The sequence below is a fragment of the Marmota flaviventris genome, chromosome 13 (assembly GCF_047511675.1).
Source record: "Marmota flaviventris isolate mMarFla1 chromosome 13, mMarFla1.hap1, whole genome shotgun sequence".
Lineage (NCBI taxonomy): Eukaryota > Metazoa > Chordata > Mammalia > Rodentia > Sciuridae > Marmota > Marmota flaviventris.
Genome location: NC_092510.1, coordinates 102455694 through 102524821, shown reverse-complemented (window position 1 = coordinate 102524821; position 69128 = coordinate 102455694). Strand labels below are relative to the sequence as shown.

General features: G+C 59.0%; 1 protein-coding gene across 2 annotated transcripts; it reads right to left on the bottom strand.

Annotated features, from left to right (window-relative positions):
• Positions 1–16908: 16908 nt before the first annotated feature.
• Positions 16909–53815, bottom strand: Olfm1 (olfactomedin 1). Of its 2 annotated transcripts, none has more exons than XM_027943732.3 (6): positions 53598–53815; positions 40524–40673; positions 35905–36060; positions 33822–34041; positions 26848–26954; positions 16909–18566 (listed from the first exon to the last, which is right to left on the bottom strand). In XM_027943732.3, exons 1-6 carry the CDS (start codon positions 53661–53663, stop codon positions 17892–17894), a joined length of 1374 nt encoding a protein of 457 aa, XP_027799533.1. In that variant the 5' UTR covers positions 53664–53815; the 3' UTR covers positions 16909–17891. The 2 variants fall into 2 exon arrangements, with proteins under 2 accessions (XP_027799533.1, XP_027799526.1); XM_027943725.2 differs by lacking the exon at positions 53598–53815 and adding an exon at positions 42516–42697.
• Positions 53816–69128: the final 15313 nt, after the last annotated feature.

Sequence of the window (69128 nt, the reverse complement as noted above, 5' to 3'; positions counted from 1 at the left end):
GGCCTCCTGGCCTCCAGGACCGGGAGAAGGACCCCTGTTGTTTAGCCCCCAGGTCTGTGGCCACTGGCCGTGGCAGCCAGGAAATCAACACGCACCACGCCCAGTCACGAGTGTCTAGTGCCCAGCCTGAGCCCCAAGGTCACTGGTGGCAGGGGCTGCCCGGAGCCTGGGAGGGCCTGGGGTGCACCTCGGAGTTCCTCTTTCTGTGCACCCCCAGCATCTCCAGCACTCAGGAAGAACCCTAGCAAGCAGAGGAAAGGGGCTCTGGAGGGCGGCAGGGTCTGGGGTCCACAGCCCTTCTGTTCCCTGGCTGCACCATCTTGGGTGACACTAGCGACAGCACTGTCTTGCATCAGCCTCAAGCGAGACCACCCGGCAGAATACCCACCCGATGCTCACCGTGCAATGGGGTCGGGTAGGTAGACAGCAGGAGGCTGTGGAAGAGGCCATGGAGAGGGGTCTGCAGAGCTCTCCACCAGGAGCCACGTTAGCCTGAGACCTGGGCAGGGAGGACCAGCCCCGGGGCCAGGCGCAGAGCCTGCAGCTCTAAACCGCGAGCAGGAAGGAGCTCCGATGGTCAGCAAGCCTGTGGAGGAGCCAGGTGTGGGTCATAGGGCTTCGGGGGCGTCCAGGGGGAGCAGAAGGGCAGCACTCAGTGTTGCAGAAATGAGCAGGGGGCAGTAGGGGGGGACAGGGAGGAGTAGGAGGGGACAGGGACCTGCAGGGCACTGGCTTTGTCCAGAGGATAGAGGTGGTCTGGGGAGGGTGGGAGTGGAGTTCTCGCTGCTCAGCGCTGGGATCACTGAGGGAGGGCAGAGGGAGTCCGCAGAGCCTCCCAGATTCTGTCTGAGTAGCTGGACATGGGGGCAGGCAGTGAGCAAGACGCTGTCACTGTGAGGCCTTGAGGTCCCATCCAGGCAAGCCAAGGGGACGTCTCTATAAGATGTCCACCTGCAGACCACCAGTGGGCAGCTGAGGTGTGAGGAGGAAGGGCTGAGGTGGATGTGGTCTCTACCCTTGGGGTATAAAGGGGTCAGAACCCAGAAGGCTCGAGCCCAGGCAGGCCTCCAGTGGACAGGGGGCAGGAGGACTGGGGGTGGCATAAGGAAGGCTCAGCTTATGTGAGCAGGACTGTCCCTGCGTGAGGACTCCGTGGAACAGCTGTGGTTTGGAAATGTGCCAGCAGGTCACAGGAAGGGAGGCCCAGGAAGAGGGCCACTGGCCACCTTCCTAGGTGTCACCTGCTCTGCTCTCGGAGGCTGGGGACTGGACACAGTTGTCCCATGCCAGCAGAAGGCAAGAGACAGGCCTTGGTCACCCTCCTCCCTCAGACAGGGAACTGCAGCGGCCCAGGCCAGGCCACCTGCAGGGCCTTCCGCCTGCGGTTCTGGGCCCAGGACCTCCAGCGCTGCCTCCTGCAGGTGTGCTTGGCTCGACTACGCCACAGTCCGTGAGAGCCAAGCCCAGCTTCCTAGAAACAGGAGATCTGCAGGCTCCAAATACACCCAGCTCACGCACACACACACAAGCACATGCACAGACACGCGCGCTCAGGGGTGCACACGGCGTCTCCTCCTCCTGTCCTCCACTTTCCAGTTCCACATCGTGTCTAGCTAGTGACAGGCTCCAGCAGGCCAGGCCAGTGACAAGCCCCACTCACTCTCCAAGTCCAGTTTACTGGGGATCTTCAGGGGAGGGGATGGAGGGCATAAGGGAGTCTCCTGCTCAGAGGGAAGGCCAGGGGAGCTGGAGGACTAGAGGGAGGACAGAGACAGCACCTCCTGGACTCCTGGGAGACCAGCCCAGAAGAGGAGCTCTGGTCACTCAGGCCTGGCCGTCAGCAGTACGGTGTGGCCCAGCCCTTTCCCAAGCACATCCCCCAGCCAGACCCTGTGCAGATGGACAGGTAAAGAAGAAAGACCACCACGCTCAGTTACCTGTGTGACAAGTGCAGTGACCGGGAGTGATGGGGCCTGGGAGGGACAGGGAGGGGACAGCTCTTCTCCCCAGCACTGCATCCCTGGGTTCTGGCAGGGCTCACAGCCACCAGCATAAAGGGGACGGTTCCCAGCTTCCCTTGCAGTCACAGGTGGGAGTCGGCCATCAGGACAGCAGTCACGTGGCAGTGCTCAGGGTCCTTGCCTAAAAGGCAGTTGGTGTGGACCCTGTGCCCCGGCCTCTGCCCTGATGCTTGGAATAAGCTTATGGTGGCTGGAGCTCCAGCCACCATCCTGGGTCCTAGAGACGGTGGAGCAGAAGCTGGGGCTCTGGGTCCTGACGGCTGTGCTGCCTATCATGCCTGGGCTGCCCACACCTGGTGGAGCCTCCCTGAGGAGACCTAGGACGGCACCTGGGCAGTGGAGGAAGCATGCCCAGTGACAGGACCGGTCTGAGAAGGCAGCACTCAGAGCAGGCCTGCAGCCCAGGAGGGTGGAGGGAGTGAGACCTGTCCCTCCATGTCCTTGGGACACCCTGGCCTCCTCCTTGAGCATCCATCCTCAGTCCCACACTGGGCCTCTGCACCTGCCTGCGACACCAGTGTCTGTCCCGGAGCGGCCCTCACCCCAGATCTGATAGTTCTGTCTCTTAGGAGACTGGCCGAGGGGGGGACTAAGGGGGAATATCCTCCTGCTTGAACCCCACACCTGGCCAGGACCTGGGGTTCTGGGCTCCAGGTCCAACTGGGCCCCTCAAGGACTCACACCAAGTCAGCCAGGCCCTAACCCCGCATGGTGGTGTGGGGATGCCCCAGGGAGAAAATCTGACTCCACCACCTGCCTTCAGCAAGGTGGCTGCGGAGGGGGCTGCGGCCAGCTCAGAGGGGCTCCCAGGGCCCCCTTGGGCCCTCCACTGCCTGCTCACCAGAGGCATCTCCAGGTCTGAAAACCCTCCCTCCCTGAACACCACTCCTGTACCCTGGACTTGGGCTTCTGGGGATCCCGAGGGGGTTCAGTTGGCCCATACCCCCGCTGCCCAACAAATGTAAGTTAAGCAATTTGCTCAAGGTCAAAGGCTGGCCCCTGCTCAGGTCGGGCTGTGACCTCCCTGCCTGGAATACGTGCAGCTCCGGTGCCTTCAGGGCTGGGCCATGAACCCTGTGGCCAAGCCCGCCCCCTGCTCTGTCCTGCAGGCCGAGGCAAGGGACGCGCAGGGAGCCCGGGAGGGCAGGGTAGGGCAGGGGGCCTCTTCCCCTTCCTTCAGGGTGGCCAGCCCTCACGGTGACCTGAGGGCAGCCCTGCCAGGCGCGGGAGGCTGGAGAGGCGGGGCGCAGGCGGGGTCGCCCTCGCAGCGACGACAGGCGCTGGCCCCGGAGGCGGAGGCGCTCGCTGGCGGAGGGTTTTGCCACTGCCGCTCCGCGGCGCGGCCTCCCCGCAGTAACTTAATTAGCTCCCTGTTTTCCAAACAGGCAAAGCGTGACTCAGCACTTTGCCACTCGTTCTAAATCTGTCGCTAACCCCCCAGGTGTCTTTTAGCCCTGTCCTCGGGGAGATGAGTTCATGGGCCAGAAGGAGGCGAAGGCCACCTCCCGCCGCTGCTGCGCCCTGCAGGGCGGGGCGGCTCCCGCGGTCCCTGGTGGCCCAAGGCCCCGCCCCGAGGGAAGTTGAACCGAGGCCCCAGCACGCGGTGCATCCCTGCGGAGCTGCGCAGGGCTCCCGGGGTGCCAAGGCCAGGTCCCGTCCTCCCCGGGCTTCGCCTAGGGGCTCCGCTGTGGGTGGCAGAGGTCTCTGACTCCCGGCGCCCTTGGCAGGGGTCAGAGCCTGCTCCTCCGCTCGGCCCGTTCTCCCTCCCCTGGCTGCCCCTTCCTCCTCCCTCCTCCCTCCTCCCTGGAGCTGGGGGACCCAGCGCCCCCTCAGGGAGCTTAGCAGGAAGCCAGGCACTGATGAGATGATTTGGTGGCCCAGAGGCAGAGAGGTTGGGGGGCGCTGCTCAGGGTGACATGGCCCCAGAGATTTAGGTGGGTGAGTGGTCTAAGCCGGCCCCTCCCCAGCACAAGCCCTTGCTAGGCGCCCTGCGGGGTGTGTGGCTCCAGGTGGGACGGCCCAGGCTTCCCTGCTTGGAGGAGGAGCCCCGAAGCTGGTGTGTGAGCAGGGATCCCTTTCCTCTTTGCACCAGGCAGCCTCCTCAGCCCGGGGCTGTTGTACCCACCTCGACAGCCACATGGGCACAGTGCTGTTCTGCAGTTCTGGGGTCCCAGGCTCTGAGATCAGGGCGCGGCAGGCTGGGTCCTTCTGGAGGCCCTGGGCAGCCACCGGTTCTCCTCCCAGCCCAAGGCCCTCCTCCCTCTTCCAGGCCGCAGCCTCTTCTGTTCTCTCTGACCTCTGCTTCTGCCCCACTTCTGTCTTATCTGCCCCCAACTCCTCTTAGCAGGACCCTTGTGATTGCAGCAGGCCTCCTTGGTAATCCAGGATAATCACCCCACACCCAATCCTTGATTTAATCACAGCTGCAAAGCCCCCTTGGCACAGAAGCTAAAGTTTCCACGGATTGGGGGGTGGGTGGGATGGGATGCAGCATACTGGGGGGCTGTCTTCTGATCCGGCTGTGACCATCCCTGCCTGTCCTGGAATTCATCTCCTCGGTCCATGATGGCCTGTGGATTGCAAGCACCACTGCTCAGGCAGTTCCAAGGGACTATCTTTGTGGGTGGCGGTAAACTCTGAAGGGCTCGACTGTCTGGTGCCTTCCTGGTGTGTGACCCTACCCCTATCATGCCACCTCGGCCTGCAGAGTGTGGCCCACCTGGGTGAGGCGGGGGCTCCACAGAGAGGCCAGTTCACTAAGATGGACCTGCAGCTGCCTTCCAGAGGCGGGGCACTGTCCCCGGGAGGCTGAGTGCTGTGCTCTCATTACTGGCTGCAAAACGTAATTATGGATGTTGAATAAATTACATGTTAACGTGGATGATTTCTCCCTGCTTCTCCTGCTTTTATTAGGCAACTACATAATGTGGCCAGATGCTCTGAGTCAGGCTACCGATTTCACTGTGGGCACAGCCAAAGCCCCGAGGAAGAACAAGTCCGCTTGCAGCCCTGTCCCGCTGTCCAGCTCCTTCACCATGCTGGTGCTCATCAGTCACAGCTCCTGCCCACCTCAGTCGCTCCACCCAGAGGGAAGACCCTCATCCAGCTCTGGTTCAGCCTTCTGTGGTTTAGATTTAATAAGTCACTTAATTTTGTTTTTCTGGGTAGAAATGGAAATCAGCCCTGGCCTGTCTTCTAAAGACACCTGTGACCCTCTCAGAGCCCAGCAGCTGTCCTCTTCTCTCTGGGTAGAGTCCAGATGCTGGAAGCCCAGTGGCCTGGGGCCAGGGACCCCCAGCACCCAGAAAGCATGTGTGTGCTCAGACCTGAAGGCGGTGGGGCTGTGGGGGCAGCAGGTTGGAACACGGGGACCCCAGACTGGCACCCTCATACTGGCTCATCTCCTGAAGAAAGTTCTTTCTCTCTGAACAGACGTGTCCACCTGTTTGTCCACTTTGTGGTCACTGATTACAAATGGCCGCCCGGCTGGCCCCTCTGAGACATTAAGACAGGTGCCCAGCAAGGCCATGCTTTCTCTTCTTTCTTTGGAGCTGGGCATTGAACCCAGGGGTCTACCACTGAGCTACGCCCGCTGGTCCCCCACTTTTATCTTTTGAGGGAGGGTCTTGCTAAGGTGCCCAGGCTGGCCTTGAACTTGCCACCCTCCTGCCTCCTCCCTCCTGAGCAGCTGGGACTCTGCACATGCCTCGTGCTCAGCACGAGCACATGGTTTCTACACAGCTGTCTGGGTAGCCCAGCACTGCACCTGGCCTCTCTGGAGCTTGGGTTTGGCCCCAAGCTAGACACAGAGAGACATCTCCCAGCCAACCTGCTCCCAGGCCAGCTCGGGCGAAGAAGTGTGGATGGAAACTTCCCTCTCTGCCTCTGGAGGCTCAGAGGTGGAGCTGCCTGGATCCCCGGGGCACCACGTGGAAGAGAAAGGCGAGCAGGAGACCTGGGGCGAGACCTGGGCAGTACTCCACTAATGATCATTGTAAAGTATCAGAAAAGTATAGCCTGGTCATCCAACCCTGGGGTCAGGGGTACTGCTGCTAAAACAGGGCCACTCAATAGGGTGGCTGGGTGCGCTTTCTATTTTTTGTACTGGAGATTAAACCCAGGGGTGCTCTATCACTGAACAACATCCCCAGCCCTTCTTATTTTGTATTTCGAGACAGGACCTTGCCAAGTTGCTGAGGCTGGCCTCAGACTTGCAATCCTCCTGCTTCAGCCTTCTGAGATATTGGGATTATAGGTGTGCCTGGACATTTGGGCTGACTTCTGTCTCAAGTTCAAAGTGAACCATTTTACATCCAGAAAGGGAGAAGGAAGCTTCTCTGACACTCACGGCCCTGATTTATAAAGTCAGCGATTCTGTGAAGCTTGCTGTGGCCAGTGTTTTATGTCGCCCTTTTACACACACAATCCATTTTACGAGTTGTTTAAGGACAAGACAGGAAAATGCATGCTTTCTCCCATGTAGCAAATCGACGAGCCCAGCGTCTCCAATCAATAAAATCATATCTGCTGACCTGCAGGAGGAGGTGAAATGGCATCCTGGGGGTGTGCTCCCGTGGCAGGGAGCCGGTGGGGCGGCCTGCAGAGATTTCTGGGCTGTTCTGCTGATGTCTTGAAAAATGATCTGGCACTGTGCACAAGCAGATGGCTAGGGGTGGGGCCAGCCTCGGAGCAGTGCTGGAGAAATTACCGGCTCTGCTGGTGAAACCCTGTGGGCAGAGGCTGCCGGGGAGTAGGGTCACCTGCAGGGTGGGAGGCCGCTGGAGGGCGCGTGCATCACTGCACATCTTCTCAGCACCCCACCCAGAGATTTCTTTCTTTCTTTCTTTTTGTACTGGGGATTGAACTTGGGGGCACTCGACCCCTGAGCCACACCCCAGTCCTATTTTATATTACATTTAGAGACAGGGTCTCACTGAGTTGCTCAACACCTCGCGGTTGCTGAGGCTGGCTTGGAACTCACAATCCTCCTGTCTCCGCCTCTGGAGCCTAGTGATTTCTACCTTCTCCTTGCACACTGCCCGCAACCAGAAGCTAACCACCACCCGGAGGCTCTTCCTTCACGGAGCAAAACCCCTCCCGGGCCTCTAGCCGTGGTGATTCTGTGCCTTCCAGCTAAGGAGTAAATGGATTCAGAGATGCCAGCCCAATGCCTCCCTCTGGCTACTGCTCCACAGAGCACCACCAGCTGCCCCTTCCGGCAGTGTCCAGGGCCTTCTTGCCTCCTGGGCCCCAGCCCTGAGCCTTGGTCTCCTTCGTGACATCAAACATGGACCCTTCTCCACAGCCAGTCCAGATTCCTCACCCTTTGATCGTGCCTGGCCAGGCCTGCCTCTGGCTTCGACTCCCCAGGCCCAGCCGGCCTGCTCCTGCCCCTGGCTTGGGCCTGAGCAGCCCTCTCCCCGGGAAGCCTCCCGGGGTGGCGCCTCCTGTGGGGGGACTGCTCTTCTCTCTGCTCTCACACTTCCCCTGAGGCCAGTTCACCCAACACCTCTGTGGCAGTTGCATGCAAGTGTGCAGGTTTGTGCACAAGTGTGGGTGTGTGTCCAAGACCAAACCCGTCCTGGTTCCCAGGTCCGGCACAGCGAGGCTGAGGCCCGTGGGTGGAGCAGGGAGTGAAGGATGGACGCGTGAGGTGACTCGGCTCTGACTCTGGCCCCCGCGCCTGCCCAGCGTTCAGGGGCATGTGGCTGTGGTCCAGGCACCGCTGGTCTGCGCTGGCCTCACCTCCCCTGCCCACAGACCAAGCACCGCACCACACTGGGAAGCATGAGCAGCGCTGTCCCCTGCTCGGCCCAGCACCTGCGCCCACACCTCCCCCCCGCCAGGGAGATGGCATGCTCCAGGTGCCCACCTGTGGGGCTCCTCCACCCTTGGTGCATGCAACACCAGGAAGGGGAGAGCCGCCCATGGCCCTGGAGTCCACCACGCCTCGCCCACCCCTCCTGCTCCACCCTGGCTCCAGGACAGCGTGGCCCCACATGCACACGGCTCCCCACTCTGAGCTCACTGCCCCCCAGCCCTGCGTGGAGCCCTCAACTCAGGTCAGCCAGCCACAGACCACCCCCCCCCCCCAGGGTCCTCTGTCCTCCTGCCCAACACGAGGTGTCCAGCGGGCTAGGCCTTGCTCCCGTGTTCTCTTGGGTAGGTGAAGGTCCAGCTCTGACAGGTGGGTCTCCTCTGAGGTCACCTCCTCCCAGCATGCTGCCTGGGACCTGCTGGTCAGCTCCTCCCTCCGCCTGTCAGGCCCCCTCCCACTCAGGGCCCCATCCTCAGCTCTTCCACGCTGCTGAGCCACTTCTGTGGGTCACGCCCTTGTCCCTGTGACCCTGGTGGCCTCTGCCCTCCTGAGGCCTGGTTCCAGACCCCTCTCCAGCTGCCCAACTTAGCTTCCAGGTCTTTGAAGAGAGCAGACCTCTCCCGCTGCACCCCCTTCCACTTTCTCCTGGATTGCGTGACCCTCTCTCTGACCTCACTTCCTTCCTGTGGACTGCCGGGACCTGTCCCCACCTGAGATCAGCCCAGTGTTCCTGGAGAAGGCCCACGCCACGAGGACGAGCCTCCTTCTGGTTCAGCCACAGATCTCACCCGGGCACCCAGAGCGGCCCGTCAGACCATCCTGGGGTGAGAGGCAGGTCCTCACCCTTCAAACCAAGGTGCTCATGCTGCATCTCCACCAAAATCCCTCCTGGTCCCCTGCTCCTGCCCCCTCACCTGCCCCCTCACCTGACCTTGACCTGGACTCACTTCATTGAGAAAATCAGACGAGCTGCCAGGGCACAACCCTCAGTCCCGGGGGCCACCCACATCCACTTGCCCTCTGGCTGGTCCCAGCCCGGTCGCTGCTCCTTCCTGAGGCCAGCTTTCCCTTATCCACGCCCCTGCACTCCGGGGCTTGTCCTGGAACCTCCCCTCTCTCCCACCGAGGACTGCTCCCTTGGCATTGCGGCTGCTCCTACCCTTGCCAAGCCTCCCGTGGGCAGCTGTGTGAACAGGTCCTGGGCCTCTGCCACAGGCAAGGCTGGGTTGCAGGAGGTGGGCGTGGTCAGCAGGAGCCCCCGGAAAGTCCCTGGTACAGCTCTGCGAAGCCCTTTACAGAAAACAATTCAGAGTCTTGTTTCTGAAACAACGGTTCGTATGCAATTCAATCGTGTTTTCCAGAACTCTCCGATCATTTGTGTTCAGATCTTCGCAGTCCGGATCTGCCTTCTGATCCCAGACCCACACACGCTGTCGCTGTTCTTCATTGTCTTCCGGCTGCTCTGAGTAATTCACGCACCAAGTCCCGTGGCTTTTGGTTTTGGGGTTTTCTGTTTGTTTGGGGTACCAGGGATTGAACTCAAGGGCATTCGACCACTGAGCCACACCCCCAGCCCTGAGTTGCTCCCCGAGTTGCTTAGCACCTCACCACTGCTGAGGCTGGCTTTGCACTCAACAATCCTCCTGTCTCAGCCTCCTGAGCCTCTGGGATTACAGGTGTGAGCTGCTGTGCCCAGTGCAAGTCCTGTCATGCTCCCACTGCCCGGGCCTCAGCAGGGAGCCCACACTCTGGGACTGGGTGGGCCCTGGGACCTGGCTTCCCTCCCACCTTTGCCAAGGACAGGGCTTCTGGTGATTTCGAGATGAAGCAGAAGACAAGACGTTGGTGGGACCAGGCCTCGCTCCTGGGGCTTGGGCTCCGGGTGCCTTTCCTCCCCCATCGCGGCCAGTGCTCCATTCTGAGAAGGAAAGGACCCACAAAGAGCATCCAGACTCTGCCTCGGGGAATTGCAGCCGAACACACTGAGGACACTGAGCAGCCCCCGTGTCATCAATAGGCCATTGAGGAGGGCCAGGGCCGGCCCCACGCCAATGCCTCCTTGAGGCAGAGCCAGCTACTTCCCCTGGTTCCCACCAGCTCGGCACTCAGTGGACACCGCCACAGGACTCTGGAGATATTTATTAAATTGGAGTGAAGAATGGAAGGTTCTAGAAGCTAAGCAGGTTTGGATCTGCATTTGAGGACCCATTCCCAGGGTGCCCCCTTCTCCTCCTCTGCTCTCGGGGTGCAGAGTGCCTGTCCATCACCCGTTCACCTAACACTTACAGCTGCCCCTTCCAAGGTTTCAGTGTCCCTGGCTTCAGTCACCGTGGTCCAATCAATAATATCAAGTGGAAGCTTCCAGAAATAAACAGTTCATAAGTTTTAAATTGCTTGTCGTCCTGAGATGTGTGATGAGATCTCACGTCACCCAATCTGTCCTGCCTGGGTGTGAGTCAGTCCAGGGTCCCTGCACTGCACATGCTGCCCACCCGTCAGTCACTTAACAGCTACCTGGGCCTCAGGTCGACTTGGGGGTATCGCGGTGCTTTGTGGTGAAGCAGTGCTTGTGTCACTTAACGATGGCCTTCAAGGGCACGAGGAGTGGTGCAGAGGAGGCCCCCGGGCCCGGCATGGCAGGGCAGGCGGGCTGGTGCTGTGGCAGTGCCACAGGCCTCGAGGGAGGAGATGTGGTGTAGACGGGGCTCCCAGCTACCCAGGCTCCCCACCCCCAGGCCGTGGAGCGCAGGCCCCCCAGAGTAGCCAATGCCTGTGTGTCCTGTCTCCACCCAGGAGCGCGGCTGGGCCCTGGGATGCGCAGAGCCAGCAGGACTGATCCCCGCAGGGCGCGACAGACCACATTCACAGCAGGAGGGTGGGAGGGTGACGGGCAGTGGGCTGCGGCAGGCTGTGTTCCGGGGGACCCACACTCCCCTCAGGTGGAGGAAGCGGGCGAGAGCCCTGGGAGGTGCGCTAGGAGAGGGAGCCACAGTGCAGGGACTGGCATGGGTTTCCTCTTCCACCCCAGCCCTGCGGGGCCAGGCTGGCTCTGTGAGGGTGGTCACCGGGCCGACGGGCTGGGCGGTAAGAGGCAGGGTGCATTGGCACAGCAGGGTGGCTGGAAGTCCTGCGTCCGTCTGTGCCAGGCTGTTTTCCAATCTGAGAAACGGGTTGTTGCTGAAATGAGTCCGTAAAAACCAGGCGCTTACCCCGGAGCCCAAGGGCTGCGCTTGATAAAGAACACAGGGGAGCAGCCGGCCCCGCCCAGCTGCATCTTGCTCCCTGCTTGGCCCCACTGGCCTCAGGACCCATGGGTCAGGGCCCCTGCAATCCCCACCCCATTCCCTGAGCCCTGACGCCAGCCCCCCTGCCCTGGACCCAGGCCCTCCTTTCGGTGGTCCACTGGGAGGGATCGGTGTGGATCCCATTTACAGACCTGAGCCTGAGGTCCACACGGGTCAGTGGTGTGTGCAGGACAGAGGGCCACTAGCATCCAGCGGGGATTCTGCTGGGTCTCCCCAGACTCCCCAGATACGTCAGTGTCCCCAGAGTTGCATCCACATGTGCTCCTTTCACTTCTGTTGTGGTCAGCTGTGTTATGAGGGACATGAGGGAGAGTGGGGTCTGACCAGGAAATCACCCTGTAGGGGACTTTCCACCTGCCTGTGCTCATAGGACCCTCCAGGGCCAGAAGAGACACCTAAATCTGTCTGTTGTTTTGTAGTTTATTTTGTGGGTGAAATTAGCTGCTGGCTTCATAGCCAAGGCTTGGAGACTCACGGACACCCTCAGGAATTGCCTCTGACTCTGTGCTGGACTAGAAGCCACTCGAGCGGGGGTCTCCTTTGAGCCCGCAGCATGGTGCTCTGCATGCAGGAAGCACCCCTAGACCTGGGCTGCCCCAGGCTCCCTGCCACGGTGCAGAACGGTGGCTCTGGGGGAGGAAGGACCCAGGAAGCTTGGCTGGCTGTCAGTCTTCTCTGAACCTCAGTGCAGCAGCAGGTCCGCAGGGCTGGCCGGGGGCTGCTGAGTGCGGTCCAAGGCTACCTGGGTCTCTCGCAGCCCTTGCGGAGTTAACGCGGCTCCTCAGAATGACCGGATGCAGCTGCGTTTGTCTTCTTTATTATGGCTGCCACAGCCAATTTACCAGGGACAACGGGCACTACCTAAGTGAGACCAACAGCCCAGGAGACTGTCCCAGACAGGACATCCCATCTGCTGGGTAAAGGGGGAGGCTGGAAGACGGGCCTTGGAGATGTTGGAGGACAGGCGGGCACCTGGGAGACCCCACGGCCTCAGGGACAGCCCTGGGTCCATGCTGGGTCACTAACCCAGGGAGGTGCTTTGCAGGTCTCTGCAGGCCACAGGTGACCTCGGAGCTGCTGTGGGAGGGGGCAGGGTCCTCCAGGAGCAGCAGGAGAATTCAATAAGCAGAAACGAGACAACCGGGAGCGTGCAGCAGCAGCATTCCTGCGACCTTATTTCCAGCCCGTAGCGGGAAGGAAAAAATCAATAAGGAAATTACTGCTCCTTCTCTCCGAGCCAGCGGCCGGAAGCGCCCGTGGTCTGCAGCCCTTCCCCAGGGCCTGGCTTGGGGAGGAAGACAACAGCCCCGGAGGGAGCACCCTGAGCGGCTGCCAGCCCCCAGGGGCTCTGGAAACTTGGGCCAATTAGAGGACCATTGTGTGACACTGCACCACTTCACCTATAAGAGCCCAGTCTGGTGTCAGGGGACGTCCCATCTTGGTTGCCACTAACTATCTGTGCTAACGCGCACAGGCGGTAACTAGTCTCTCTGGACCTGCACGTCTCTACCTGCGGAGCAGGGCTAACAGGCTTCAGAGGCAGAGCACAGCACGGTGAGGTCCCCACCAAGGGGCGACATCATGTCACGGGAGGAGGGGTGTGAGCCCAGCACACTCACTGTGCCAAGGAGGGCTTCACGTCAAGCCTTTTCCAGTTAAAGCAAGCAAGTGGCCCTCAAGTCGCAGTGTGATGCCAGCCTGGGCAGAGCCGTCACAGCGTGGCCACCAGCACAGGCTCCTTATCCCCCAGGACCCCTCCATGGAGCCAGTGTTGCTATCCTCAGTGGGACGAGGAACCTGAGGCCGGAGCAGGGTGTGTGGGGTGGAGGCAGGTGGCCCAGGTGACTACACCCCTGCCTGAGTTTGCCCTGCCCTCGCTGAGGTCACCGGGGACTCAGGCCAGGCTGGGAGGCCTGGAAGCCTTGGGGAGGCCGCAAGAGCAGAAATGTCCTCCAGAAGCAGAAGCTGTTCTGCCAGGGAGGACAATGCACCTACAGGGAGCAGAGTGGGTTCCCACCGCCATGCACCTGCCCTGCTTCCCACGAGGTCCCTGGCTTAGTCAGTGTGAGTGCCTGCACGTGTGTGTGCACGTGTGTGTGTGTGCACGTGTGTGAGGTGTGTGTGCACGTGTGTGTGTGTGCACGTGTGTGTGTGAGGTGTGTGTGTGCATGTGTGTGTGTGAGGTGTGTGCATGTGTGTGTGTGTGCACGTGTGTGTGTGTGCATGTGTGTGTGTGCGTGTGTGTGTGTGAGGTGTGTGTGTGTGTGTGTGTGTGTGTGAAAGAGCGAGCTGGGGCAGCAGGACGGAGGGGACACTGAGGAAAGTCTTCCCTTCCACCTGTGGCCCCTCCCTGCGAGGGAGGTTGAGGCCAGGCATGCGTGGGGAGGGAGGCTGGCAGAGGCAGTAGCGGGTGCCTGCCCTTTGGCTCCAGCCTCCTTGGCCAGGGCCTCCCCTCCTCTGAGCCCTCCTCAGTGCCAGCTGCAGTGACTCACCAGTGCAGGGAGCTGGAGAATGAGCCCAGATCCTGGCCTGCAGGGCACACTCTGCTGCCTGCTGTGACGAGGGGCAGTCCTGGCTCGCCAGCTGGGGCTCACTGAGACAGCCCGAGGGCCAGCCGAGCCGGGCAGCGGGTCCTGGGCTCCTCCTTAACCTCCTCATGTCTGTTTCTGCAAAGTGGAGACAGTGGGCAGGTGAGGGGCTCCAGGAAGGTCCTGGGGGACAAACCCAGGCTTGCCTTAGGTGCTGGGAAAATCTAGGGACACCTGGTTCAGAGCCACAGGGACGTACCAGCTCGGAACTGCTTCAGTCTTCACAGACCCAGGAGGAGAGACAGAGGCAAACCGCTCCGATTTCACCGGCACTGCCTGGTGAGGCGCCACGTCACAGTGGCCAGGCCCCGTGGCACAGGAGCTCCTAAAGACGACTTTAGAAAGCAAAGAAGTGCTGGAGTCATCGAGATCACGTCTCCTCACCTGCAGGGAAATGCTCCCTGGTGTGGAAACTGGCCCTAGAGCCTGGGGTGGGATTTCCAAGGCAGCATGGAACACAGACACGGTCGGGAGGCTTCAGAAACAGTCCCAGGCACCCAGCACTCGGGGGCAGGGAGCCCCACACACCCAGGAGCAAGCACAAGAAAATCCTTCCTGAGCCAGGAGCGTGCAGGACTGTCCCGTGACCCGGAAGTCAGGCCTCAGAGAAGAACTGGTAGTTTCAATTACATAAAAAAACCCCATGACCCTGACCCAAACCAAGAGACCAATGACCAGCCAGGGTCAGCAGCGTGCATCACATAACCCACTCGTGTAAGCAGCTCCTGAGAGAGAAAGGAACTGAGCAGGAAATGGTGGGGGTCAGGGAAACAGCCGGAGCAGGGAAGCCCCAGGAAACACGGCACCAGAGCGGCCATTCACTGCTCCTGCTGACCCAGACGAGGCGTGTCCCCACCCCCCACAAGGACGATGCCTGGCACCCTTGGCCCCCTGCACCCCTAACACGGACTGTCCCCAGCCAGTGGCTCCTCCTTCCAGCCCTCTGGCCAAGGTTGGACCAGGAGGGAAGCCAGCCGCACCAGGCCTCCGTGAACTCGGCGTGAGCAAGACCCGGGACTCAGAGCCAGAGGAGTCCTGGGCCTCCTGAGGGAAATGAACCCTGTGGGAATCAGGGACGTTCCAGGCCCAGCTGCCAACAGTCAGGTGTCTCATGCTTTGATCCCACATATCCTGAAGAAGTGCTGGGTTTTGATTCTAGGCCAAACTTTTAATAAAGAAAATTCATCCTCAGATATTCTGCCACCAGCTCATATATTCAGTTATTGGAATCAGGAGGTGGCAGTTTGATTTGCTCTCTGCATGGACCCGTTTTTCTTGCGTATTTAATCTCCTGTAGATATTTTCACTAGCGGATGCTCAGCTGAGACAGCAAATCCATGCTGGACCTAACGGGCCGCTCTTTTGTCTTCTGGTAGGGTGTTTGCCTGTTGGGTTTACTGTGCCGTCAAGGGGAAGCTCCGCAGGAATGGGTGCCTAATGCACAGTGCACAAAGCCACTCCCGTCCCGCTGTGCAAAGAGAGGGTCTCATCCTATGGGGATCCGGCGGTGGCCTTACACACCTGTGTTATCAATCTGTGGAAACTGAGGGCTTCTGTGTCAATGGCCAGGTCCTCAGCCTCATGGGGGGACACTGTCTCCCTCCAAGACATTTGTACCCATGGAATTATGAAAACGTCCCCCACTCCCACAAGTTCTAACTGGAAGCTCATCCCTCTGTGGTGGGGTGTCAGGGCTGGCTGGCTCCAGGAGCCGCTCCAGCTCACGAGGCTGTAATTAAGGATGAGCTTCTCCCCACCCCCTCCTCTCCTTAACGTGGCCTTTCAGAGGATGCTCCCAGCTTTCTGGCTGAAGAAATGTAGGCAACAAGAAGAGTGAGAAAGGTTTTTTTTTTTTTTTTTTTTTTGTCTGGTCACCTACTGGATGTGGAAGAGCCACAGATGCTGGGGAGGACAGGCTGGCGGGGAGATCAGCCGCAGAAAGAGGAGGGAAGATTCTCCTTGGAGGTGGGGGAGACCAGGAAGAGGACCGGAGGGGAGCTGGGCTCTGTGTGGGAAGGACAGGTCGGAGGCGGGCCTGGGCAGGAGGAAGGCATGTGCAGGACAAGGGTGGGCACTGCCCCTGCAGGGAAGGTCTAAGCCCTCAGGACAGTGGTGTCACCATCCCCACTGTAAGAAGCGGGTGGAGGCCAGACTGCAGTACCATGAGGGGCCCTGGTCACTGGGCTGTGCTCCAGGTCCTGGGGGTGGACTTGCCTGGGTGTCTCCAGCCCCTTCCTCCCACTGCGGTCCAGGCACCTTTGCCCTGTGGTCATCCCACATTTCCCCAACTATTGTCCAGGGCCAGGTAACAAGGGCGTCCACTGGGGCTCTAGCAGGATACGGTCCCCAATGCCCATAGCTGCCGTCCTGCTGGCTCTCTATGTTGGGAGCTCTGGCTCCTGTGAGGACACTGGGACTGGTGTCACAGCCTGGGGACATTGCAGTCTCAGCCGCATGGCACACTGGGCATGCTGGGCCTCCACATGCACCAGCCTCAGGGCCATACCTGTCCTGCTCTGTCCAGCCCAGCTGCCTTCCCATGACAAACCGCGGGATCTCAGGGGACTCCTTGGCTCCCTGGTTGGGGTCCCACATCACTGTCCTGCTGGGGGAGCCAGCACCTGCACCTGGACTGGCAGTCCTTCTGCCTGTCCCTTCTCTGGCTGGCATTCTGGAAAGGCTCTGGACATGAAGATGTGGCTTGTCCTACAGGGACCCAGAGCCTGCCTGGAGGTGGGGATGACCAGCTTCTGTGGACACTGCCCATGTTGGGCTGCTTAGAGTAGCAAGGGACACACACCTAGAGGCCCAGGGAAGGTCACTTGTGACCCAGACCTGCTGCAGAGCGAGCTGCCCAGAGGGCGGTGTGCCTTGGCTGGCAGCACCTGTCCTGTGGGGCATCTGGAGTGGGCACCTGCTCTGGGTTCCCCCAGATGCGCTCCTGGAGGACACCTGGGTGGGGTAAGGAGTGGGATGCCCGGCTGCAGCCCTGAGTCAGATTCACCTAAGGGGAGTGAAACTCCAAGCCCTTGGCCCAGTCCTGACTTCTGGGGACAGGAGGTTGGGCTCCATGGGGCGTGGCCACTGGCCTCTTCCCTTTCCTGACCCAGCTCCAGCGTAGCCACGGGACCTGGGGAGGCTACCTCACTTAAAACCTCAGAAACGACAAGAGCAAGCAGGTCTCCTAATGTCTTTATTGTTCCTTAGATAACCGGATAGTACAAAGTTTCCCTCTTTTTTACCTAAAAAGTGGACTTTCCATACACTGCCGCCCAGTGGATTTCCTTCCCACTGGGAACCGGAGTTTCCCAAGACAAGCCCTTTCCATCCGCCATCACATGATTCAGATAATTTAACAAGGAGAGAGTAATTCCTTTGATTATTATCAACATGAACTTGACTATGTCTCTATAAGGGTGAACACTGATTTTTTTTTTCTTTTTAGAAACAAAAACCATCCACTTATCAATCCAAACTACAGCATTGCATTACAACATTCATGGCATCAACTGAACGCACAAAGTTACCACCTCAAGGAAATAACAGACAGACACTGCACAATATATCTACGGGGTACGCGGGTTCAAACGACGCGGGAACAGCAACTCCACTCTACGCCGACCACCACTGGAGGAAGTGCTAGACACGGTCCGTGAACTACTTGCAGTCTGGGCACAGTTAATCTAAGAGACAATGACACAGTCAAGAAACAGCAGCCGTGACGGGGTGGGAGACCGGCCGTGCCGAGCGCCACCCGGCGGGGGCTCTCGGAGAGACAGGACGGCCCCGTCCATCGGCGCTGACCATGACCTAAGGAGATGTCCATGCGATCCTAACAGTGGGTGTTCTCGGGTGAGAATGACCAACAGTCACTGCCTTGCTTCTTGAGTATGTTATTTGACCAGAGAGGGGTAGGGTGGGGAGGCCAGGGGCCTCAGGCTGCAGTTCCAGCTGCAAATACAGGGATTTCTTCCGAAATCTGTCGCCCGCCGGCTTGAGTGGGAGGGACGCGGGGGGTAGTGCCGTCCCTTGTCGTCAGGATCATTGCTGATGATTTTTTGAAGTCAGTTTGTCAGTATTCTCAGCATCGTTTTGGCAGCTGTTGCACGGAGCGCCCTCGGAGGGGAGGGCTCGGACCCTCGGCTTGCGGCAGAAGGGGCTACAACTCGTCCGAGCGGATGACGTGGAAGAGGGTGACGTTGTAGAGGGTCTGGTGCCCGTTGTTCCAGGCGTACAGTGCGCGGTCCTTGGGGTTGTAGTCCAGCATGGAGATGTGGGAGTACTTGTTCTGGAAGGGGATGTCGATGTACTCATAGGTCGAGGCGTTGGTCTGGTAGGCGTAGTGCACCTTGGTGCCCCCCGAGTAGCCGTTGGTGACGTAGAGGGTGCCGCAGATGATGAAGGCCTCGCCGGCGCTGCGCTTGGGGTAGCTGGTGTTCCAGGTCTGCAGGATCTGCAGGGACACGGGGTCCAGCTTGCTGATCACGATGTTGCCGGCGTTCTGGTTGGTGGCGTAGACGGCCCAGAGCCCGTTCTCGTCCACCATGAGGTCGATGTCCGAGTGGCCGCCCCAGGCGTAGTGGTACATGTTGTTGTAGCCGGCGTAGTCCAAGCTGCGCGTCTTGAGGATGGTCTCGGTCTTCAAGTCGAACCGGATGATGATGTGGCTCTGGAACTTGTTGAAGTAGATGGAGCCGTTGTAGACCACCTGCCCCGTGCCCGACCACGGGTGGGGCAGGCGGTGCGAGGTGAAGTTGTCCGTGTTCATGAAGTCCACCATGGACTTGTACTCACGGACAAAGCGGTTGTTGTGGTAACCGTCCATGTACCAGACCTGCGGAGAGAGCAGACCTGTGAGCGCTCCCTGAGGGGACATGGGGCTGCGGGGAGGCCGGCCCTCCCACGGGAACTTGCAGGGAAGAGCCAGGAAGGGTGTCACCTCCCTCCTCCAAGGCCACAGGACTTTTCCAAAGGGACAGGACCAGAGCAGGACTTGTCCAGGGTGAGGAGAGGACACGGGGCAGGCAGATGGGGGGCAGGGAGTCTGGGGCTGCCAGTCTCACTAGACAGGGCCACAGCCACCCTGTGCCATTCACCTCAGTGGGTGGCACTGAAAACCCCACAGGCCAGCAGCCCAAGCCCTCTGCTTGGAACGAATCTGGCTATGGGGCAGGGGCCACGCCGAGGACCTGGCTGTGTCCACAGACTTGTGGAGAAAGGAGCTCCATCCCTCCAGCTGCCCCAAAGCCAGCGAGGCAGTGTGGAGGGCACACCTCCAGGTCCCGGGCAGGACAGATGCCCCAACTCCAGGTAGCACTGCAGAGGCCACAGTTCTCAAGGTCACGGGGAGGGCCCTGGCAGTGGGCCTCGTCACCCTGCCAGGCTGAATCATCCTGTCTGCCAGGCAGAACGTCATCAATGTGGCCTTTGGGATGCTGTGAGCGTCACTCAGCGTCACGCCTAATCAGGGAAAGGCTTCTGCAGAAGGCCCCAGGGGTCCAAACCAGACAGACCTGGGCGTGGCCCCAGTCAGGCCTGCGGGGAGAGACCTCTGAGTGCTTAGATGCCGTGTGACCTGGAGCTGCCCGAGTCTGAACAAACGCTTTAGTCATTTCCAACCGAGATGGGAGCAAGGAGAAGGCAGAGCACGTAGCAGGGGGATCTGGCAGGCCACCCTGCTCCGGCATCTGTCTGGCAGGACAGCTGCTCTATCCCTCAGGGGCTCTGGAGCCGCTGGGAGATTAAGGACGCAGAGCTTTCAGACTTGGCATGACACATGCGTTAAAAATTAAAAAAAAAAAAAAAAGCCCGTAACCTTGTTCCTGAGACGTCCATTCAGATGCTTGGAGGCAGATGTGCTTTTTGTTTTTAATGAGTTTTTTTTTTCAACTGGGTCTCATTTGAGGCTGTCATTATCCCCGCCTCCTGCAGACCAGCCCTCCATGATGTGGGTCAGGGATTAGAGCTGGGAGGGGTGACGGAGGCAGCAGGCCATGATCAGAAACCCCCATCACATGGCAGAAGGCAGCCCGCAGCTGCCCCCAACCCCCTGCCTCCGCCTGGCCCTGGAGGGACCAAAGCCCCATGCTTCCTTCCAGCCTCGGCTCCCACGACCTCCCCCCGGCCTCCCACCTGCCTCTAAAACAAGCCCTGCTCCCCATCTCGGCACCGAGGACACTTTTGATATGTCTGCACACCAGCCTCCTGCCCGAGTGGACCCTTGAGAGTGGGGACCCAAGGGCCAGGGTCTCCCTCCCGTGGCCGGAACCAGTGGCATCAGTATCCAGGGACTGGGTTTTCAAAAGGTTTTTCTTCCATGCACTGGACCCAGTACTTTCTGAACATACTGTTTGGGACGGGAGGGAAAATCAGTACCAGGGCCACATGTCCCACCAGGGGCCACATGTCCCACCAGGGGCTGGGCCCGGGCTCGGCTCAGGCAGGCCGTCTTGGAGGTTCACCAACATCTAAGATGTGAACGTACCCCTTTCCATGGCTGGACCTGAGCCAGTGGGAAGCCTAGGCAGAAGAGGGCCACATGGTCAGGACCCCCAGGGCTCATGCCGAGGAGACCTCTGCACAGTGGGCAGTCCGAGTCCACTCGCGTGACCCCCGGGCTGCTCGTGTCCGGTTCTACCCCAAGCCCGTCAAGACTGGCCACTTTTGTCTCTGGGGAGGCAGCCCCAAAGACCAGGGAGGTGGGGCTCTCACGCTTTCCAAAGGCCCATTTTCTTTCCTGTGGGCCTCTGGGTGCCCAGCTAAGGGCGGCAGGCAGGACGGGGTGGCGGGAGCTGCGCTGTGCAGACTCCAGCTCCTGCCTTCAGGCCTCACCCCAGCTCACTCACCAGCCTCCTGCCCGAGTGGCCAGGGCGAGGCAGTCTGAACTGTGTGTGCCACCCTGGGACTGGGCACCAAGGTCAGGGAGGCCTGGACATGACTGGAGCACCAGGAGCAGGGCCAACGCTGGAGACGGTGTGGGGTGTCTCAGGTTGGTGGGCGTGTGGCTGGCATGAGGTAGGCACAGGCCAGGGGAGGCTGCTGGGCATCCTCCAGTGTACAGGACACCCCCACAACACAAATGACCAGATCCCAAATATCACGCGGGAAAGTCCAGCCCTACTGACCCGCCATGAATGCCCTAGACCACGGGTCCCACTGGTCCCTGTTCCCCCAGAGGGCAAAGCCCAGGTCCCCACACCACACCCCGAGCCCGGCCTGTGCACCAAGTCAGCCATGCCCACTAACAGGCACGTCTCCACACCTTGGCATCTGGGGAAGGGCCTGGTTAGGGGTCTTCACCAGAATCCCCGTCTCCTCTAAAAGGCCCTAGGTACAACCTGGATGGGTGCAGGCTTGAGGGGGTGGCCCCAGAAGCTGCAGTCTGATCCGTGTGTTTATGGGCCGGAGCAGGCTCTGGGCTTCCACCGGAGACCCTAGCCCCAGGGCAGGCTGGTCGAGGGACAGGGCACCCTTGACCCTCGTGGCCCTCGAGGCATGAGGAAGGAGCCTGCATGTGCCCAGACGGCCCCAAGGAGAAGCGGCCCCCTGTAGGAAGACCCCACTGCTCCTGCGTGGCCAGGCTCTCCCCTCATGATGGGGGCTTGGATGTCACCCTGCTTCCTGCGTCCGAGGTTTGGAAGGGCAGAGGGGCCACCAGGCCACACCACCTGCTTGCAGAGAGGCCCTTCCCCAGCAGAAGAAGTCTGGATCCCACTCGGACCCTGAGGCGAGCTGCCTCGCCCTGGGGTTCCGCCTGCAGCCCCCAGACTGGCTCCCACAACCAGTGAGAATCTTCTAGAATTCCAGTCCACCCCACCACTGTCCTACATGAACCCTTCCTGACTCTGCAGCTCCAAACTCCCCAGCCCGGCCTGCGGCGTCTCCCTGCCACCACCGCACACCCTCGGTCCCCGCCAGGCTAGCACTGCAGCCGCAGGCTCTGCGCCCAGCGAGAGGCCGCACCCTCCTGTCATCCCAGCCCAGACACACCGCCTCAGGAGGCACTTCTAAGTCCTGTCCCTATAAGCAAGTGGGTGTCAACCCCCTTACTAGATTAGAGAGTGGCCCCCAAAAGAGGTATCCACACCCTTGAGCCTGTGGATGCACCTTGTTTGGAGAAAAGGTCTTAGAGTTAATGGTCTCCAGATAAGGAGCTGGTCCTGGATCAGGGGAGCCTGAAACGCAGTGACAAGGGTCCTCAAGAGACAGGAGACACAAAGGGAGATGCCACAGGGGTCTTCCTGCCTGTCAACCCCACTCTCAGTGGCCCTGGGGTCCCGCACCCACCTGGCACAGCCCAGCGAGTGACAGTGGGTCTGTTGGGGAAGGCCCTGTGGAACCTGAGGGCAGGTGATCCTTCCCGAGGCAGGTGCCATCCATGGGGCAAGGGTCTTTGTGTGGATGGCGGCTGGCACCTGGGCACCTGTACAGGCCCAACCGTGGCAGCATGAGCCCAGCCGCTGCTTCCTCTCTGCCTCAGTCCCGCGGCTCTAGAACAGGCCAACTGGGACCTGCCACCTCCACCTGTCCAGTAAAGCCCAGCTCTGCCTCCTAGCCCTGGAGTCCAGGGCTGGTTCTGATGAGCTAGAAAGGGCACCAGGGGCACACACAGCCAGAAGAAAGAGGGGTCAAGACACGAGTGGGCATGTGGCAGGAGGGGCCAGCTCACTCGAGGTCAGCCCAGGACTCCAGCCACAGACAGGTCAGGGCACCTCTACAGAATGGCACAGCAGGGACGGCTGGGGTGCTGAGGCCACCGCTTCCAGACCCCTAATTCACAGAGACCCAGAGAGGAGGAGGGTCTCTCTTGGGGTCACCCGCTCTGCTCCATGGACAGCGTGCCCACCACCGGCATCTTGCATGCAGTCCACCCATGGCCTCTCTAGGCTGTGACAGCCCTTGTCCCAACCTGGTTATGTCTACCACTTCCCGAGGCAGGTGCCATCCATGGGGGACAAGGACTCTCCAATCACTCCTCCCAGACCTCGTCACCCACACGCCCTGCCCTCAGAGGGCAGCCTCTTTCAGGGCCTCGCCTCAGGCCCTCCCTCTCCCTGAGAGGGTGAGGATCCCAAAGGGCACAGGGTGGGTGAGGGCCCGCTGCCCTCCAGGATCCACCAGAGCTCCCTGAGGACACCCTCTGACATCACTGGCCGCTCTGTAACCTGTCCTCAGTATGGGCAGCACAGGCCAGCGCTGGTCCAATCCAGATCTGGAAGCAGGTGGAGCCTGGGACCTGGCCTCCTGGTGGACTGCCATGAGTCTGTCAATCAGCTGTCCCTCTCAATCAGCAGCAATGGACGACCCCCCACCCCGGGACCCCCTAAGCACAGCCTTTCCTTAATTCTGCAGTAGCTGAAAGGGCTGAAAGTACTCCCTGGAAATGACTTTGCTTTTAAAAAGTTTAGCTGTCACATTCTGTCTTTTGTCCCTGCCTGCCTCAGGGGCTAGACTTGAGCCCCAGCCCAATTCCCTCCCTACCCGTGATATCCTTTGCCAGAAAAAAAAAAAAAATCAAATGCTGGCTGGTGCACGTGAGCTCTGGAGCATCTGCAACCGCCCCGCTGCCAGAGTGAGGCTTCTCAGAAGCAAGCGCCCGGCGCTGCTGCCCACAGGAGAAAAACTGGGTCTCCCCACGTCTCAAGTGCTCTCAGGCCCATATGGTCAGGCTCACTGAGAACACGGGCTTCCCTAACTGTCCTGACTATTTTCAGCTGCTTGCAGGAGGAAGGCCGCCCAGGGCAGAGCTGGGGAGGCGCCCCCGCCCTGCGGCGGATCCGCACCTCCTCCGCCCGCTCGCCGCTCGCGGGCAGTGCACGCGATGCTATTTCAAGGGCCTCTCTTAGGAACCTGGGCCCCAGTGTGCTCCTCCTTGGCTTGGCCAGCATGGGTCACGTGTCCTCTGGCTAGTTTGGCTAAAACAAGGGGCCCAGGACTAGGAAGGGCTCTGAAGAGAGCCGTTAGTGGCGGGGTGCAGAGGAGGGTGGGAGCAGAGGGATCGGCAGCCCAAGAGCCCCCGACTCCTGCTGAGAAAAGATCAGGAGGGACCCCACGGGACAGAGCTGCAGGCGCCACGCTGACCCCACGCGTCTGCATGAACTGGTGCATTCTGGGTGATCCACCTCCTGTTCCCAGGACCCTTCCCAAGTGTCTGGAGGGCTTTGGCACCAAAGCCGAACTCTGCCGCTTGTACAATAACCATGGTTGGGCGATTATACCACCTGCTCTGGGCACAAGCCTTCTGGGTGTGGTGAGAGGGGACGGCTGGGCCCCTCTGATGCTGGTGACCGTTGGCCTGGAACTTCTTCGGAAGAAGCTGACCAGGAAGAGGGAGGCTGGACGTGGGCTCTGGTGAGGTGGCCCATGGTCAGGGTGGGCTGTGAGCCTCAGAGTTGGGAACAGGACCCCTGGAGCTCATGTGGTCTCCTGGGGATAGGGGCACAGCCTGGTGGGGGACTCAAGTTCCGCCAGTTCTGGTGAAGCCTTCCTCCTGCAGTGCTGGCAAAGTGGGCCAGGCCTCTCCAGGGCCCAGGAAGCACAGGATGCTCACCGCTGGGAGATGCGGGAGAGCCCAGGGGCTCCGCACAGCGCTTGGCACAAGCTGGTGCTTAATAAATGGTCAGGAAGGACTGATGCGAAGGCCTACCAGCCAGCCTGACTCTAATGGTGGCTCAGCATGTCCCCTCCTGCCCTGGCCACAGCCCTGGCCGGGCCTCCAGGGCGGTCTGCATGGAGGCCAGCGTGGATGGCTGTTTTGTTTTGGGGCGAGTTATTGGTCTCCTGCGTGTGTGTGATCAAAATTGGATGGAAGATTGGAAAAAATCAAAACAAAGCAAAACATTGCGAGTCCAGATCAATGGCAGGACCCACCAGGAGACGTGGCACTTAGCAGCCTGGGAACACGGCTCAGCAGGCCTGGAGCCCAGAGCAGCACCACTGCCACGCCCCCGGCCAGCCCAGCTCCCACCTCCTCGCCTCCTGTGCTGCCAACTCCCCTCCCCCCGACATTCCGTCTGCCACCAGAGCCTCTTGTCCTGGAGGGCAATGCAGTCAAGAAGCGAAAAACAGGTATCTAATTATCTAAAGCACCCATGGGCCCCTCGACGGCTCTGAGAACCGACACCCTTGCTGCACTGTGCAAGCCAAGAGCCCATTTCCAGGAACTCTGGGTCCTTGGCACCTGGGGAGAGACCCATTTGACTGGCATGGGGCGCAGAGGCCAGAGGCCTGGGGCAGGGTCAGTGCTCCACACGTGGGCTCCTGCTCCGCAGCAGTGGGGGGCAGCGCCTGCTCGCGGCCCAGCATGGCCTGTGTGGGTTTGTGGGTGGGTTTCCTGCTCTGTGTGGGTGGGAGGACAGATGGGAGGGGGGAGGGCCCCTGGGGACAGATCAGTGCCTGCCAGGAACGTGTCCAGGGAAGCCGGGGATGGTCTCCTCCGAGGTTTCGGGCAGGGAGGGGGTAAGCACACATGTCTCATCAACACAGGGAGAATCATACCTGGACGCAGGGGCAGGCAGGGGCTGGGGAGGTGCTCGGTGTGGCTGCAGTGCCCACTGTCCCCTCTCTGCTTGTTGTGGAGTGCCCAGGACAGCCCCTGGCACACGAGACCTGCTTTCTAAGCACCTGCCACATGGTTGTTTCTATTCCTGGGTCATCATCACCTACCTCTGCAGTGGGAGGGGGTGGAGCATCTGCCCCCACCCCCCAAGCCCCCTGCCCTCTGCCAGCCCCTTTCTTTGTCAGAGGGCGAGAGCCAAATGGTCCCCTCCCCAGATGCCCCCGGACTCCGGGAAGCTGGGGCTTTTGCTTTGCCCAGTGCAGCAAGGGTGTCAGTTCACCAAGTCTGGGCAGAGGCGTGTTCTCCAGGCAGGACGGGACTCAAAGAACAGTTCAGGGAACAGCTGACTCAAATTGTTAGGAACCTTCCAAGTCTTGGCCATCAGAGTTCAGAAAACAGGACGAAAACAACCTTTCTCCTACAGACGCTGGACCCCAGTGGAGTCCCAGGTGTGCAGCCCGCCAGCTCTCCAGAACTGCCCGCGGCACATACGGGAGGCTGAGTGTCCAGGCCACCCTGTGCTGAGGCGGCCACCTGGGTATGGGGCTCTTCCTGCTGCAAGCAGTTAGGCCAACAAACACAAGAGGCTGGAGGACCTGTCCACCCTCGTCCCCGGCCACTTCCCACCTTCAGCACAGGAGACCTCGTCTTGCTCGGCCTGTAGCTGGTAGACAGCTGCGACGAGAATGGCTTCCGCTACGCGGGTGCCAGGTCGAGCTTAGAGGCCCTCGGATTCCTAAGTCCCTTTCTCCGTCAGCCTGGAGCAGAACCCAGGTATTTCCAAGAGCATGTTGTCTACACGTCTGCCCACGTCACAGGGCGGGGGGTGGGGGGCGGACGCCAGGGCTGCAAGACTCACTCTGGCCTCAGTAATCAGGGCCGAGCCCCAGATGGTGAGCAGGGCCCAACGAGCTGCCCCTCTACCTCCAGAGGAGCGTCCTACAGGCCACAACTGCTGTGTCCAGGCTACAGCAAGGAGGGGCAGGTGGGCCGGCGTCCTCCACCCCCGCAGCGCCCCTCACCTCCCAGTTCCCAAGGCTCAGCCTGCAACCCAGGCCCTGGGGCAGGCGGCAGGGCCCTGATTCCCTCTCCTTCCTGAGGTTTGCCTGGGGGGAGACACCCGGGAAAAAAGAACCAGGGCCTCTTCCCAAAATCAAAAAGAAGAGGAGCTTCTGTCAGCCATGAAAGGAAAGGCAAATGAAGTACAAATGAGTGTCGTTAGAACAAGAAAGGCAGAGGCCGCCGGGGAAGAGCGGGCAGTTACAGACAGACTCAGCCCAGCCCAGCTGGGCCTGGAGAGAGCCCGGGGCCACTGCAGACTCCAGCATGCCATAGCACACGCCCTCGCCGGCCACTGGGATCTGTGACTCTGGGTTACCACAAGGACTTCAGCCGGGGACACGGGCCCCTGTAGGAGGAAGCCCCCCGGGGACTCTGGGCTGCGGGTGGCCTAGGAGGTGGGTGGGGCTGGGACTGAGGTGAGGGAGGGAGACCAGCTCCTGCAGGTCACAGGAGCACGCCTGTCCAAGAGGCCCCGTAACAATAAGGAGACACTTACCCTGTTATCGCCTTCCGGGGCCAGGGGGTCTGTCATCCAGGATCCAAACCTCGAGCCAGAGGTCTTGACGGTTACCGGGTCACTTATGCCCGTCAGCTTGCCGCAGGCTGGAACAGAGCGCACACAGATCAGGACACGAGGCGGAGGGAGCGCCTGGCCCACCGCAGCCCTGTCCCAGACTGCCCGGAAGGCCTGATGGCTGCCTCCGCTTCCCCTCCAGGTCTAGAGGCCACCTCTTCCCTTAACCCAGCAAGGGAGGCCAGAACGGGCAGGCGGGAGCCAGGAGTAGCCACCCTCCTGGGCCTTACCCTCCTGGCCCAGCCACGCCCGCCAGTCTGGGGATGGGAGGTCACAGCAGCAGCCCTGGGAGGGTTCAGCAAGACTGTTTTCTCTCCAGGAGAGCGCACAGCTGGGCCTCCTACAGCTCGGGGAAAGCAGGGACCTGGCGGACATGCCTCAGGCACCTACTTAGGCTCCATGCAAGACACCGCACCCAGGCAGGAGCACCAAGACCACCCTCCGCAGCCCAGGGCCCGTCACTGCAGGAGTGTCCACTCTGTGACCTGAGAACTAACAGGAAGGCGGGCGCCCTCCTGCTGGGAGTGGGTAGCCTCCCACCTCCCCTGAAGAGGAGCCCCAGGCAGGAGGGCTGGGCTGAGCACCAGGGTTTTCAAGATCCTGGAGGTGACCTGCAGCCCTCTCACTCACAGGTGGCCTCAGAGACTGTGAGGGACTTGCTCAGGCCTCCTGGCCATTCAGGCAAGGCTAAGGCGGGGGCCTGCATTCCTGATAGCCTGCTGACCTCCGCAGCCTGCTGACCTCCGCAGCCTGCTGACCTCCGCAGCCTGCTGACCTCCACAGCCCCCTGGGCTTCAGCTCGGGGCTGACCACCAGGTGGAGCGGCTAGGAGAGCAGCACCAGGAGTGGCATTACTGTTTCCTTCCTGGGCCAGGGCCACCGCTGAGCTCAGCGTGCTTGCTTGGCTGGCACACAGACTCTGCTCTGACCAAGCCCACTCTGGGAGAGGGGACAGGGGTTGAGGCCAAGGGTGACCAGCATCTACAGAGATGAATACAAAACATGGCGAGTTCTTGGAAATCTCAGAGGAGATTCCTGAAGCCCACGAGCTGACCCCTCTGTTCAGAAACACCACCCTCCGTGCTGAAAGTCAGCCAGTCTGCAGCCAGGCCGCCACCACAGTACTGCGATCTCAGCCCACCTCGGGAGGGCAAAGTACTCCTGAGGTCCAAGGTGGTCGCCCCCCAGGGACATCCAACTAGGGCCTCCCTGGACCCTCCCTTTCTCTCCAGGCCAGGCCTGCCTGTGACCTCTGGAGTCTACACCCCCCCTCAGGGCCTCCCATCAGCATGTGTACACAGCAGACTGCAAAGTTCAGAGGAGATCCAGGCGCTTACGGAAGATTGTCAGAGACTTAGCCCAGACCACAGGGAGCCGGCAATCCCTAAGGCGGGAGGGCGGGGAGGGCTCTTCTCACTCTGGCACAGTCTCGCCTCCCACCCTCTCAAACTTAAAGAATGCGTCCCCAGCAGAGCTGTACAGGACTGGAGGGAAGAGAGGGCCCAACCCCTGCCCAGAGAGCTGCAAGAGGGCCCAGCCTGGCCAGAGGGAGGCTTGGAGGACCCAAGCACCTCCAGCCCCAGCGCGGGTGCCTCGCCCAGGATGGAAAAAGTAATGCCACCCGTGGTCCTGCTCTCCTACCCGCTCCATGTGCACCTGTTCCCACTCCGGGGAAGGAGTCTGTGCCTCCCACGTCAACACAGACCCCACCACTGCAGGCTGCGCGGCCACCGCTGAGCTCAGCGTGCTTGCTTGGCTGGCACAGGGACCCTGCTCTGACCAAGCCCACTCTGGGAGAGGGGACAGGGGTTGAGGCCAAGAGTGACAGGGGTGGGAATACAAAACAGGGCGAGTTCTTGGAAACCTCCGAGGAGATTCCTTTTCCAGGAGCCTGGCTAGCTTGTTACCTCGACTGTCTCTCGGGGACTTGGGAGAGGTCCGTGGAGGAGGTGGGCCTGAAGAAGTCACCCAGGCTGGACCCCAGCCCCACTCTCCAGCTCTTTCTTCCTTTGTTCCTGTAGATCTGGGGGCTGGGTCCTAGGCTGCAGCAACCTCTGAACTGGGTGGGAACCCAGAAAAGCCTACAAGGACCAACCCCTCCCACAGACCGCCTGGGGCCTCTCCCGGCCATCCTCCGGGTTGGTCAGAGAGCGTGGCCCCCCACTGCAAACGCAGACTGAGAACACGCAGACTTAAGCGCGGCAAGCCTCCTGTGTGGAACAATGCCACTAGTTCCCTGGAAGGAGAAGCCCACAGGGGTCACAGCAGGGACCTCAGAACTTACCGCATCTGCACTCCTGCCACCCTGGTCCCTCCACCTGAATGCCCGCCCACCCAGCCTCTGGGGGGACCCAGACGGAAGCCTGGTCCCTAGAGACGTTCCCCCTCCGACTCCATCCCACTCGCGCTCTGACCTGAGTAGCAACTGCACACGTCTCACAGCTGCAGACAGGGGGGTCGGGGTCCCACCACCCCAGTAAGGAGGCTCCCCACTCACCCCTCCCCAGCAGGAGGGGATGAATGGCCTGGCTGGGGCCCTCCCCTCCCAAGTCTCCTGCGTCACGGCCTCATGCAGGGAGGGGCAGTGCTGCTCCCCAGTGTGCTGCTGGGCAGGAGCGGAGAGCAGCAGAGGGCCCCGGTGGGAATCAGAGCAGGGGACTGGCGGGGGCTTCCAGGGCACACCTGGCACTCAGCAAGGTCTCCGTCCCGCCACTGCAAACGCAGACTGAGAACATGCAGAAAAGTGGCTTCGTGCTCAGACGAGTCCAGGTCAGGCAGCCTTGGATGGTCTGACCATGTCCTGCCCACCGGGACCTCTTGGCCACCCGGGGGCGGGGGGGGGGGGCTGGCAGCAGTCCAGGGGGAAGGCCTGCTGCAGGGCCAGGGCTCCCTTCTGGGGCACCCAGCCTCTTCCACATGCTCACGCGGCCCCTTGAAGCCAGCCTTCAAATCTCAGCCGAGGCGGGCAGGGAGGCCCCTGGCCCGTGTGCCCTGCACTCCAAGCTGGCTGCGGGCACAGCTCCCAGGGCCCCCGGGCTGCAGGCTGCCCGCCCTCCCTGAGTCAGGGAGCTATTTTTGGTTCTCTGTCCAGACTGGTTCTGCCAAGACCTCGGGACTGACAGGATCTAAAAAAGCCCACGGCAGAGCCTCGGCCAATCCTGGCACATTCAGTTCGGGAAAGTGTCCCTCTTCAGTCACGCGCGCCCAGGACACAGGGAGGGGGACGGGAGAGGGTGGGGACGAGAGGGTGGCCTGCGGAGCTGGCACTGGTGGCTCAGGTTTTATACCAGAGCAAGCAGAACAGGGGGGGACAGCCCCTGGGCTGGGAGGGTCTCAGGAAGAGGGGTGACTGGTCAAGTGGGGAGCCTGGAGGAGCTGCTGGCCTCAGGAGGAGACCACGAGGCCACAGTGGGAGCAGCCTGGACATCTCAGGCCACAGGCCCAGGGCAAAGTGCTATCAAGGTGCTCCAGCCAGGACAGAGGGGTCTCTGGGCAGCCACAGATGCCAGGTGAAGAGCCAAGTGCCCCATGTGGTCAGCGCCTGGCCTCTACTCCCAGCTCCTGTCCCCCAAGGCCTGGAGAGTTACGCCAGAAGTTTGCAGAGCTGGGGGCTCAGACAAACCGATGTCCAAGATGCAGAAGAAACAAGCCCAGCGGTGGGCAGCCCCACCCAGGCCTCATGCTCAGACGGAGCCCAGAGGGAGCAGGAAAAGGGGCCACTGTGGACTCTCCTTTCGCCTCCTGACCTGGCAGGGAAGTAGGGCCCTCAGGAGACCTCACAGCACAGGCCACCCTGAGGGCTTCCTGCAAGGAGCCAGAGGGGAGGCCTGGCCCTGCCAGGGTCCCACTGAGGCGGTGCCCCAGGGAGCACTTCAGGCTGGCTCCTTCCCTCCCTGTCCTAGGGCTTCCCCTTGGCTCTGCCCATCCCTGCCTGAATGCAGGCGGCCCTCCCCACGCCCTGCTGCAGTTCATGATCCAGCCCCCTCCAGACCCCAGGCAGGAGGCGAGGACGCCCCACTGTCCAGTGGTCTTTCCTGGCCCCTCAAGGGTGAAGAGCAAGCAGGAGCTTCCACTCCTTTCCCAGCAGGAAGAGCACAGTGCCCTGGCCTGACCCTGGCCCTGGCCTGGCCTGAACCTGAACTGGCCCTGCCCTGGCCCTGGCCCTGACCCTGAGCCTGGCCCTGCCCTGGCCCTCAACCTGACACTGGCCCTGCCCTGGCCCTGCCCTGGCCCTGGCCCTGCCCCTGCCCTGGCCCTGAGCCTGGCCCTGCTCTGGTCCTGGCCCTGACCCTGGCCCTGCCCTGGCCCTGGCCCTGCCCTGGCTCTGCCCTGGCCCTGACCTGTGGCCCTGGCCCTGCCCTGGCTCTGCCCTGGCCCTGGCCCCCGAGCCTGCGCTCCCCCAGACTCCTCAACAGTATGCAGGTGGCCCAGCTCCTGGTGTCTAGTGAGGGTGTGAACCTGGGGCTGGCAGGCTTGGCTAAGATGGGCTCAGATGGTCTTGGGGAAGAAAAGGGTGCCGAGTTGACCCTGAGAGTCAGGGCTTTCTCTTCATCCCCTAACAGAAAAGAAACTGCAAAACTGCATAAGCCCTTGGTGTCAGCGCTGGGATGTACCTGGGGGCAGCCCAAGGTCAGCTCAACCCCTTGCTACAGAGAGGGCTGCTGAGGCTGGCCTTGCAGCATGCAGCAGGCCCAGGTGAGTGACCACATCCGAGGAGCCATGTCTCAGTGGCTCACTGAGCCTGTTGGCTTAGCTTGTTCAGCTGTTGGGCTTTGGCTCTATGCTGGTCCAGGAGGACAGCCCAGGCCCCAGCTCAGGGACAAGCTGGACCTTTGGACAGCACTGCCTCTCTCCTGCCTGGGCATGAGATTTGCTCTAGGACAACACTGAGAACCGGCCTCCACTCCAGAGGAGGCCTGCAAGATGCCGTGCTCAGCCTCCAGGCTCAGGGATGAGTTTCAGACTCAAGTTTCTGGCTGGGCCCTTAGGACAAGCATGCAGTCTACTGAGGGGGGACACTGGCCACTGGAGCCTCAGTCCTTGGTCTGCTTTTCTCTGTGTGGATGGTTCTGGGGCCAGGAGCTGTCAGCAACATTGGCTTGATGAAAAGGAGGCAGCAAAGATGATCTCATCAACAGGAGGACTTCTAGAGGTGCAGGAGTCCTGCCTCCCCTGGGGACCAAGAAGGTCAGGCCTCACACTAGAGGCAGCAGGCACACCAAGGAGCCAGGGTGATGGGGACAAGGGACACTGCCCGCCACTGAGCTGCAACCCACCCAGGAGCACCAGCAGTGGGAGCCGACTCCACCACACAGAGGCTGCGCCCCCAGCAACCAGCTGGCAAGGGTAGTCCTGCGGCCACTGTCTGGCGCGAGGCTATGGTAGTAGCAGGGTCCTGAGCTGGACGAAAGCTGAGGAGGGGGAGGAGCAGCTGCTCAACTTCTCTACATGTCAATCAGCCAATCACTGTCACCCATCTCTACCTCTCCATCCATCATTCTATCACCTGTCCGTCCCTCCGTCCTTCCACCACCTATCACCCATCTCCATCACTAACCTACCTACCAACCTACCTTCTTACCATCCTGTCCCACCACTGCCTCCTCTGAACCGGTGACATGAATGACATCTGAATTCTCACAGTGACCCCAGGGTCCAGGGACTACCTGGACCTTCCTACTACAGAGGAGGAGGCAACTGAAGTCCAAAATGGTTGATGCCAGGGAGGGTCACACAGCTGTCAAGGGGCACACACTGCTTTATGTGGCCCCCTCCTCTAGGGCTGCCCCACCCCCAGAGCCGGCGTTCACAGCTGGCCAACCAGCCCCTAGCCATGCCGATCAGCAGGTCTCTGTACCTGCGCAGCCCTTCAGCCTGAGGACAGCCATGTGAAGGACCCAAGGTCCTCAGTCAGACAGGGTGCTGTCGCCCAGCCACTGAGAATGGGCTGAGGACAGATGGGCACTCTGGCTGGACAAGAAGAGGGAATGCCCCCTCCAGGCCCTGGGCTTCTCACTCAAACCACTTCCCCTCTGTGCCTGGACTCTGGGCCTGGGGCAGAGGAGGTCTCCTCCTGGTCCCCAGGTCCACCTGCCGTTCTCGGGGACAGAGAACTGCTTGTGGGGAAATGATTTTTTAAAACCCACAAAGCAACCACATCCGGGCCCTTCAGTGGGGGTGTTGGGAAGGAGGGAGGCTTGGTGCAAACTCAGGGCATGCGGGAGTGGGCTGGGGCCCAACGATGCACGGACTGTGACATTTCAGACATGCACTGTCTCCCAGAATGTCTCAGGCCACCCGTGCCTGCCTCACTGGGACCTGGGCTCCACACCAAGACAGTGTTCCAGGGACCCGCCTGCTGCCACTGGCACAGCTCCTGCGAGGCAGGTGACACTTTCCATCCCAACTCAGCAGGACTGACCATCTCCAGGGCTTCATCAGCCCTCCCATCAAACTGGAGGAACGGGAGACGTGTTACCAGCCCTACTCAGCCTGCATGGGCACACACGCGGACACACACACACACACACACCCGTCAGGGGACAGGTGGCACCTATGCCATCCTCTTCTCTTCCAGATGTGCAACTGAGTAGGGTCTGGAACTGGCCTTTCCCCAGCATGGAAATGGTCAGTGCACTCAAGCAGGTGCTCCTACCCTCCCTGGCCGCTGTCTCTCCAGGTGGCGGGTGCTCCTACCCTCCCTGGCGCTGTCTCTCCAGGTGGCGGGTGCTCCTACCCTCCCTGGCGCTGTCTCTCCAGGTGGCCCTGCCCAGGAGCCCTGATGCAGCCATGGCCTCGCTGTGGCCAGGCGGGCCGCCCTTCGGCACCACTGCCTAGGCCTGTGCGTGTGCGGAGGTGGGCCGAGCAGCGCCACACCCCGAGGGTGCCGGGCCTACCTAGTTTTTGCATGCATGCACGGAGCCTTTCTTCAAGATTGGACACTCTGCTCTGAAGTTCATCGTAGTCATAGGCGCCAATTTCCTCTTGCAGCTCGTTAAGCACTGACGTCAGATTCTGGACCTCCTCCTTAAACTGCAATACCAATTTGGCATCGGCCTTGTACTCTTCCAACACAGGTATCAAAGGCCTAAGTTCATCCATTTTCGTTTTTATTGCCTGCAAGGTTAAAATAAGCTGGGTTCAGTGCGATGCATGCAAGAACTGTAACACCCTGCTCGGCCCGGCTTCTCCCTGCGCGCGGAGCACCTGCACACGCCCGCTTTAGTTATGTGCTTATTTATCCTGGCCCCGATGAGTTAGGAGAGCATATTAAACAGTCCTCAGCACACCGACACATTTGGGAAAGGTCTTTATTTTCAGTTTAGAATGCAACATCTTAAGGTTACATGCTTTAAGTCACATACACAAAGTTCTTTTTTTTTTCTTTCCTTTTCAAAAAATGCATTGACAAGGGTTTCAAACTATCCATGAAATGCATCTAGAGTCGCATGCAAAGGAGGGTCCTGGTTGGATTCAAGGTTCCTTAGGGATATGGTGCTAAGATTGGAAAGAAACAGTAAAAATGCAGGGTGCCAAAAGCTCTCTGGCTCTTTCATGGTTACATGGGAGTGGACTGCTTCTTCAGTCACTGCGGCATTGAAAAAACTCTTTTAAGTTAGCCCTGCAAGCAAGAAAATGAAACACTGTTGAAAAGCTAGCTCACTAGCCTGCCTTAAACAGCCATTAAGAGACAAATACTTGCACCGTCACTTAAAAAAACCCACACTTGAATGCTGGGAACACAACTGCCCTAACAATGATTGAGATTCTCTCACGACAAGTTCTGCTGGGATTCCTCCATGCGGGGCAAGCAGTGTGAAAAGCAAGGGCTCACCTTTCCTCCCCCAGAGCTACAGTGCCCCGATCTCAAACCCAGAGAGGTGGCTCGGGATTTCAGAACCCGCCAAGGTGAGCTGCCGAAGACACCCCCATCTTTAGGGGAGTCTGTGGAACAGGGAAGGGGCATGCTGGCCCTTCAAGGAGAGACAAAGACTCTGTTTTTGATCAGAAAGTTCAAATCTCTCTCCAAGATAATGCAGGGGGACACATCAGGAAATAAGGACAAAATGTGCACCTGCGTGGGACTCATTCCTCCTCCACGGGATCGGCCTGCTGTTATTTTATTTATAATATAGATTCATAACTTCATTAGCTTGCCATTTCGTCTCTCTAATGTATCGCTTTTAAAGGAGAATTAGCTCTAGCTTCATGCAGGGAGCACATCAAAGAGAACATTAGCATAAAGGACAGGAAGACAACCGGGCACATCAGCAATTTCCAGCCGAGGAGGGCTGCGTAATTTGACCTGTTCATTTACATCAGGGCTCCAGTCCTAATTGACACGCATGTATACCTTAATTAAGGTGGCATATGACTTCTCGATCTCATCGGTGTGTATATATACATACTCGTACGTATGTATATATAATTTCGGGTCAAAGGAACTGCAGTTTCAGTGTCCGGAGTTACCTGGAGATGCGGGACACTTACCACGAGCTGAGACAGACGCTGGCCTTTTTTCCCTGTGTCTACAGTGTGCCTTGTCATAGCTAAATTAGGTCAGATATGAAAAAGTGCCCTGAGTGATCCCCGCTCAGGAACGGCTCCAATCAATTAAGCTAATCCTTGGCTAATGTGATTTACCTGCAACAGCTGTGGAGTGACAAGGGCCAATAATGACATTCTTTCCCGGCTAATATGCCACTCAGCCATAGAGTGCAGGGTCTGGGACCCTGGCTTCCAAACCAGATTGACAGAGGTTCCGGGGCCCATCTGTGCTCACGTGGCTGCTCAAGCCCACCCCTTCCAGGTGCCTTGCCAAACCAGGGCCAGGGCGGGCTGCCCCTGCTCCCTCGGGCTGCAGTGCTTTGCAAGGCACAGGCCGGGCCTGCCGCGCCCCTCCAGGCCCCTCGCTGTTTCCACAGTGGCCAGGGCAAGCAAGTCCAGCTGAAGTGGGGCGGAGGGGGAGGGCGCACGTACCTTGAACTGCCTAGCCAGGTGCTGCTTGTGACTCTCTTCCACCTGCTTGAACTTGGACTCCAGGCCTTTCATCTGGTTCTCCATCTTCTCCACATACTGCAAGTCTCTCTGGGTCCTCCTGTCCAAGACCTCGATGGACTGAGACATGTTCTGCACCTGTCAAGAGGGCAACAGGATCAACAGGAGCTGCAGCATGGACCAGTGGATCTCATGGCCTGCTCTCCCGCCATGCTGACCTTCCTCACGCAGCCACCACCCTGGGAGCCAGAGTGGCCCATGCATGATTTACTAGCTGATCACCAGCATCAGCACTGTTAGGAACAGGAGCTCCCCCAACATGGCCAGTCAGCCACCTTCCAGCCAGGCTCTTACAACCAGGGACACAGGTCAGGGCGGGGAGCTTGGCTGCTCACTGGTCATAGCTGCAGGCACCAACTGTGCGCCATCCATCTCTTTTGTGGGGTGGGGGTTGTTTCGTTCTCCTTAGGTGGCAGGAGGATATCCGTCAGGCAGGCATAAACAGCAACAGAGATGAACAGCCTCATTGGGCTGCCCCGCCCCCAGGCATAAATCCCCTTCCTCTGAAATCTGGCTGAGGCTGCTGGCTAAGTGCAGAGGGGAGGAACAAGGGAGCCGTCGCTCTCCCGACTCGGCACGAGCCTTCCCCCATCTCACCCACCATCCATCACACCCACAGTATCATAGGCAGATGACTGCTCGGCAAACACGCACATTCACAACACAGAGTCAGGAATCAATCACCCAGCAAATGAAGAATCGCTGTTTTACACCTTTACAGGCAGATCTGAATTGAGTCTAGCCTCGAGATGGGACTTTAATATTCAACAGGATTCCAGAGAGCTTAAAAGAAAAACAGTTTTAGTACAGCCACCTGCCAGCGCATCTCATTTCCAGGAAGCGGGCCTGTGTGCATATGCGCCGGGCGGTGGGGAGGCGCGGGGCCCCAGGACTGCCGCAGTGCTGTCGGGGTCTTTTCCTCAGAATCCATTCCAATTACCAATCACGACGGAGGAAGCCGCCTCCGTAACAGCAAATCTTCATTTCTGGTTTTTTCCTGAATTTGAAAATACTTTCCCTTCTAGGAACAGAACCATTTGGGTGTGAGGCTGAGCTCTGCCTGGTCGGGATCAGAATGGATGACGGTGGGGTTCCCCCGACTGTAAATCCTCCCATGCCAGCAGATAAAGCCGAATTAAAAGAGCAGGGGAAGCTTTCTCCGTGGGAGGAAGACCAACACTGCTGCTCTCCATACCTAAAAATGCATGAATTTTATGGCTCCTCATTTGAGAGTAACGTACACAAATTCGCTTTAAAATTTCAAGCTGGCAAAACGCCGTGTGGGGGTGACCTTGGCGCTCTCTTTGGGGGGCTGAAATACATTTGCTCTGACGCGGTCTCCCTGCTCCTCCTGGCCTGTCCTGTTGGTCACTCTGCATAACTTCTCCTTTCGGGGAAGGTTGTGGATCTGGTTTTGTTCACTGGTTGGAAGTCCAGCCCAAGTGCCCCGCCCCCAGGGAGACGTCCCTGGTGAGCTAAGTCCACGGGGGACAGGCCACATGGAGACGATGCCTGCAGGCTCAAGTCGCACAGCTGTCTGCTCTACCTGGTCAGTAAGAAACGCCAGGAGGGCAGGGCAGGGCAGGGCCTCGCCCACATCTGTAACCCCAGAACAAGGGCCCAGGAGTACCCCAGTGCTAGGAGCCTGCCGCCTCGTGGAAGAATCAGGATGCAGGGACTGGAGGCGGGGCACGCGCTCCTCGGCCAGCCGAGGGCACATGGTGTAGCGGGGATGCCTTGCTCCCACTGCCCATTGGCTCGGGCAAGAGGCTGGACAGTGCAGTGGGCTTTCTGTCCCCCAGAGGAGGAATATGCTTGGCAGATTGTAAAATTTAAAGATTAGACTTTAAACTTAAAACATAGAATTTAAAGATGCCAAGCTACTCAGCTGCCTTAAAGCAAACTAAGCTCTCGTGCCCCGGATGCATGCTCTCTGGCCGAGGGCTCAGCTAGGACTCTGACAAAGGAGCATGGTCACCCCGCCCGTCCCCCCTCACCCAGGGTCTGTGTCCAGCTCCTCCTCCAGCTCGCACATTCCCTGGGCAGCGCCCCTGCAGGCTCAAGGGCAGGAAGCCACCCTAAGCCCTAGCCAGGGTGGCAGCAGGTGCTAAGAAGAGAGGGAGGGGATGCCCCCGGCATGCCAAGGGTACACCTGGCCTCCTGAGCGTGACCAATCGCTACTGTTTATTGAACATCGTCCGTGTTCCAGGCACTGGACAGAGCCTATTCATTATTCATCTCTTTTGAGCTTCCCCAAACCCCAGGAGGTGACGTATTTCAAGTCTCATTTTACATACACAAAGACAAAGATTCAGAGAAGTTAAGCAACTCACTACTGTCACACAGGGAGCTAAGACTGAAGGACTGGGCTCCAAAGCCTCAGCTCTCAAACTCAGAGTGATGGCTCTTCAAAGAGAACACAGTCCCCACCCTTGGCCCTGGCTGCCCAGGACCGTGGTAGGGCTCTCCAGGCATTCTGATGCCCACCCCACACAAGGACTTCAGGCCAGAGGAAACCAGCCCATCCAAGGTGGGTCCCAGCACTCTGCCCCTCGGCCATCTCAGGTGGGTCTTAACACAAAGCCCAGCTGCAGAGACTGGGAACTAGCTGGAAGACACTCAGCAGGGCCCAGGACCTGGGGATTGGAAGCCTGTTCCCTGCTTCTGCCTCTGAGGGTGGGACCCTGTCTGACCTCGCCCTGCCCCCCCCCCCTTGGCTGAGAGGAGAAGAGGAGGAAGAGAACTGCCCAGGCCAGGGCGGGAGGGAGCCCAGGAAGGGACCCGCCTTTGAAGGAAACTGAAGCGTGCACTTAGGAGCTGGGCCTCTTCCGACAAAGGCTCACAGCTGCCCGAAATAGAGCGCCTGCACACGTGAAACGCGGCTTTAAATTTTTAAGCAGTGACGCTGTGGCCTGCGCAGGAAGAAAGGAGAGCTCCGGGCCTCACTCCCAGGGGCTCACAGAGCTTTCTGGAACCCACTTCCCAGCTCTCCGCCCTGCCAGCCGGCGTCTCCTCCCAGGGGCCCCAGCCCTGCCCCGCAGTCCCAGGCCCCCAACACCCCGCCTCCCTCCTCCACCGTCTGAATAATTAAAGGCACAGCTGGGCTCAGGCTAGTTGGTGTTGATAAACGCTCATGGAATCTGCTCAACGCATCTCACTTTAACTCTTGTCAAATGATTTACGGAGGTGGGTAAAGGTGGCAGGAAAACGCACTCCCTCAAGGTGAGTGTCTGCTGGCACTGAGCTGCTCTCACAACACATGGCACCCTCTCCCTCCCAGAGGGCACTAGGGACAGGGACAGGCAGTGACTTGAGTCCTCAGAGCCCACAGAGCTAGGAAGACCCTGAGTCTCCATCTGCCCTCCTTGGTGGGTGGGGAAACTGAGCTGAGGAAAGCGGCCCACTGTCCCTGGGAGGGAGGGTGCGCGGGCACTGAGGGCAGAGGGCACAGTGGGGGAAGGCTGGCCTCCCTCCCCAGTGTGGAGGTGTCACACGTAGTGGCCATTCTCAGAGCTCAGGGACTGGGTCCCCGACACAGAAGACCCCCCTCCACAGACTTCTAACCCAGGCTGATGCTCGTTCTTGAAAGTCCAGACCCGATCTGCAGGGAAACTCGCGGCTTTCGTGTGCGTGCGTGTGTGTGTGTGTGTGTGTGTGTGTGTACGTGTGTGTCCCACTCTCAAATTGGGGAAGGACGCCTGCCCTGTAGGTGTCACACAGAAACACCTCCTTTTCCTGGGGAGGGAGGAGGCTGGGCACAGAGGCCCCCGTTTCTGCTACTTTCCTTAGCAGCTTTGGGGAGGCCCAGCAGTGGGATCCCCGGGCAGCAGGAGCCTGCAGGAGAAGGCAGGCTCTGAGGAGAGGGGAGCTGAGCCGGCGTCGGGGGCGGCTGCCCTGCTAACTAGCTGTGGCTTGGGGCAAGTCAGTCCTCTGGGACCTGAATTTTCCCTTCTGGAAATGGAGGGAGAAATTTCACTAGCTCCACGTGACTCTTTGAAGCTTAAGTGAAATAATGGAGTCAAAATACACATGCAGACCACACACTGCTGCTTCTGGGTGGGTACAAGGGTGACAATGAGCCTGGACCAGCCAGGTGTGACCACTCAAAGGCAGAGACCCCATCCTGTACAACTCACGGCCTGCCTCCCTGGGCCCAAGGGAGCTGCCTGCTCAGAGGCAGCTGTAAGCCGTCAGCAGTGGATAAGGAGCGTCACTCAGGGAGGTCGTGGGTGGAGGACCTTCATGCCCTCACCAAGCCCCCGTGCCATAGCACCTTCCTGCCGGAAGCCTGGGCAGGAAGCTCCCGACTCCCCATGGACCAGGAAGCAGTGTACTCATCTCCCAGTGTATTCACCTCCGCCCTTGGCGTCTCTGTCATCCACCAGCTTATCCATCCGTCCATCCATCCATCCATCCACAAATACTTTGAGTGGGGACGTGCCAGGAAAGGCCCGGGGTCCCTGCAGGCTGGCCAAGCCTTGGCCCCCGAGGGCACACTGCACTCTCGTGGGTGCCCGCCCACTCCCACAGCAGGGACTCACCTTCTCCAGTAGCTGCCTCAGTTGTTTTGTGCGGGCGTCCCGTGAACACATGGTCTGCTGGGGGGCGACCACTGTGCAGATACATCTGCCCTCGCTGTCCTGGGCAGAGCTGTACACCTGCCAGCTCTCCTCGGGGTTGGTGGGCAACACCTGGGGGTGCAGGTGAGGCGAGAGAGCGGGGAGGACAGAAAGGGAGAAGGGTCAGGCAGGACAGGCGACAACAGAGGAGACTGTCCACAGCCCACCCCAGGGAGGAGCACCAAGGACCCGGCACAGGGAAAGCGGTCCTTAGGGACAGAGACCTGGGTTTCCCGCCAGGCTGCCCGGGGCTGAAGGAAGCCAAAGACACACGACTCTTCAAAGTTTTAAAATTCAAGTTCAACCCAGGGGATGCTTGGAGTTTTGACATCTGGCCCTACGGAGGCTCGGGGAAACAGGAGGGGCCATCGAACGTCGCCACACAAGGGACTGCATGACTCACAGAAGTCAGATGCCCTCCCCTCCCTGTGGAGGGGCAGGCACAGCCAAGCCCTGGCCTGCCGTTCCTGACACCTGGAGACAAGCACCCTGGGCGACAGCAGGGGTCCAGGGGGGTATCAGTCCAGAGCCACCACAGCCCTGAGCCACAGCAGCTTCCTGCTGCCACCAGGGAAATGCTAAGCTCCCAACTCCATGCCGCTCCCACCCATGAGCCACGTGGTGGATGTCACCAAACTGATAGGTCGTGCAAGGGTCACCCCACTTCAGTCCTGGGGTTTACTTAGAGACCACCGAAACACCAGATCTGGGCATGGCTGGTCTCACCTTGCAGCCCTGCTCAGTGATCTGACCTCCAGGTACCCGGGGCCCATAGCAGGCCCCAGACACCTCTGAACATTCATTCACCTGTGCCCTGCTGCTGGACCTGCAGCCACCCACTGTCTCCACAGACCCCCAGCACCCCAATCACCTCCCTGCTATTTTTAGATGAGGATGGGAGGGGAGCTGGGTGGGGAGAAGCACAGTAGTGATATATTACACTTCATTCATGTCCAACCCCAGAGGCGGGAATAGTCATTATGGAGGAAAACACAGCAATTTTGAAACAGCAGGTGCCAGGGTCTCAGGTGGAGGTCACACCACAGAGACCTCCGGGAAGAGCACCGAGTCTTTGAAAGCAAAGCGGGAGTGGGAGAAAGATGCGTGTCCTTCACCTCTCCTTTCCACTTAGAGGAAACGTCCAGAGCTGGCCCCCTGGCCACACAGGCCCCTGTCTGGTGGGTGGCTCCGGCTCAGCCAGCTCCAGCCACCATGGAAGTCAGCCCGGCCCAGAAGGGCCAGGCCACTGCCCTCCCTCCTTGCTCCAGATGAGAAGGAGCTATTTCCGAGGCCAGCAGGGAGGAGTGAGCAGGCCTGGGGGCACACATCCCACAGCAAGGTCCCCGGGGCCTTGCCCAGCCCCACTGCACCCTCCTCCCAGAGGACCCCATGAGGCTTCCCACGGGGATGAGGGGGGTAAGGTGCCCTGGGACTTTGGAAAGGAAGGAGAGGGCCCCCACGAGGGTAGCTCCCCGCCCCCCCCCCCACGGCCCCAGTCCAGCTTTTACAAAGTAGGGCGGGCTGAGTCCAGCCGGACAAGCCTGGACTGGGGTCTGGCGTTGTCTCCACCCTTTACTTGCTGAGTGACCTTGGACAAGTCCCCAAGTCTCCAGTCCCAGTTTCCCATGCTTTTCCATGAGGGGTTTTTAATGGTGAGGGAGCCTCCAGGCTCGAAGCCCCTGGGCAGGGTCCCCAGCTCCTTGGGGAAGGCAGCATCGACCCTAGGGTTCAGGTGCGGATGGGAGCCGCAGCGCAGAAGGGCGGGATCGGCACCCTGTCCTTGCCCCTGCGCCCGGTTCCCCGCCGCCTCCCCGGACGACCCGGTCCCGCGCGGCGCCCGCCCAGCCCGGGGCTCGGACGCAGGAGGAGGCTGGGGAAGGAAGGGGCCGCGAAGGCGGCCGCGGGCGCACTTACGCCGGTGCTGCGGTCGAGCGTCCCGCCGCTGGCTGCCGAGAGCTTGGTGGTGTTGAGGCCCACCAGCGAGGGCAGCGTCTGGGACATCCAGTTGGTGATCATGGCCATGGTGCTCAGCACAACCCCGATCTTGAGCAGCGGCACCGACATCGCGCCTCGAGTCGCCTCCTGCGCCCGCGCCGCGCCGGCGCCGGCTCCCGCGCCCGGGCAGCTTCAGGCGGCGGGCACCGCGGCGGGCAGGGGAGCCCGGCCGCGTCCCCGCGCCCCCTCCGCCCGCCGCCGCCCGCCCGCCGCCGCCGCCGCCCCGCGCGCCCCGGCCATCGCCGCGCCGCCCCGGGCGCCGGGAGGGTATCCAACGCCTGCCCGCCGCGCGCTGCCCGCCCGCTGTCCGCTGCCCGCTGCCGGCGCGTCCCTCCGCGCTCCGCCGCCGAGAAGGGCCACCCGGCTCTGAGCGCCGCGCGGGCTGAGCGCGGGGGCCGCGGTCGGGAGGCGGGGACACGGCCGGGCGGCGGCCGACGCAATCTGCCCAGGAAATGGGTGGATTTTTCCTCTGCGCTCCGGCTCCCCGCCGCCCCCTGGCTGCTGGCAGCGAGGTTTACAAACCCCAGTCGGCCGAGGAGTTGGGGTGACCCGGGAGGACAGACGAAACTCCGCCCCCAAATCATAAAAAACCCGGAGGGGTGGTCATCTGGTGCCCGCCCCACCCTCTCGCGCACCCTCACCGCCTGCCTAGCGGCGGCAACGCCGCTCCCACCTGCTCTCCAGAGACCACTTTGGAGGCAAGGGTGGCTGTGGTTGGAGTGCGCCGCCCCTGATGCAGGGGCCCGTCTTGGCAGGTGGCTGGAGAGTCTGGGCCACCAGAAACCTAGCCCAAGAGGGAGCTCCCCGGGTGGAGTCTGGCCTCCGGATCTCCACCAACAGCAGGGGAGTGAGGCATGGGTGCACCGGGAAAGACCCTGCCAGGCAGCCCTGGAGCCCGGAGGCCTGGGGAGGAAAGAGCTTAACTGGCGATCCCTAGCAGTGGCCTCCACCAAGGGTTTCTGGCAGGGTCTAGACTGGGAGGAGGCTTGTGTGCCCTGCTACAGCCAGGAGCCGGTGCAGGTAGTGTGCCCACCGTGGGAGCTGCTGTAGATTTGGAGCTGAGGCACCTGAGGAGTTAAAAGGACACACCCATGACTAGGAGTGTAGGTGTGGAAGAAACCCATGCCTGCAGCTGGAGGGCCTGGGGTCCCTCCCAGGAGCCTGCAAGCCCTTGAGCCTGGGCTCTCGGGCAGGGCAGGCTGGCTCAAGCTACCTTCTCTTCCCAGCCCTCTGCAGCGTCCAGGACACATGTAAGTCTCATCAGAAGCGGCCTGACTGGGTCAAACACCTTAATAGGGCTTTTGAATGTGCAGCAGGCTTCTAATCTGAGATGAAAGCTGCTTCCTTCAGGCACTCCATTAAGCTTTCCCGGCCATTCGGGAAGGAACGAATCCCCCAGATCACTCGCTACACTCCTTTCTGTCTGGGTGAGAGTTAATCTCCCTTCCAGGATGGGGATTTGAATGAGGGCAGCAGGGACGGAAGGAGTTTGTTCCCGGGTGGCTGTCTGAAATGGACACAGCACCTTCTTGGGGCTTTTCTCTCTTGTGCTCAGTCCTGGTTTGAAGAGAGGACTTCAGCAACAGCCAAGGCTATCCTGGCCTGAGCACTGGGTGTGCAGCCTGCTGGCCAAAGAAGTCTCTCTGATTTGTTTTTCTGGTTAATGCATGGCACTGGTGGCTGCAGGCCAGGTTGGGTGCCAGCAAGTTCTAATTGTTGGAGAGGGGCGCCATCTCCTAGTGCAAGCTGGTACTGCAGGCTCTGTTCAGAACCAGGAGAGTCCAAGTCACACCAAGTCACACCCAGCTGGCCTGCTGGAGTGTACTGATGCCCCGCCCCCTCCTCTTGCCATGCATATTTGACACAGATTCAGAGCCACAAGCCACATCTGCGCAAATCACTCACGTGGCTTTCCACTACAGAAGAACAAGGGCCACTTACTGTGTTGGAACAGCTTCTAACATCCAGTCCAATCCAGGAAACTCTCAGGTCACCTCAGAAGCCACAGACATTTATACCAACCAAGAGCAAGCTACGAGGACACATGCTGTAGACCTGGACGGAGCAACACAGAGGCGGCGGGGGAGGGCCTGGCACTTTCCACACCGGCCCCGGACAGCTTCCCTGCCACATAACATGCAGATGTTCTCCTGCAAGAGCCCTCTCAGATTGTCCCCTCTGTGTGCAGACTGTGGACCCTGATGGCCTGGGCTCTTGTGAGCCTGGTTCTGCCAGTGACTGGCTGTGAGACGGTGGCCGGCATCTGTAACATGGGTTTAAAAACCGCAGCATTCCTCTGTGAGGCAGTGTTAGTGCAGTAAGGAGCCTGGAGCCCAATGAAGGTGACAGTTGTTGTCACCCACTTTGCAGAAGACAAGATAGGGTCAGAGAGGACCTCCGTCCAGTGACTCGTGCTTAAGCAGGGTGCAGAGCTGGGATTAGAAGTGAGGGGTGGTGCCCCCAGGAACCTGTCAACTCCCTCGAGAGCTGCTGTCAGCTAAAGGCTGCCAGGAGGTGCTGCTGGAATGGGTGTATAACTGAATATGAAAGTGACCCCAACACCCTAGAGCTCCACCCCTAGACTGGCAGATTATATCATGATCATCATCACCATCACCATCTCTTGATTTTGAAGAACGCCTGATTTGTTTTTTGTCAGCTGTGTCCCACTGGGATTTACCATTGAAACTCTAAGTTAGAAGAGCACGTAACCTGGCAGGCTTCTGTGCTAAGGAGTCTGGGTAGTTACTACCAGGAACCAAGGGCAGCCCTCGGTGCCATGGTGCAGGGACTTTCTCTTACTCTCTTGGGGCAGGCATTTGGGGGGTGGCCTGGAGATTTGAACCCCAATCATTTCTCCTGCCCTTACTGTCATGTTGGGGACACAAAGGGCACAGGGCTCCCCAAAGCATGGCTGAGCGTTCTTCTGAAATGCAATTCAGGTGACTCACCCTGAGCTTGCCACTGGGAGCTGGGCCTTGGAATTCCTAAGAACTAAGCTGATCCAGGAGGTGGAAGGATCCGAGAGCTCTGGAAAGCAAAGCTGTCCCTCTCCCTCCCTGATAGCTTTCAACTCAGGCACCCTCTCTGTACCATTTGTCTTTTTGCAGAGAACTGAGCAGATACTTAGTTCTCATCCCCCATGGAAAAAGTGAATAGGATGGTGTGCAGGGGACACAGTACTGGCCTTCCCACTGCACCTGCACCTGACCTGCTCTCACTGCACCCCACCTGCTGTCACATGCACCCCAGGCCCCACCCAATCTTACCTGCACCTTGCCTGCTGTCACCTGTACCCACCTGCTATCACCTGTACCCCACTTGATGTCACCTGCACCCCACCTGCTCTAATGACCTAGGCGATTCACATAAGTCACTCCCAACTCTTCCAATTCCAAACCTGTCCTGTCCAGCACCTTTATCTGTGATTTCTGCAGGGGTGATCACTGCTTTTGTGAGAGTAACTGGAACAGTGGAGTGAAGATAACAGATTTAAACGGCTGCACCTAATTTGCAAAGGTGAGCCTGGGATTGTGAGGAGCAGAGGCATTTGCACTAAAGGGACAAGGGCGTCAGCCAACGTGGAATACTCCTACAGGGGTCAAACCCATTTTCCACACGACTTCCCTTGAAGTAAGGGCCTGCTTCCACTGCAGCTGAGTAGTCAACAATACTGGTGCAGCAGGGGCCAAGCCCAGACCACACTGGGCATTTGCCATGCATGCCACCTGACCCTTGCAGCAGCCCCCAGGGCTGAGCTACTGTGGACTCTACGGCACAGAGTTTGAGCTTAGAGAGACAAGACCCATCCAAGGCCATGTCCCAGGGCAGAGCACAGACAGGGCAGCAGCCTGCCTCTCAGATGCCGCGGCGGGCACAGAAGCCCAGCCACCTGCACAATTCCAGGCACCCAGTGGTGCCCACAAGGCACTCCACCAGAGCACTCATTGGCTCTTGCCCACTATGCCAGGGCCTCACAGCCTTGACCTTGGCATGAATCCAGCAGCACACTTGAAAACAAGAATACCACTCTCCCAAATCCCTGGGATGCGCATCCCCGAGAGTGAGCGCTGGAACCAAGCTGGGCGCAGCACCCTGCTGGGGCGGGCACACCTGGCCTGTTGATCACCTTGCGAGGCCCCACACAGCCATGCAGGGCAAACCTGGTCACCACCACCTCACAGTCAGAAAACCGAGGTCCAGACGAGAATCTGGTCCCAGAGCCAGAGGTGGCTGCTCTGAGAGGAGCAGGCGTGTGGCCACCCCTCCTGGCACAGGGACACCCCCAGTGAACAAAAGATGGATGCCCCTTGCTGTTTAAAATAAGGGGCCCGTCAGCCTCTGTCCCTGTAGGGCTTCCTGCCACACCGGCCCCGGGCACGCCCTCCCTCCCCTCCAGCATGATCCATGCTGCTCTCTAAAGGTTGCCTCCGACAGGCCAAGCGCAGACCGTGCGTTCCACACTGTGTTCCACCAGCTGCCCAACAGAAATGGGTCCAATCCTGGGCGTGGCTTTGAAGAGCACGCGTGAGGAGACTCAGTAGCCACGTCACCCTCTGGGCTACACTGTGATTTCCAGGGCCTACAAATGTTCCCGTTTCCTACTTCCCAGGTGACAGAACTCACCATCACTAATTGAGAAGTAATGATCCAGGCCTGAATCAAAAGCTGATACCATCATAAAGATGCCGAGAGCCAGTGTGTGGGCCAGCTGGGTGTGTAAGAAGAGCCTGGGAAGGCCACACTCGCTTAGAGCGGAGGACCCTGGAGCTGCTAGGCTCCGGAGACTAGACCTCTGCTCCCGAGGACACCTGCTTTCCCAGCCTGGTCTCCCAGGGAGCACACGCTCCGCCCTTGTGTTCAGGGCCCTTCTCTGCTGGGCCTGGAGTCGGCCTCAGCAACGTCCTTAGCAACCTCTACCAGCGACAGACGCTACCCTGGGGAAACCTGGTTCTCATTCCCTGGCATTGCTTATGGAATAGGGGACCCCTGACCCAATCCAGGCTCTCTCCCTGCTGGCCTGGAATAACAGGGGCAGGTGCAGAGGCCAGGTGGCCCCAGGAACAGGAGGAGGGAGGGGCGTGGGCACTTAAAATCTGAAAGCAGAATCGTGCCAAAGGGCTGTTCCCTCCTTTTCTTTGAGTCCTGTCCTGCTGCCTAAATTGAGCAGCACGGGGAGCCTTCAGTGACTTCCATCATGATGCACCTATTCTTTCTTCAACCCTCTGACACCAAAGCATCAGCTTGAGCAGGAGGCACCTTCTTTTCAGACCCAGCTGTGCGGGCGTTTGTGCACTAGGGATCTCTCTGTCCTCGAGGGTAGCGTGTACCCCACACTCAAAGTGCTGCTGGGACAGAACCGATACAGGTGGCCATCTGCACTGTGGGCCCTGGTCACTGCCATCTGAACATGGACACCTTTCTGTCTCCTGCCTCAGGCGCTTCAGCCTCGACTCTTTGCAGATTCTAACTGGCACTGAACCGTAACAAGGAGCATTCAGGCCAAATCGGGGATCAGAGTATACAGAACAAGCAGGTAGCTAAGCCCACATCTGCACACACATCTTGAGACCAGAGAAGTCACTGTCACCAGCTGTCAGCTGGACAGTGGTCTAGAGCTTTAACTTGGGTGCAGAAGACCCCTACATAAAAAGCCACGACCAGGCTCAGGTCACAGGCGCACAGTGTGACACCTCTTCACTGCAGTCAGGCCATCTTCCCTGGCATGTGGGAATTGTGACAGATACAGCAAATGGTGTGACCAGAACACCCGATGCGTCAGCCGGCTGAGAGATCCAGCAGAAGGCTCCGTGCACTCAGTCCGTCTGTGCCTACTTGTGACTTCTCGGGTCTCAAGTCACCCAGAACATGCTAGGACAGTCTAGGCACAGGGAACCCCCATGTGACCCTTCGCTTCTTGCCTGAGAGTTGAAGGTGAGGACCTGAGCATGCCCCAGAGGCCCCTCCTCTTCCAGGTGTGGCCATTGGTCCCTGGTGGGGGTGATAAAACTAGGACTCTGATAGCCACCAGTGAAACTCCTTCCCTGCCCTGCTGTTCCCTGTTTGGAAGCCAGTTCCGGGCAGCAGCAGCAGGCAGAGCACTGGCCACATCAGAGAAACCTAGCTCCACACGGCCCCTGACAAGCCAGTGCCACTCCAGGCACCCCTCTTCCCGGCGCTGGGTGCTACTGGGCTACTTTCTCTATGGTTTATTCTCTGGCTTAACGAGTCTGGGACCAGGTGTCTGTGGAGTCAGAGCCGCGGCTGCAGGGGCATCCCTGGACAGGTTGCCCCTCCCCACACCTCAGCGCCCTGGTTTCACAGAGGACCAGCTGGGTCTCTGGGGCTGTAGCTGTGAGGGACGACAGGGCCTCTGTCACGGGCTCTGCCATGGCTAGTGTCTTAAGCTCCTGGGGAGCTTCTATATGTGAAATAATCTGGGAAAAATAGAGATGCCACTTCACCTCTCATTTTCCCCTCCTGCACCCGGCTGCCTGCAAGGCCGCCAAGACCGCCCTGGTCACAGAGGCCACTTGCTGCCTGAGTGACCCCTTGGCTGCTGGTTTGGGTGGGAGCAACACCCACAGCAGTTTTCAGGGCTGAAAACTGCTCCCCTTCCCATCCACCCAGCCCGCAGTTGCCATGTATCTAATTCAGTTTAGCTAGTAATTAGTTTTGTGTTCCTTTCCACGGTGATGTTAATACTGATTACAGGGCCTGATAACTTTAGTAATAAATACAACCCAAGGCAGAAAATTACCTTGCTTTTGATTGGGGAAGGCTGAAGTCAGGGAAATGAGAAGCAAATTGCTTTAGGAGATGGAGCGGCTGCCTTGTGTGCAGGATTTACAGCCAACGTCCCCCTGGTGTCCTGGACCTCCCCACCAGAGGCAGGCCTGGGATCTGAGTCTCCAGTCCCCTGGACCAAGCGTTGCCAGCCCCCGAGGCAGAGGCCAACCCCAGCTCAGAGAATGGTATGTTCAAAGGATCCTAAAATAACAGGAATAGGAAAAGGTCCCCATTCTGCCCAAGTCCCTCCTCCAAACCCTGGCACCCCCTTCAGCAGACACTCCACCCCAGCACGTTCCACGCAGAGAAGGTCTAGAAGCTGTGGGAAGAGGAGGGGCTGGCAGGTGGGCCGGGCGCCTACAGGACCCCCAGCAGAGACTTGGGCTGGTCACAACATGCAGCTGCGTTTGTTCAGGGGGGTGGGTTGAGAGGTCTTCTGCTCAGGAACGGGGTACGTGTGGGGATGAGAGAGGAGACTCGGAGCAATGGCCCTCACTGGGATTTGAGAGGCGAAGTCAGTGTCGCCTCCTGTCTCCTGCCCCGTCGATGCGGCTCCCCAAGCAGAGGCCAGGGCTGGCCCACAGCCCCACACAGGCCCCTCAGTGGCAAACAGCTCACCAAACTCCACGACCAGGCATACAGCAGTCACTCAATAAAGCCCGAAGGCAAACCACAGCCACAGCAACAGCTGGCACTCAGAGATGCTCAACGTGCAGCTCCAGCCTGGCCCTCACTGGGGCATCGGGCACAGTGTTGTTAAGAAAGGCTATGCCCAGCTGGGGTGCCACTCCCTGTAAGACTGCCCAACCCTCAACCCACGGTGGCCAAGCGCTGTCCAAGAGTGAGGTGTGGGGGCCCTTCCTTCTGCATCGGAGCCTGTCGGCGGTCCCAGCTTGCCCTCCTGCTGTCTCCCCGTCTTCCTGCCTGGGGCTCCCGTGGGCCCAGATGCAACGTCAGAACCCAGCTTGGACGGCCACCCTTCTCCAGCTGCCACAACAGAGCTCCCTCCCCACTCCCAACCTGAGCACGGGGCGCAGACAGCTCTTAAGTCACTTGATCGAATGATACGGCAGAGCCTCGGTCTTCCCACAAAGCGTGCCGCCCCCGATGCCAGATGGCCAGGGTCTGGAGTCCCTCAGCACTGTGAGCTCAGGTGTGACAGGGTTAAGTCCAACCAGTTGGCCGTCACAGGATGCTTGTTCCAGGAGAGGGTGAGGGAGCAGATGCAAGAGTGGGCTTGGGGCCTGTGGTGAGGAGGCGTCTTACAGAGCCCTCCAGCTAACCCTCTTTGTTTTAAGGAGTTGGGAGTTGAGGCTCAGCGGGGTTAAGAGCCTATCACAAGGTCCCCCACTGTCCTGGCGGGTCTGGGGCAAGAAAAAGAGGCCTGGGCTCAAGATCATGGCTACTTCTCAGCCCCTCCCGCCGCAGCACTCAGAGGGCCCCTGCCTCTCTCAAGGGAAATCTGGGGCAGGCTGCAGGGAGGCCTGGAGTTTAGGGAGCCCCAGCCCTACCGCACCTCCCCAGGACTGAGAGATCAGCTCCTCAGCACCCCGCTAGAGGCTCACTGTGCGTCACTTCACACTGCTTCCCAAGGAGTGTGAAACACCAGCCTTTTATCGAAAATCACAGAACAAGACCACGCCAAACGTCCTTCTGTCTAAAGACAAAGTTCACGTGGATCCACTGTTTTGCATGTAGTAGGCTGTCAATCAATAGCTGGCATCTGATTGAATGGCTCATGGCAAGTGAGCTGTCAGGAGAACAGATGGCCCAGCCACGTGCTCCACTCCCCACACCTGTCTGCCCAAATCCTGCAAGCAACCCTAATTAGGTGCAGGTAGGATCTATACATCCCTGACTGGTTGCCATCCCAACATGTGCCAGTCCATAAACTCAGCTGTCCTGGAATTGTGTGTCCAGGGGGACTGAAAAGCAAGGTGCAGCTATGGGGGCACTGGCCCTGCAATGGAGCGAGAGAGAGATAGACGCCCTTCCCGGAGCCCAGAGGGGTGGTTCACGCACACATAGATGTGCAGGCACTGCTTGAACACTTTGGGACCCAGAAGGCAAGATTCCTGGGTAGATTCCCAAAGGGCTCAGATTCCATGCAGCCCAGCCCAGGTCCACACCCATCCCCCATACAGGCTCCACCTTAGGGGTCACTCACTGCTGAGGCTGAGGCCCACCTGTCCCACCCCTGTGGGGCCCTGGGAGGCCCAGCAGCTGCCCTGCCAGCCACTCACCTCTTCATAGACTCCCGGAGCTTGGAGGGGTTTGGCTGCTAGGTTTTGCTCTAAAATCCCCCCACAACAAGAGATAAGATAGAGATGAGATGTCCAGGGCAAGATTCTAAAAGCGGGACTCAGAGTTGGGAGGGAAGTCAGGGCTTCAGCTAGAGGCAGGGAGGTGCCTCCAGCTCAGCGGAGGGACGCCTTCCCCAGAGAGATCAGCTCAGCCTCAAAGAGGAACCTCCCAGGCAGAGAAAAAAAATCCTTTCCTTTTCAGAGGCAGAGGCTGCGGGGCCCCGGGAGCTGACCTTGGTCCTGAAGGTAGTCAGCTAGTGTCTGCCTGGAGAGCTGAGGGCTGGTGCTCTGTGTGCCCTGCTGGCTGAGGATCAGCACCCAGCACCCAGCACCAGCACTGTCCGTGTGGACAGGCAAAGCTTCTGACTGAAGTTGAACCAAAACTTTCTCCCCAGAACACGGGATCTTTTAAATGACGACGAGGAAAACTTAGGGAGGAGGGCCTGTGGTCTGGCACTGGAGACGCAGGGTGCCTGGAAGTAGGAGGGCCCTGAAGGGTTGGAGGGCTCCTGGGGGCAGCCCCTCCAGGCCACCCAGAACCAGCAGTTTCTTTGCCAAGATGTGCAATAAGGTCCAGGTGCAGCTTTCTGTCGGGCAGTCTGCTGCTAATGGGGACCTGGGAGCCTCTCTTCCACATGTGTGCTCTGTGCACGCGTGTCTGTGGGGTGTGTGTGCTTACATGCATGAGTCCAACACCCCTTGCCAGGCCTTCTCCAGCGGCTGAGAAAACTTCTCTCCCAGAGCCATGCGGAACCTCTCCAGGGCAACTGGCTGATTGCCTGGGCAGCACCCGAGCAGGGGGCACAGGGGGTAAGTGGGACCACAAAACCCCACTGTTAGTTGGGGTTGGACTGAGCTTCCTGGGCAGAGCCAGGGAGCTAGCAAGGGCTTCCAGGCAAACAAGGAGAGCCTGTTCCAGAGTCTTCTCTCTGAGGTCTCCTCCAGCGTGCCTGCCCACCCTTCTCTCCTTTGTTTGCTCTTTTATCCTGAGACAAGGCAAGACAGGGAGGGTCTGGCTGGGGTTGAGGTCAAGGGGCCAGCTTCCTTCCACTTGGACTTGAGACTCCCCAGAGCCAGTCTCTTGCTCACAGAGCAGCACAGTGGCACCAGGGAAAGGGCATTTTAATGTCACTCCCCAGCAGCCCCGAAGCTGGCAGGCTCCGGGAGCACCCTGGTGCCAAAGCAGCCCTCCCAGCAGAGAGCTCGCCCGCCGACAGCGCTTCTCTTCCTCCCGGACCTGCCGCTCCAAGATGCATTTTTAAAATGGAGAATACCAAGCCCGGACACGCTCTACTGGTACATTGTTCGGGGATGCCAAGCCTGGCTGGCAAAGCCCAGGGTCCCCTCACGCATTCGGATGTCACTCTGCACCTCTTGCCGCTCGTGTGGCCACAGCCCCCCAAGCCCTGCACACAAAGCCCACAATGCACCCCAGCGCTGGCTGCCCTCCCAGGGTTCTGGGGTGTCCTTTTTGGGGTGTGGGGAGCCTTATGCCCAAAGGGAGGGATGGGCCACCAGAGGGGTATGTGTTGGGGGGCAGGAGTTAGGTACCTGTGCCTCTGAGAAAGCCTGGGGCTTAGCTCTTGGGCGCACCCTTTCCCCCCCAGATGACAGCGGCAGCAAACAGCCCCCAGGCCGCCCTTTGAACTTCTCAGCGGGAGTGGGGGCGGGGAGTCCTGGGAAAGGGGACAGCTCTGCACCCCGCTGGGCCAGGCTGGGGGACGGGTCTCCTCGGCTTGCGCCCCTCCCTCGCCCCAGGTCCACCCAGGCCTCTGGACCCCCTTCCCTGGCCCTGGAGCTCGGCACCGGGCAGGGGGCGCAGGGCGGGCAGAGCGGCTCCCCGACTTTGCGGGGCTCCGCGGGCCGCGCGGGGCGCCTGGCGGGGAAAGATGGCGTTGGCTGCACGTACTTGGGTGAGTTCGGTGCCCATCAGGATGAGGAAGAGGAGGCCGAGGAGCTTCCGGGCCGGTTGCATGTCTCGCGGCCACCTCCGACGTCCTGGCGTGCGGGCCTGGGTGCTGCCGGCCGGCGGCTGCGTGGACGCGGACGCGCTCCCGGCTCGGGCCGCGGCGGGCTCGGCGGCGCCTGCTCAGCACCCGGGGCGGGCGGCGCGCGGGCTGTGCTGCGCGGAGCCTCCGCTCTGCATATTTATGGTCCCGGTTCCGGCGCGGCTGCCGCGGGGCAGGGCTGGGCGGCTGGGCGGGGGCTGCGCCCTCCTCTCCCGCGGCTGACGGCTCGGCGCCCGCCCGGCGGGGAGGCGCCCTGCGCAGCTCGGAGGCGCGCTCGGGCGGCGGGTGCCAAAAGTTTGCTCGCGGAGGGCGGGGGCGGCGCAGGGGGACCAGCACCTCGCTCGCGCGGGAGGAGGGAGGGCGGCGGCCGGCGGGGAAGAAGGCTGGGACAGGATGTGACATCAAAAAGGCGGGGGAAATTGAACTGGGGCAGATAATTCCATCCCCGCGGCCCCGAGCCAAGGGGGCTCCAGGACCCCGGGCCGGGTCGGAGGTGTGCCCAGCTGGGGATCGCGCCCCAGGACGCGGCGAGTGGAACGGCCGGTGGGGAGGGGAATCTCGGCGGGGGCGGGACTGGTTCTGGGGCGAGGACCTGGGATGGAAAGGATTGACGACTCCTGCAGCCGAACAGGTCCTTAGAGGTGACCACTGAAAGGGCTAAACCGAGGCTCGGAGTCAGGAAGGCTGTGGCCAGGAGCCTCCCTTTAGTTAGAGCCGGGTCATCGGCACATGCAGGCCTTCTCCCTGTCGCCGTGGAATGGTCCGCAAGGAGCCCAGGGGGAAGCGGGGCTTTAGGTGCTGGGGTTCCATCCCAGGACGGGTTGTTCTTGTGTGGTGGTGGGTGTGGGGGACAGCACAGGCCTGCGAGGGTTCTGCACTTGTCTGGGGTTGTGACACAGTTGGGCCTGCCCCAGATGAGCTCTCCCACGGAGCTGGTATCTTCCAGACCCCCTGGGCCCCGCCTGTCTTGGTACCCGGACAGCAGAACCTCTCCAGGTGGGGATGCTCCTCCCCTCCTCCAGATCGCTGTGCCCCTCCCTTCTCCTGTTCCTGGTACTCAAAGCCTAGACCACAGGCGCTTGTGTTGGGCCACGTTTTCTATTCAAATTCTCCATTTTGGAGAGGAGTCCCCAAGTGTCTCTGTTTCCTGAGAAATTAAGGTTATAGTAGTCACTTAGGTGCATCCCCCCCACCACCACTCAGTTTTTTTAATCTTCAGTCTTTGGAAAGCAAACTGAACAAAGAAAACCCCTCACAGCAGGAGGCCTCAGGCTCAGGAGAGGGGCAGAGGATGGGGTCCAATCCTCTCCTGTTACAATTAGGGACACCGAAGCCCTGTGGGTGCTTCTCTAGGTTCTTGGCGAGTTGCGAAGCCAGGTCTGGATGCCAGTTCCTGCTCTGGGCACCTGTACAGCTTGAGAAAATGGTGCAAGGGGCTTCCTTTCTGAGGGGCTTTGCCACAGGGGCTCTGTCCTCTGAGCCCCGGAAAGCACACCACAGGCAGCCCAGGGAAGCAAGGGAGGCTGGGCCTTTTGGTCAGGAGAGGGTGACACTCGGGGGCAGGCCATCAGGTAGGTGGCCCTGGGTATCTGAGATGAGGTGGTGCTGAGGACACCAGGGGACTGGGGGAGTCCTTGCTCTCTGGCCCTCCTCTAACTTAATCATCCAGAGGGTTCTGTTCTCCTCTAATGGAGGGAAGTGCTCTGGGAGCCCCGTGGCCTACTGGCTTCCCTGTGAGTGTTGCAGGGCATCCAGGGGCTGGGGAGAGTTCTCCGTTTGGACTGGAGGCTTGGTGTCTTGTCCTGACTCTTCCAGGTCCTGGTCCTCTGAGCCTGTCTCCCCCCCCCCCCACCTGTAGAATGGAAAGAAAGATGTGGGTCCTGCAGGTCTCACCAGCTGTTAGAAAGATCAAATGAGGGAGAGGTAAACATTGTGTCCATTCAAAAGAACTCTGAGGAGGGATCTGAGTCCATTGAGAGCTCGCAGAACTCATGGTGTTCCTGTGAATCCTCCTGGGTGGCTGCCAGTGTCCACCCACTGCAGAGGAAGAGACAGAGGCCCACAGGGATACACAAGATGCCAGTCAAGGAGCTAGGATTCGAACCTGGGTCTTGTCCCTGGGGGCCAGGGAGGGGGGCTGCATTGATTTCCTCAGATGGAGAGATACAGTTTTATCATATGACCATGTGACCCAGAAATGTCACTGCTGCATGTAAACCCAAGGGAATTGAAAGCAGGGACTGGAATAGATATTTGCACATCATGTTCACAGCAGGGCTGTTCACAACAGCCAAGGGGTGGAAACACTCAAGTGTCCCGGAACATACAAATGGACAAAGAAAAAAAATGGTCTGTCCACATATTCATATCCAATGGAATATCATTCAGCAGTGAAAAGGAAGGGCACCCTGAGCACTGCCACAGCAGGGCTGAACCTTGAGGCCGCACACTGAGTGACCCGCACAGGAGGACTAGTGTCTCTTATCTTCACTCACAGACACAAGGGAGCGCAGAGGCTCCTGGGGGCAGGGGCAGGGGAACTGAGTGATCACCTAGCAGCTGCCTGATGGTCACACAGCGGGGCGTGTACCTAAAGACACTGCAGGCTACATTCAACACTGTGTGCCTAAACTTCTATATGGCACAGATTCTGCCCAAACCATGGACTGTACACTTTACAATCATATGGTACACGATTTGGAACTTAATAAGGCTGCTTTTTAAAAGTCACACACTGATTAGTGCATTACTTTCAGAACACAAAACAACAGAAGCCCCTCCCCGAGTGACCACCGATGCTGCTGGCTGGTCCCAACACGCTCAGGTGCCCCTGGTCAGGGGAGGGGAGATGGCCAAGCTAAGCTGGTGGCCTCTACAGCCGCATGGCCTGCATTCGCATCTGCAGGAGCATCATGACCTGGCGGGTGGACCCCCAGACCCCGCCCAGTGGAGTGGGGGAGTCACAGCCTGGCCGGGTTCCTGGACCCGTGCCCTGCTGGCAGCCAGGGCTGGCAGCAACTGGGAGACATGAGCTGGCACTCGGGGAAGAGCCAGACCCTCCCACTCACAGCCTTGAAGCTTAGAAAAACAGGCGTCCCTCCACTGCAGGGGGCGCTGGCTCGAGGACCCCCACGACACCAAAGTCCTGGGGGGTCAGGCCCCTCTCTGTGTGCAGCCGGGTGGTGTCCACCTACACCTACGCACTCCCCTGTGCACTTTATCTACTTAGTAATTTTAGTGATCTTGTCCATTCTTTTTTCAGTTTCTAGTTTTGATATCTGTACTTCTTTCCTCTCGTGTACTTTAAATCATCTCTTGATCACCTTTAATCCCCAATACAAAATAAATGCTAAACAAACAATCGTCACAGTGGGTCATTTAGGGAATGAGGATACACACGTCTGTAGTGTTCAGAAGGGATGCGATTTTCTCCCCTGACGTTGGCCATCTGCCCTGGGTGGATCAGAGAACTTGGAACCTGAAGAAGTGGAGGCCGAGGCCCAGAGGAGGCTTGGGTGTGGAGAGGAGGGAAGGCAGAGCAGGACCAGCCGGGTCCTGGGCGCCCACCGCCACACACGAGCGCTTCCTAGAAGACCCCGGGGAGTCTGTGCAGACAGAGCAGACCTGCTCCAGCCCACGTCCCCATTGGACGGTGTTGGCCATTCCTGGTTGAAAGGCTGGACTTTCAACAAGGTCCCTTCTCTGCACTGTCCATTGCAGTTGGTGGTGGGCATGTTGGCCCCTAGGCTGACGTGGCCGTGGTACCCACTCCTGTCCACCTGCTGCTTCTACTCAGCCCCTCACGGGGCCCACCCCCTCTGTGGGGCTGAAGTCCAGGCCAGGGTGGCCACAGCCCCCTGCCGCCATGCCCACTGCCCACTGGGGAGATGCTTGTCCGTGTCTTCTTCCCACTGGCTTCCCATCTGGACTACCATGAGGCGCCTTGGGCTGCAGCTCTGTGCAGAGGTGGGCAAGGGGCCTGGTCCGGGGCTTCACCTTCCAGGAAGCCTCTGCCCCTCCACGCCAGCCCTGAGACCCCGAGCTGTCCTGTGGTGTGCCCAGGGGATGCTGGGCCGTCAGGGGTATGGCACCCCACCTGGTCCTCTCTTGCTGTCTTCCTGGTAATGGGGCCAGTGAGCTCCAGGAAGAAGCCACTTTCCTGCTGAGGCTCCTCCGGACATCAGCAAAATCGATAAGCTTCCTGCTCCTTTAAGACAGGCCTCCTCCTAGGCTGAGCCTCATTATAATGTGACAGAGTGTTGCTAAGGCAACAGCACTAACTCTCCCCTCTTCTCTGAGAATTTCCTAGCAAATGGGGCCTGAAACCTATGGAGCTGTCCCTGGCCTGTCTCAGAGCCTTCAGGCAGCCCAGGTTACCTTCTTTTTTTAATTAATTAATTAATTGTGTGTGTGTGTGTGTGTGTGTGTGTGGTTCTGGGGATGGAACCAGGGGTTCTCTGCTGCTGGGCTACACCCCCAGCCCTTTTCGTTCCTTCCTTCATTTGTTTTTTATTTTGAGACAGGGTCTCACTAATTTGCCAAGGCTGACTCTCAAACTTGGGGTCCTCCTGCTTCAGCCTCCCAAGTCCCTAGGACTACAGGTGTGTGCCACCACAGCAGCCACTGTCACCCTCTTGGCATCCAGCTCAGCTGAGCACCCCACCAGTCCCAGGGCCTCTGCTCTTCATTCTCAAGTGCCCTGACTGTCCTTGTTGAACTGGATGACAGGTCCCCACTGAGGATTTACTGCTTGACAGGCCAGAGACAGAGGGCCTCCTCGGGGCTAGGGACACTGGCCCTGGGTGATGGTGAACTGGCTCATGCCGAGGACCCTGTGCAGTTCCCTTTGTTTGGAAGCAGTCAAGGAGGGGACAGGTGGGGGCCGTGCTCTCACTGCGGAGCAGGTGGCATGGCAGGGAAGACGGCCCCTGCAGACCACCTGGCTCAACCGGAGCACTTGGCCCTCGAGCTGGGGCTGGCGTTGGGAGATTCTGTGTCCTCCCACTAGATCTTGGAATCTCTGGAGGGCAGGTGTCGCTCACCAGAGTCGCCGGTGCATTTCCAGGTGTTCCTGGGGCCCAGCAGCTCCCGGCCCCCTCCCGGCCCTCCCCCTCCACAGCCTCTGGCTGGGCATGGGGAGACAGCCCAGGAGCTCTGCTGGCCTTCCCACCCTCCCCTGTCCTCCTGGACACACCAGTCACAGCACACTGAGCTCCCTGTCCCTGCTCCCAGACAGCAGAGCAAAATGGTGAAGCCACAGGGTGTGTACACGGGTCCCATGGTGACTCATGGCCTCCCGGCCCAGGAGGGCCCAGGTGGCCCTGCCCCAGCGCCCTCACACTTGAACTCCACACTTCCTCCTCCTCCAGGACGCCTCCCTGCTCCTCCCCGGGGGGCAGGCAGCACCTGTCCTGGTCCCTTTCTTCCCCAGCAGCCTGGCCCTCCTCTGCTCCTGGCAGAGCTGAACATCTCACTAGCGGTGTCCACTTCCTCTCCAGAGCCTGCTCCTCGGGCGCCCTGGACAAGCTCACCAAGGACTCCCCCTTACCAAACTAGCAGGCCCCTTGTTCCCGGCTTAGGTGGGCAAGCCGCAGTGTGGGCAGGGTTGCCTGCCTGCCCGGAGCCCTGCTGCCCTGCGCCCTGCATGGCTCCCTTCTGAGCCCTCACCTTCCCAGGTCTCCTGAGGCTTCCTTCGACCTCACCCACCTCCCGCCTTCTAAAGCTTGGGGTGATGTGGCACTCAGTCCTCCATGTCCCCTGCAAGATGCTTCTTTCAGCCCGTGATGTCACCGGTCTATCCTGCTGCCCCATTTCCATGCTGCTACAGCCTGGTCCCTGCGCTCTGGCTTGTGCTGGCCCCGTAGCCTGACAGGTCCCCTGGCCTGGACACCCTCTGGCGCTGGTGCCCCTCAGGCCAGCTCTGTGCCCTGCTCCTCCTCCCTGAAGCAGCTCCGCCCTGCTGTCCCCATCCCAGCGGGCAGCAGTTCTGCTCTTCCTGCTGCTCAGGCTGAAACTCCTTGTTTCTTTCAAACCCGATGCCCAGCCTGTCAGCCAGTCCCTCAAGGCAAACTCCCCGCTGCCCAGCGCCAGCTGCCAGTCACCACCTGCTCTGTACCACTTACCCTCTAGTGCTGCTGTCCTCGCAGCAGCCAGCGTCGTCCCAGGGAACTGAGATCTCATCCTGCGAAGGCTCCGTCCCGCACCCCCAGAGCACAGGCAGCATGTCCAGGACGCAGCGCCCTGGACCATGGGCCCCCAGCTCTGGAGCCAGCCCTTCCTGCTGCCCCTCACCCTGGCCAGCTGGCCACCTCCTCGCTGCCCTGGGCCTCAGCAGATGCTGCCTGCTTGCCCCACCGGAACCTCTGGGTCCAGGCTGAAGCTGGCTCCTCTTGGGCCTCAGCTCAGATGCTGCCTTACAGGGGAATCTTCCCTGACCACTGGTCAGACATGCTGGTGCATCCCATCTTTCTCTGACCCTTGACGCTGAGTTTTCTCCATCTGGCGTAGCTCGTATCTGTTCTCCCCTGCTTCTCCACCAGAGCCACTTGGAAACACAGCAAAACCAATAAGGTCTGTGCCCCAGAGACTGCCCTGGTGCCCTCTTCTGCTGGGACCAGATGCTATAGGCTGGGCCACCTACCAGAGACTTCTTCCCTCGGGGCCTGGAGGAGGCAGAAGGGGCCTCCCTGGAGTCTGCAGAGGGACACACACCTTGATCTTGGGCTTATGGCCACTTTACTTCAGGCTCCAGTGCCACATGCTGCCCCTCTGTCAAGTCCCCCTCTGCATCTCTCACAGGATACTTACAAATGAATCCACAGCCCATTTAGAAGGCCAGGATGATCTTAGGACCCTTAACTTGGTCACATCTGCAAAGACACGTTCACGGGCCAGGTCCATGTCCAGGGGTCATCCCTGATGGAGGACTGTCTTTCACACACCACAGGGACAGACGCTGAGCAACAGAGCTGGGTAGCTGCCTACTGTGGTCATGTGACATGGAGCTAATAAATAGGCTGCTGGCCCAGGAATCACGGGAGACCTCTGGGAAAGGTGGCCAGTTGTGTGGAGAGAGCATCCCCCAGAGGCCAGGTGCTGGTGAGGCTTGGTACTGTGGGGGAAAGGCAGACACAGAGGGAGGCCCCAGCGTGGCAGGTCAGCGAGAGGGCGTGGGGAGGGGAGCGGTGCAGGGAGAGTGGGCAGGGTCTCCAGCCAGGGAAGACCTGCAGATTCTGTTCTGAAAACGTGGCCCTTGGGTTCAAGTAGGAAGCAACGTGGTCTGTTCTGCATTTGGGAAACCCTGCCTCTCTGTGGAGAACTGGGAGTTGCAGAGACCATGGAAGGGGAGGCCACTGTCCTGGGGCTGCTGAGGGTCACGTGACTGCTGACGACACCCAGCCCAGGGATAGCAGGGCCAACTGGGCGACTGAAGGGAGTGGGCGATTCCTCCCGAGAGAGCGGAGAGGGGTGCTGACAGTGAGGTGCTGTGGGGGTGGGGTCCAGGTGGTCTGGACGCACGTGGCTTGGGGCTCTGGGTGGGCGGCAGGCTTCCACGGCCCAAGGAGAGATGGTGAACAAAGCAGGCTGGGGTGGCGGTCAGGAGTCAGGGCAGGGCCTTGTGGGTATGGCAGCCTGGAGGAGGCCCCTAGTGCAGGATCCTGTGGGCCCTGGACAGGGCACTGCAGCCCAGAGGCCAAGCCCTGGAGAAGATGGGTGGCTGGAGCACACGGGGACCACAGGCTTCCCTCATCAGAGCATCCATGGAGACAAGAATGCCTTGTAGAACAGGCAAGGTGGCCGTGGCCAGGAGCTGTCACCCTGCCTGAGGGTAGGCAGAGTGTGGAGACGGAGCTTCAGGGCAGAGGGGGCACTCCAGGGGGAACAGTCCCAAGTCCAGGGCACGGGGCCGCTCAGGACAGAGGAAGCAGCTCTAAGAACAATTAATTCCGTCACTGTGGTGCTCTAGCTCTTGGGCTCCTCTGGCAGGTTGGGAGGAGGGCTCCAGGGTCCAGGCTACGTCTGGGCCCCATCATCCAGACCACAAGCCCACCCCAGCACAGGGCGCAACACCCAGCTGCCACCATCGGATGGGGTCCCAAGGCAGGGCCCCGATTCCTGTCGGGGAGCCCAGACCCTCACCAGAAGGTGTGGCCGGCCCTGGGCGAGGTTCCTACTCCACGCAGGGTTTCCTCAAGACAGCGAGAGATAAAGACTCACATCTGTGGACCCTGTTAAGGTGGCGGTGCAGGGGACTCGGTGCTGTTGCACGTGATGTGTCTCCTTGCTTCCTCTATACTTAAGCCGCTCTGCCTGCACCTTCTTACCAGGAGGAAGCCCTGCCCTGGGCTGTAGCAGACCCCAGAGCCATCAGTTCCCAGAGCAGCTGGTCCTGCAACACCCTGCTGCCTCACAAGGCTCCGCTTTGGTCTTGCCAACGCTCTCCAGTGGTCACCTGCTTCTGAAACCACCCTTGCAGCCAGGGGCCACCAGGGGACCCAAGCTGCACTCACCAAGTGACACCGGTGCCAGGCTCTGAGCTAAGCTCATTGCAGCCTGTTCTCTCTTGCTCACCATCCAAGGTGGGCGCGGCCATTGGTGCATTTCACAGATGTGGAGACTGAGGCAGAGATGAGGGAATCACTGGCTCAGGGCACAGGGTGGGAGAGTGGCAGAGGCTGCCTCAGGCTGAGGCCCGGCCCAGCCCCAGTCTCTTCTGCAGGTTCCCTGCCTACAGCTGCCCTCTCCCCCTCTCACTCCGCTCAGTCCCAAATACACAGCTGCAGACACAGCTGTGCAGGCAGGTCTGAGGCTCCACCTGCTGGGGTCCCCAGGGTGCAATTGGAGAACAAGAATCTAAAGGAAACCAAAGGCCATCAAATGCACTAGTTAGAAACGAAAGCAAGCCGAGATAAGAGGCATCAATCCCACAGTCTCTCTGGCTGGCATTGTGTCAGCCTCGACCTCAGGGAGTTAACAGAAGAAGGAAGGGAAAAGACATGAGGTCTCCAGTTACTCGGGACCACACCTGCCACTTAGGAAGAGTCGGAGCTCCTTGGTGACGCCAGTGCTTGGGGATGCAGCAGGTGATTGCTTGACCTCCGCATCCTTTTCTAAGTCTTGGTTTCGATGAAAATAAGACCATGGCTGTGTTGAGTGGTGGAACTTAGGCTGAAAACAGCACTTTCAGACTCAGAAGTGCTGTCCCCATGGAAGGGCTGAGCAGAAAACATTTCCCAAATGACAGTTTGTCCTGTAGTAGCCCCAGCGCCACTTTTCCTTCTGATGTGGCCATACACAGCAGCAGGGAGCTGAGGGGTCCTGCTGGGCCTGCCGGGCTGGGTGCCACTCATTCCGACCTCTGCAGGGTGAAGGATCGAACAGCTTTGCCAGGACCTGGGGCTATTTAGCTGCCAAGTGCCATTGGCATCTCTGTCTCCCTTCACCACATCTTTCCTGGGTGTCCACCCTGCACGGGGTGCTGGACCAGCAGGGAGAAAACAAGACCTGGAATCTGGGGAGTGGACGGTCTGCTGTGGTCTGCTTGAGAATTCACAGGTGTCCTGTTTCCACCCCATGGCCCTGTCCTGGCTGAGTCCACCTGCTTCTCTTGGGGAGTCCCTGGGGTGGGCTTTTGGCATCCTGCGAGACAGGCAGGAGTCAGCAGAGGGACGGGGAGGGAAGGAGGCAGATGTCAGTGCAGAAATGCCCCATGGGACTCTTCTCCCTCTGACACCTGTTGCTGGGCCCTCCTTACACAGGCCTCTGAACTTCACTTCATTGCTGAGACCCTGGGCCAGTTGGGGTTCGCTTCCTATGTGAGCTGTTAGGTGTTCTTCCTGTGGGGCTGAGGCGAGTCCCTGACCTTTCCAGGACTTTCTCTAAGGCTGACCCCAGGACAATTGCATCTGTGGCTTCAGCTGGGCCACCTAAGTCACCATGGGCCTCAGCCTGGCCTCGCCCTGCTGCTTCCTGCCCTTCCCCCTGGTCACCCTCCCCCACGGCTGGTGCTAATGAGCGTCTCTCCATGGGCTTCCTGACGTGTCCAAATAGCTTGCCCACTGTTGTCTTCTTATTGAGTTGTAAAAGTTCCTAATGTTATGGATACAGGTCTTTTGTCAGATACAGGCATTTTGAATATTTTCTTCCATTTTTGTTCCCAGATATTTTTGCTTCTTTAGTGGTATCTTCCAAAAAGCAAAAGTGTTAAACTTTGGTAAAGCCCACTTTATCAACTGCCATATAATATCTATGTATCTATGTGTATATATGTATGTTTGTGATTTAGGGTTTTTTGAATCTAATTTAAGACGTATTTGCCCCAAAGTTGGAAAGATTTTCTCCTGCTTTCTTCTAGAATTTTCGTGGTTTCAGCTTTTGCACTTGGGCTATGATCATGCTGAGTCCACTTTTGTGTATGGTGTGAGGTCAGGCTCGATGTCCACTCTCCCTCTTGGGAGCGTAGGGACAGCTTCTGTTGAAACGACTTTCCTTTTCCTTCCAATTGCCACTGTCCCTTCGCTGACAATGACTTCACACCCATGTGTGTATTTCTGGACTTGTAACTGGTATCGCTGATTTATGTGTGTATTCTTTTGCCAAGACTCTGTCTTGATGACTCATTCCTAGTGAATTCTGAAATCAGGTAGTGTAATTTCTTCAACTTTGTTTTTATAAAAAAAAAATGTGTTTGCTGTTCTAAGTCACTTGCCTTTCTGCATAAATCTTAAAACCAGCCAGTCAATTTCTCCAAAATGCTGCTGGATTCTTGCTTGGGCGGCACTGAATCTACAGGGCAGTTGGGAGGAAGCAGCTTCTAGAGAATGCGGGGGTCTCTGACATGTGAATACGAGGGGTCTTTAATTTCTTTCAGCAGTGTGCCCAGGTTTCTGGTGAGGAGGTCATTACACATTTTTGTTAAATTCGTTCCTTTTATGAGTCTGGGGGCTATTATAAGTGGAATTTTTACAGTTTCATCTAATTGTTTGCTGATAGATAAAACTGCAATTGATTTCCAGATCTTTGTGTCCTGCACCCTTGCTGAATTCACTTATTAGTTCCCATAGCTGCTTTACAGACCTCTTAGCAATTGTTACACTAGCAATTATTTCACCCACAGAGAGAGGCTGGTCTACATCTCCTCAGGTCTCTGGGCTTTTGTTTATTTGTTTCCCTTTTGCAGCAACTAGAACCTCCGCTCAATGTTGAATAGCAGCGGAGACAGCAGAAATCCTCTGTCCCACAGGAGAGCACCCAACTCCTCTGAGTGCGATGTTAGGCTTTTGAGTAGCTGTTCTTCTTATTTCCCTCCTAACGTGATTCTCTGAGCCTCTTGTTAGGATGGATTCTATTTCATTTCGTCTTCTCAGCTGCTTTTCCTATCCCCCTCCTTTCCTCTGCTCCTACAGTGAATGGATTCCGAGTGTTGAACTGTCCCTGGGTTCCAGGGCAAACACTCCTTGGCCACTCTGCATGGTTCTGTGAGTGGCTAGATTTCCTGAGCTGCTTAGATTTGGTTGAAGACTCTGGCGTCTCCCTTCAGGAGAGCTGGTGGTGTGTGCACATTTGTTCTTGTGGACTTCGTGTCTGTTTGGGGGTTAGAGTGGGGTTGGCCCCAAACAGGGATGGGGAAGGTCCTCTCCTCTGTTTTCTGAGTGTGTATGTACTTGGTATTTCTTTGGGAAACATTTGCTTGTGTTCCCAGTTAAAGCATCTGGGACTGGAATTTTCTCTCTTCTTCCTTCCTCCCAGTTTCTCTCTCCTTTTGCTTGGATAACTTGGCCCATCTTAGAACTCTGTAAGCTGCCCTTGGCCTGTAGCTCCATATCACTGCAGGGTTACGTAGGGACTGTGGCTCCATCACACCGGCTCACCTTCAGCCAGCTTAAGATTAAACGTGCACTACTTGGCAGCCCCAGGGCTCTCTTCAACCCTCACCCTGGGTGTGCCAGCTGCCACATGTGGCTGCTCAGGGACGTCACCAGCCCTGCCAGGCACCATCCACTCTTTGCTTTAAGCAATCAGTGGGTACTAAGGACACTAAGGGAAAGTGGCCTTCCATGTACCTCTCTGCTGACCTTGCCTGTGCTCACCGTCATTCCTGAAGACCTGGGTTCTACCTGCATGGTTTTCCTTCTGTGGAGGAATCTCCTGTGCACCTCTGGGGCAGGATCACTAAAGCTAAGCGTGCCCGTGACTGCTGAAGGACGTGTTAATTGTTGTGGGGTTCTGAGTGAGAGGCCCCCCGCCCGCCCTGCACTGTAGAGATGTGTTCCGCTCTCCACGATTTCTGATGAGAAGTCTCAGGTCGTTTCATTGCTCTCTTCTTTCTCTTGCTGATTTCCACATTTTCCCTTTGTCTTTGGTTTTAGTCATTGAACTACCATGTGCCTGGGAATGTATTCTATTTGTAGTTCCCTGAAATTCTTGAATCTGTAAATTTATGTCTTTCATCAAATTTGGTAAGACTGTGGAACTGTTTCTTTAACTTTTTATTTTCCTCTGAAACATCTTCTCTCCTTTTGAGACTCTAATAATTGCTCATTTTAAAAAAAATTGCCATAGGTTTCTGAGATGCTGTTCATTTCTATAGTCTTTTTCTACTTCAGATTGGGTGGTTTCTGTATTTCTATGTTCAAGTTCACCAATTATTTTCTCTGTCACCCCTAAACTGCTATTGACTCCATCAGTTTTGAAATGCTGTTTTATTTTTCAATGCTAAAATTTCTCCTTAGATATTTTTTGCATTCTCTATTTCTTTGCTCTATGATTTTTTCCCCTCTTTCCATTGAGCATATTTAAAAACAGCTGTTTGTCTTTGGTGATCCCCATGTGTGGTTCATCTTGGGACTGGCTCCTCTTGGAACCTTTCCTTGTAAACCTTTCCTTTCTGAGTCTTCAACTGTCAGATAATCTTGTGGACTATCATCATGTTGCGAGACTCTGATTCTATTATATTACTCCAAAGAGGATTGATATTTTCATTATAATAGCCAATTTACTTGGTTAGATTCAAACTGAAGAGAGAGTGAGAATAAGAGGGACTTTTTACGAGGGCCTGCCTGGCAGGGTCATGTAGGTTGAAAAGTCCCACAGTCTGCCCTCTGCCCGGGGGAGCCTAGGGAAAGATGGTGGTACAAGTTCAAGTCTGAAGCCCCGGGGATCTGTGTGGTGAATCCCAGTCCACAGGCAGAAGCCTGATGTCCTGCTCAGGCAGGCAGGCGGAGAGAGGGCCTTCTCCTTTTCTCCTCCATCCAGACCTTCTAAGGATTAGACAAGGCCCCCACACTGGGGAGGGTGGCCTGCTCTAATCTGTTCACCAATTCAACTGCTGAGCTCACGTGAAACACCCTCAGACACACACCCACAGCGCTGCTTCGCTGAATATCCGGGCACCCCAAGACCCAGTCAAGTGGACACAGATGACTCATCACAACCAGAGCCGAACCTCAGTTCAAACCACTTTCCGCCTGCCCCACCTTGGTGTGCCCTGAACACAGCCCAGGCCCCGGGCAGTTTTTGTACAGAACGTGGGGTTCCCCTTCTGGGCTCCCTTTTTTTCTGACTTTGTCCCACTGTCCTACAGGCCCAGCCTCCTTCCTGTGCTTCCTCCAGCCAAAGGGATGCAGCTTCCCTCTGGAGGGCGGCTGCCCGGGCAGCCCTGGGACCACACAGCCCTCTGCACTCGCCTCCCACACTCATCCTGCACAGCTCTGTCCCCACTCCTGCCTCCCTGTGCTCACTCCCAGGAGGCTTCAGGTCATTGTGTTTTTGTATTTCATCCAACGTTTATGGTTGGTTTTTGTGGGAGAGGGGCTTATCTGTCTCTCCTGGAGGTCAACCCTGGAGTCACCTCTACCTGTAGGACTGTTCACCATCTGGGCAGGCAGGCAAGCGGAGGCAGTTTTATTCTCAGACGCAGACAGACCTGGGCCTCTGTTGGGCAGGACAACCTTTGCCTTCCCTCTCTCCTCTGGCGTTCCGACAGTGGCTCAGAAGCAGCTCGCTGGCTCTCTGAAGAACCATCTGGCCCCCTTGCGCCAGCTCACCAGGTTCATTGGGTTCATCTCTCATTTTCCATGGAACTGCCAGTCCCCATGGTACCAGACTTGCAGCCGTGACACCAAGAGGTCCTGGTCCTCAGAGCCTCCAACAGCATCTCACTGCCTTCCAACCCTCACCCCAGCTTTTCGTGTCCCTCTGGGTGTCCACCAGGACCCTCAGTCCTCCTCGCCTTGACCACGGTCTCCTTGATGCTCTCCCAGCCCCCTCCTGCCACCTGGTGTCAAGGCCAAGGGTCTCTGTATTGGGTTTTGGTTATTGAGAAGCATGTTCTGTTCCGTCCAGCACCTCTCCTGCGGGACCAGTGCCTCTCACCAGGTGGCTCCTCATTGTTTTCTCTGCTCACACATCCGTGACTGCAGATGAGCCTGAGGGCTCAGTTTGCTCTGCTCAGAGTATCAGCCAGGGTGGCTGAAGACAGCTCAGACCCCGTGGTCACAGGACTCTTCTGGAGGCACGACACTCACACACCTGGCTGTTGGTGCTGGTTGTCATCTGGGACCACAGCCAGGGCTTTGGCCACAACAGCTGCCTGTGGCATGTCCATGTGGCTGCTTGGCTGCTGCCCAGATGGCTGCTGTGTGAGCATGTGGTGTTCTTGTAATCAGCTCTTGGAAGCCACAGCACAACACGTCCTTTGAACTCCCCAGGATCAAGGGGAGAAGACACAGGCCACCATCACACTGCAGGAAGATCATGGGACAACACGGTGGCTGTGTCTGAAAGACCACCTACTGCAGTGGCCTATGAAAAGGTGGACATTAACATCATGCAGAGTAGGCCACTCCTCTGACCCTGTAAGAGCTCAGGGTGCCCGGCCAGCGGAACTCTTTTCTACCTAGTGTTTTTCTTTACAGTATTAAGACCATTAAATCTTTGAAGCTACTTTAAATAATGGATTGTGTTTTTAAAAGATGCCCAAGGAGGGCTGAGCATCTCTCTGCTGCACCCCAGGTCCATTTCTGCAGACCCAGCTGAGCTCGCTGTCCATGCCCCTGTGGTGTCTGTGGGTTGCTCTCACTGTGGCTCATGCTCCTATCCGACTCACAACCACGACCGTCTTGGTGACCTAAGCCACACTTCCTGGGGCTCCGGCTCCAAGCCTCTGAGGACTGTGCAGGTGCCAGCTCAGAGTCCTGCATCTGCCCAGCTACCTGAGAGGACGAGGCCTTCTGTCAGGTGTGAGGTCTGAGAAGAGGGACCCAGGTGACACGGGTGACAGTTCACATGGATCTGGAGGCTTGTTTGCTGCCACCTGTCCTGCTCCCCACGTCTCCTGCTCTCTGTGCTTGGTTCTCCCCTCTCAGTCCTGAGTGTCAGTCCCTGGGTGCCTGATGACCCCAGGCATCCAGGATCCAGGCACACAGGTCCGG

Bases quoted from the DNA above. Each gene is read 5' to 3' on its own strand.
- Olfm1 (XM_027943725.2), bottom strand. From the start codon at position 42,665: ATGTCGGTGCCGCTGCTCAAGATCGGGGTTGTGCTGAGCACCATGGCC. The intron at 36,061-40,523 runs GTGAGTCCCTGC...CCCTCTTGACAG, and splicing joins TGAGGCAGCTACTGGAGAAG to GTGCAGAACATGTCTCAGTC. The intron at 26,955-33,821 runs GTAGGCCCGGCA...GCTCTGTTCCAG, and splicing joins TGCATGCATGCAAAAACTAG to CCTGCGGCAAGCTGACGGGC.